The sequence below is a fragment of the Anolis carolinensis genome, chromosome 6, assembly GCF_035594765.1.
Source record: "Anolis carolinensis isolate JA03-04 chromosome 6, rAnoCar3.1.pri, whole genome shotgun sequence".
NCBI classification, from domain to species: domain Eukaryota; kingdom Metazoa; phylum Chordata; class Lepidosauria; order Squamata; family Dactyloidae; genus Anolis; species Anolis carolinensis.
In genome coordinates, this window is record NC_085846.1 from 3,194,831 (window position 1) to 3,254,515 (window position 59,685).

The window sequence follows — 59,685 nt, forward strand, 5'->3', positions numbered from 1 at the left end:
CTCTTGGGCACTGTTTTTAGAGTTGGGAGCCGCTGTCTTATTGCATTTGCTGCAGCATGAGCCATGATCTTATCCTTGAGCTCTTGTTGTCTTGCTGTCAAGGTTCCTGGTGGTTCAACAGATGTTTCAAGTGCTGGTTCCTCAAATTCTTGCAAAAGCGCCACACTTTCTTCTGGTTCAATCTGTTCCACTATTCCAAGTGTTGCTGGAGTCTCTGCTGCTGTCTGTGCTGTGGTCTGATGGTAATCTACTTTGCAAATTTTCTGGATTTCTTCGAGTTCAACTTCACTGAACACTTTGTTTCTGATTATGAATCTTCGTTGGTCAGCCAGTCGGGGTTCTGTTATCTGTGAGTCAGGGTACTCTTGTTTCCATAGCTGATGCATCCTTTTTTGGTAGCCACGCCTTTGAGGTTCAGATTTGTAGTAGCATTTCATAATTGTGCGGTTTTCTGGCATTGTATATTTTTGCCGCTTCTGTGACTGTTCATTTGGGTTTTGATGATTCCGTAGCTCACTTGTCGATGGATGTCCAGAATCAGCAGCATCCACCGCGGTCCTTTTTATCCTGGGCGACGACCGAGCCAGTATAGACTTCGTTTGGGTTTGATTCTCCATAATGCTAATGGGTGAGGTGCTCTTGGTTGTGCTCCTCAGCTGAGGCCTCTCTGGCTTGGTTGGACCTGCCGGTAGTTACACTACCGCCAGCACAGCCCTCAGTCATCATTGGAGCAGTTAAGCCCCCCCACCACGTCAAGGTGGCACCTGCGGGGGGGGGGGCATTTATTATTATTATTATTATTATTATTATTATTATTATTATTATTATTATTATATTGTATGACACAGCAAACAAGATAGACATGCTGGATTTCATTTCACAAAATCACAAGTTGAACACTTCCCAAGTGTCTAGGACTGTGTGATATATTATTATTATTATTATTATTATTATTATTATTATTATTATTATTTACTACATTTATATCCCACCCTTCTCACGCTGAAGGGGATTCAGAGCGGCTTACAAATAATATTTACATACAGTGTATTATATCACTAGCACAGCACAACACTAGCGCTATATACCAGCATATTGCACCACACCACTATTACTATATACCAGTAATATTACATATAATAAATAATATATAAATAATATTACTATGTAAATGTCTTCTTGCTGCTGTCCGCATGATGTCGAGCACCAACCCATCTTCCCGGGTCAAATTAATTACAAATATTGAATCCGAGCCGCGTGGAGAGCGGAAGCCTGGAGCCCGAAGCAGAAGAGCTGTGCAGCAGCTACCGTGTTTTCCTGAAAATAAGACAATGTCTTATATTAATTTTTGCTCCCAAAGATGTGCTAGGTCTTATTTTCAGGGGGTGTCTCATTTTTCCATGAAGAATTCACATTTATGGTTGAACAAAAAAACGAACATTTATTATATGCGGTACAGTAGTTGTCATCACAAACCAGCATGACCAAACAAACTATGAAATCCTATCAAGAATTTCTTGTTACTATCACTATTTCCACGCATAGTGTTTCCTCACTACTTCGCGGTTCACTTTTTGCGGATTCACTGTATCGTGGTTTTTCAATAAATTTTAAAAGTCTATTATAAATCATAAAAAATTAAACTTTGCAGCCTGAGGAAGGAGAAGTCGAAGGGAGAGAAAAGGAGCCCAAGCAGCAACAGGAGGAGAAGGAGGCGATTTGTCAACACAGATGGGTTGATAAAGACTTAAAATAGTGTATAACTACTAAAAGAATGTATAAATATTAAAATATAGTGTCCCTACTTCGCGGATTTTCACTTATTGCACGTGGTCTTGGAACGTAACCCCCGCAATAAGTGAGGGAACACTGTACAACAATCTATGGTACGTACATTTACCAATCTTGCATGCTCTGGTGTTCTGTTTGGCAAGCATGCTTCCAAACAAAAACTGTGCTAGGTCTTACTTTTGGGGGAGGCCTTATATTTAGCAATTCAGCAAAACCTCTACTAGGTGTTATTTTCAGGGGATGTCTTATTTTTGGGGAAACAGGGTAGGTTAAAGTTGAGATCGGGCCTCAGACGCTTTGTGAGAATTGCAGGCAAGCGCGGGGGAGCCAGATCTCAGAGGAATGTGTTTCTAGCTTGCAAACATGCTTAAAAAGGGATGCAACTGGGGAAAGATTTTAGACGGAGCAACATTGCTGTTGGAGAATCATTGTCTCGGTTTATGGAAATATTTCTTGCTTCGTTTCATGCATGGAATCTGTGTTTGGATTATACTTTTGAAGCTCATTTTACTTTGTTTCTTCAGGACTGCTTTGCTATTTTTGGGACTTTGAAATATTATCTACGAAGTCTTTGACCTGTGTTTTCTAGATTGCCCTTGCAATCGGATGATTGCTTTCTTTACTGCTTTTTGTTAAGTTTTGCTATTTTTTATCAATAAGTTTTACCAAGCCTGCTGTGGTGCAGTCTGTGTGATGGAGGAAGGTGAATTCGGGGCTGAGGTGCAACACTTACAAGCATCCTGGATACAGTCTATCTTCCCCCTCTATTACAAAGTAACTCCTTTAATAAGTATACACTTTTTTGTATTTATTATCCTTAGATTTGATTTTTTTGTCCTCTTTGACTTCTGTGTCTTTCTCTCTCCATAGCCCACACAGCCCTAAGAGTGGGCCTTTCTCTCTCTCTTTCTACCCCAAAACATGACTCTCCTTCACCCCAAGTATCCCCAAGTCACTCCTCACCCCTGTGGGGACCCTGGTTCCCGCGGTTTTGGAACCCCCAATATCCACGGACTCCTTTGTGTGGATTATGTATGATCAACGCTTGAAGATGTTGTCGACCGCGTTTTAGGGGATCGGGCCCTTAAGGAGAGACCCGATCCGGTCCTGAGAGAACGGACCTTGGCGAAGCCAAAAGGAGAATTACGAGCCGCAATACATCCTGAAGCCGAAATGAAGAAGGTCCGCCAAAGTTGAAGGAAAATCCGCCAAGGAGTCTTTATTGAGCAATTCAGCTGAAGAGGACTCTAGTAGCGATCATTCGGTCTACTAGGGTACCATACAATCAAAATAAAGCCATATTTATACAAAATTTCAGTCTGACAGCCCTTTGAATTTCCCCCCCTGCTTCCCCGCCTATCTGATCGTTGATAGGCTAGAAGGTTGAACGAGGCGGGCTTTCACTTCCCGCCTCGTTTCGTTGGCCCAATAGGAAGCTGCCTTTTGTCTCTACTCGGGCCAATCAGGAAAGGGAAGGCGGGAGTTATCGAAACAATGAGGTGACGGGACAGGAACTAGCGGATTAAGTCCTGCTAGACCGATTTCTAAAGGGTGCTTAATTTATTAATGGCAGCAATCAAGGGTGTCCGGGTTTCTGTCACGTATACAGATTTTAGATATGCCTTGGGGTGTCAGAGATGGAAGCAAAGATGGGTGGTGATGAGCCATATTGACAGGCTCTGCAGGGCGCCTTCCTGAGGTGTCCTGGATTTTCCTTTGGGTGAGATATGACAATGTTTGCCTTGGGGCGAATCACCTTTAGGTCAACACTCCGAATTCGGCGACTCAAGCCCTATATTGTCCATGCAATTTGAATTTGATTGAATTTAGCGGTGGCAGATTATCCTTTTGTTTTTGGGAAAGGAAGCCTGGGTCATAGGAAATGGGATAGGTTCTGGGGTTCATGTTGAGTTCAAAATATTTCCTATTTGATTTCATGTTTTGACAATTATATGAAATAAAATGAAAAATAAAATAAAGTTGGAATATAAACCATGCTGGGAAAAATACATATTTTCCGGGGATCCCAAAGAGTACAAATACATATAGGCAGATAGATAGATTTCATGGAAATAAGGGAGAATCCATAAAAGTGAGTTACATTGCATAAAGGGGAATCATGAATGATATAAACAATTGAAAATATTTGATAAGAACAAAGTTCATAACATCTGGAGAACCCAGCATGGAAATTCATAAAAGTGGAGTTTTAGCAGCATGATTTTACAATTCATGAAGTTGTTATCTCTTGCCTCAGGCTAAAAGGTCAAACATCTTTTGTACAGAGAGTTTTAGTAAACCACAGTAAACTCCAGTAAAAAGTCTCAATCACCTTCTACTATAAATATATGGAATATAGAACATAAAGTCTTGATTTTTGAACTATCTTTTACAAAGTCCTGGGGGGTGGGGCGTCACCTCGATCACAGAGATATGAAGCCTTCAAGCAAGACTCAGTGGCAAACTTTCACCGTCACCCCTTGACTCTGGGAATTCCTTCCTGCATTTTTCCTGGGTGTGGGGAAGGATGGACCATGAATGATGGGACATGCAGTACCTTCACTAACTTCCTGAGACCACTGTGACTCCCACCAATGACGAATAAGGACCAAACTTGGCACACGTATCCCAAATCACACACTTTACATGCTGCAGCACTTTGGGGGAGGATGGACCAAGGATTATGGGATTTGCAGTACTTTCAAACACTTTGTCTCCGGCAGACCACTGTTACTCTAAGTAATGACAGATCAGGAAAAAACTTGGCACACGTATCCCAAATCACACACTTTACATGCTGTGGCACTTTGGGGGATGATGGACCAAGGATTATGGGATTTGCAGTACTTTCAAACACTTTGTCTCCGGCAGACCACTGTTACTCTAACTAATGACGGATCAGGAACAAACTTGGCACACGTATCCCAAATCACACACTTTACATGCTGCAGCACTTTGGGGGAGGATAGACCAAGGATTATGGGATTTGCAGTACTTTCAAACACTTTGTCTCCGGCAGACCACTGTTACTCTAACTAATGACGGATCAGGAACAAACTTGGCACACGTACCCCAAATCACACACTTTACATGCTGCAGCACTTTGGGGGAGGATGGACCAAGGATTATGGGATTTGCAGTACTTTCAAACACTTTGTCTTCGGCAGACCACTGTTACTCTAACTAATTACGGATCAGGAACAAACTTGGCATACGTATCCCAAATCACACACTTTACATGCTGCAGCACTTTGGGGGAGGATGGACCAAGGATTATGGGATTTGCAGTACTGTAAAATGTCTCTGGCAGATCACTGTTACTCTAACTCAGGGGTCCCCAAACTAAGGCCTGGGGGCCAGATGCGGCCCTCCAAGGTCATTTACCTGGCCCCTGTCCTAAACTTTAGACTTAGGGTTGACCTAAGTCTACCTGGTCTTTGGAGGTCTCTTTGCTTACTTATAGCCTTATGAGATCGTCTAGTTTATTCTTTGGAGGTATCTTTGCTTAGCTATGGCCATATGAGACCATCTAGATGGCTTTTGGAGGTCACTTTCATTACCTATGGTCATATGAGACTGTCTAGATGGCCTTTGAGGGTGCCTTTCCTTACCTATGGTCCTATGAGACCATCTAGATGGCTTTTGGAGGTCACTGTCCTTACCTATGGTCCTATTAAACCATCTAGATGGCTTTTGGAGGTCACTGTCCTTACCTATGGTCCTATGAGACCATCTAGATGGCTTTTGGAGGTCACTTTCCTTACCTATGGTCCTATGAGACCATCTAGATGGTTTTTGGAGGTCACTGTCCTTACCTATGGTCTTATGAGACCATCTAGATGGCTTTTGGAGGTCACTTTCCTCACTTATGGTCCTATGAGACTATCTAGATGGTCTTTTAGGATCCCTTTCCTTATCTATGGTCTTATGAGACCATCTAGATGGTCTTTGGAGGTCTCTTTGCTTACCTATGGTCATATGAGATCATCCCAAACTAAGGCCCATGGGCCGGATGCGGCCCCCCAAGTTCATTGACCTGGCCTCTGTCCTAAACTTTAGACTTAGGGTTGACCTAAGTCTGAAATGACTTGAAGGCATACAACAACAACAATACTAATTTTGGATTATTTCATCCTAGTCCGGCCCCCCAACAGTCTGAGGGACTGTGAATTGGCCCTCCACTTAAAAAGTTTGAGGACCCCTGCTCTAACTAATGACGGATCAGGATCAAACTTGGCACACTTAACCCCCGTGATCCATTTTATGTCCTGGTGTGGTTGGGAGGAGGATGGACTAGGGATGATGGGATTTCCAGTACTTTCAAACACTTCAGCTCCAACAGTCCACTGCAACAGCACTGAACCCAGCTGACTTCGGATCTGGACCAAACTTGGCACACAGCTCCAACATGGCCAACTGTGCATACAGGCCATACATCAACAATAGACTCGAGCATCCATCATTACTGGAATCCATCTCCATTGATTCCCGCAAGTACTTGAGATGACAGGATCCGTGTGCTGGGCCGCCCGCCCTTTGTGCAGCCACATGGACACAAAAAAGACATTAATCACCTCCATAATGCCAGGAGGCCCTGCCCCATTTCTCCACAATGCCATTTCCCCTTTCCCAGAAATACATTCCATAATCCACTCACCTTGGACCATTTACTGATATGGAACACAATAGACGCTAGCGCCAGAAGTGATAAACTCATGCGCTGGAGACTCATGTCACTATTGAAGTTAATATGAGGTAATACTTGAGTAAAGCTGAGGTAATACTGGCGAAACTCTGAGGTAATATTGGAGTAAATCTGAGGTAATACTGGAGTAAATCTGAGGTAATACTGGCAAAATCTGAGGTAATATTGGAGTAAATCTGAGGTAAGACAGGAGTAATTTTGAGGTAATATGGGAGTAAATATAAAGTAATATTGAAGTAAATACTGGAGTAAACCCGAGGTAACATGGAAGTAAACCTGAGTTAATATTGGAGTAATGTATGGAGTAAATCTGTGGTAAAATTGGAGTTAATCTGAGCTAATATGAGAGTGAAGCTGAGTTCATATTGGAATAAATCTGAAGTAATATTGAAGTAAAGCTTGGAAGTAAATCTGAAGTAATATTGAAGTAAATATCAGAGTAAACCTGAGGTAATGTATGGAGTAAAGCTGTGGTAAAATTGGAGTTAATCTGAGCTAATATGAGAGTGAAGCTGAGTTCATATTGGAATAAATCTGAAGTAATATTGAAGTAAAGCTTGGAAGTAAATCTGAAGTAATATTGAAGTAAATATCAGAGTAAACCTGAGGTAATGTATGGAGTAAAGCTGTGGTAATATTGGAGTTAATCTGAGCTAATATGAGAGTGAAGCTGAGTTCATATTGGAATAAATCTGAAGTAATATTGAAGTAAAGCTTGGAAGTAAATCTGAAGTAATATTGAAGTAAATATTGGAGTAAACCTGAGGTAATGTATGGAGTAAAGCTGTGGTAATATTGGAGTTAATCTGAGCTAATATGAGAGTGAAGCTGAGTTCATATTGGAATAAATCTGAAGTAATATTGAAGTAAAGCTTGGAAGTAAATCTGAAGTAATATTGAAGTAAATATTGGAGTAAACCTGAGGTAATGTATGGAGTAAAGCTGTGGTAATATTGGAGTTAATCTGAGCTAATATGAGAGTGAAACTGAGTTCATATTGGAATAAATCTGAAGTAATATTGAAGTAAAGCTTGGAAGTAAATCTGAAGTAATATTGAAGTAAATATTGGAGTAAACCTGAGGTAATGTATGGAGTAAAGCTGTGGTAATATTGGAGTTAATCTGAGCTAATATGAGAGTGAAGCTGAGTTCATATTGGAGTAAATATGAAGTAATATTGAAGTAAAGCTTGAAGTAAATCTGAACTAATATTGAAGTAAATACTGGAGTAAACCTAAGGTAATGTATGGAGTAAAGCTGTGGTAAAAATGGAGTTAATCTGAACTAATATGAGAGTGAACCTGAGTTCATATTGGAGTAAATATTGAAGTAAGTCTGGAAGTAAATCTGAAGTAATATTGAAGTAATACTGGAGTAACCCTGAGGTAACGTGGAAGTAAATCTGAGGTAATGTTGGAGTAAACCTGAGGTAATTTATGCATGAAGGAAAACTGCTGATTTATGGAGTAAATGTGTTGCAACTTTAAGACGGAACAAACCTGAAGTACTTTTTTCTATTTCCTACACAATCCGACACAAAATTTTCGTGGCCACGCCCTCTTTAGGTGATACGCACGACGTCATTTTGTGACTCGATGACGGAGAATCGGTGATGACGTCACGGGCTAGGCCCAGGCGGGGTCACGTGACGGGGGGGGTCGACCAATCCCCTCCGCCGTTTGACGAGAGCACGCCACCAGCGGCGAAAGCGCGCCAAGGCAGGCAGGCAGGGAAGGTCACGTGGACACTTGAGCCTCCGATCTCTTTCAAATCCCAACCAATCCCCTTGCGCCGCATCGCGCACGCGCGGACGAGAGAAAGAGAGAGAGAAAAAAAAGACGCGCTCCGATACTCCGGCCTTCATCGAGTAAGTACAAACGCGTTCTGAGCATGCGCGAGTTAAAACCCCTTACACTGAGATTTTTTTCCCCCCCTAGTTTGCGCATGCGTGCAAGAAAACGCCTCATAGAGGCTGTTCCTAGCTTGCGCATGTGTGCAAGAAAACGCCTCATAGAGGCTGTTCCTAGTTTGCGCATGCGCGCGCGCACACACACAGAAAAAAGGCGAGTTCGAATCTTCTACGGCTGCGCGGGACCCTCCAAGCCCCGCCCCTCTCCCGTTTCCCCTCGCCTGCGCATGCGCGCTGGGCCCAGTCACGTGACGCGACGGAGGAGGGCGGCCATTTTGGTTACAAACACAAACAAGCGGCGAGAGGAGGACGGAGCTCCCCGCGAGAGAGAGAGCGAGAGAGAGAGAAAAAGAGAGAGAAGGAGAGAGAGAGAGACGCGGAGCGGTGCCGAGGCGACGCCTCCTCCTCCTCCTCCTCCTCTTCCCCCTTCCCTCCCCTGCAGAAGGTAAGCCACGCCCCCTCCGTCGCCATGGAAACGGGGAGCCTCCGCCCCCCCTTCCGCCCGCCTTGCATTTCCCCGCTCCCCCGGGGCCACGCCCACTTGCTCCGTCGCCTTGGAGACCCCTTCCCCCGCCCCCCTCGGGTAAAGAGAGGCGGCGGCGCTGCTGCTGCGGCTGCGGCGGAAGTCCCGCCTCCCCACTTCCGCTTCCCGCCCCTCCTTTCTCCGTCCCTGAGGAGACCCCGCTTTTCGCCCCTTTATTCCTCGCTCTCCCGGAGCGTGTGTCGGTGCGGATGGGCTTCCTCGTTCTCCTCCTCTCTGGTAAGGAAGCCTCTCCAAGCTGCATGCATTGGTTGTCCAGTCTAGACCAGGCCTGGGCCAATTGCTTCCCTTCAGGTGTTTTGGACTACAACTCCCATAATTCCTAACAGCCGGCAGGCTGTTAGGAATTATGGGAGTTGTAGTCCAAAACACCTGAAGGGAGGCAGTTGGCTCATGCTGCTGTGTGGACTGATTCAGGGATTGCATGCATTGCTTGTCCAGTCTAGACCAGGCCTGGGCCAATTGCCTCCCTTCAGGTGTTTTGGACTACAACTCCCATAATTCCTAACATCCGGCAGGCTGTTAGGAATTATGGGAGTTGTAGTCCAAAACGCCTGAAGGGAGGCAGTTGGCTCATGCTGCTGTGTGGACTGATTCAGGGATTGCATGCATTGGTTGTCCAGTTTAGACCAGGCCTGGGCCAACTGCCTCCCTTCAGGCGTTTTGGACTACAACTCCCATAATTCCTAACAGCCGGCAGGCTGTTAGGAATTATGGGAGTTGTAGTCCAAAACACCTGAAGGGAGGCAGTTGGCCCATGCTGCTGTGTGGACTGATTCAGGGGTTGCATGCATTGGTTGTCCAGTCTAGACCAGGCCTGGGCCAATTGCCTCCCTTCAGGTGTTTTGGACTACAACTCCCATAATTCCTAACAGCCGGCAGGCTGTTAGGAATTATGGGAGTTGTAGTCCAAAACGCCTGAAGGGAGGCAGTTGGCCTATGCTGCTGTGTGGACTGATTCAGAGGTTTTAAGCAGAGGTTGCATGGCCATCTGTTGAGAGGCTCAAGTGGTGTAGAATGGCCATTGGGGTCTCTTCTAGCTCTAGGATTCTTCCCTTCATGCTTACACCAATAGCATGGTGGGAGTGGTTATCGAAATACGTCTTAATGTATGTACAGTAGAGCCTCACTTCACCAAGGTTCTGCATTATCCAAGGCAGCCTGCCTTTTAGTAGTCGTCGTTTTTGTAGTAAATGTTGCAATGTTTTGTTGCTAAATTCATAAATACAGTAATTACTACAGAACATTACTGTGTATTGAACTGCTTTTCTGTCAATTTCTTGTGAAACATGATTTGGTGCTTAATTTGTAAAATCATAATGTAATTGTATGTTTAATAGGCTTTTTTCCTAATCCCTCCTTATTATCCAACAATTTCGCTTATCCAATGTTGTGCCGACCCATTTATCTTGGATAAGTGAGGCTCTATTGTATCTGTAGTGCAGTGGTTCCCAACAGAGAGTACATTAGTACTAAAAAGGTTATGAATTAGTTTTTGGTCAATTTTAGATTTAGTTTGGTTCTTTGGAAAACTTCATTGGATAGACCACATCAGCTTTTGATACAGAACATAGGCCATCCCGTAATCGCCATCTGCTCGCCCACAGAAAACCATATTTAATAATCTAAAGCTGATGCAGTCTATGCAATGCAATGGTCAGCTTTGTGGAAAGGAGCGGAAATAAAATAAATAAAATAAAGAGGAACAATGTGTATGGACCAGATTTTTGTCCTTGCAATGTGTATGGACCAGATTTTTGTTCCTGCAGGGTTGCAGTCCACAGGTTGGAAACCACTGCTCTAGTGTTTCTTCAGTGTTGTTTTTTTTCAATTATTCTGTAATCCACCTCAAGATATGAGGAGAGGTGGGTGAGAACTAAAATTATTATTACTATTATTACTATTATTATTATTATTAGTAGTAGTAGTAGTAGTAGTATTGTTATGTTCCCCCAGTGACCCTTGTTCTGGGTGCATCTACGCCAGGCCTGCAAAGTCTTTGGCTCTCCAGGCTTTTATTTATTTACTGAATTTTATCTATCTCAACCCTGAAGGGGACTCAGAGCAGCTTTCAAATTGGCAATATTCAATGCCGCATTAAACATAAAAAACATACAAATACAGAATACAATATACATTAACATCATCAAAACAATAGTACATAAATACATTACATTGCATTTCTTTGTGGGGAGAGGGAGGTCTAGAAATAAAGTTTATTATTATTATTATTATTATTATTGTTATTACATGTACTGTTAAACATTGCACGTAGACGTGAAATAGTAATCCAGAAGCCGTTCAAAATAGCTGCATGTCGCCCTGTGTTACTCCCCAAATACTTGATCCCAAAGCCAGGTTTTTACTTTCTTTCTGAAGGACAGGAGGAAGGGAGCTGATTTGATTGCACAGCCGAGAGGCCACCACTGAGAAGGTCCTTTCCCTTATCCCCACCAGCCTCACCTGCGAAGTTGGTGGGACCGAGAGAAGGGCCTCCCCAGAAGATCTTAGCATTTGGACCCCCAGCTCCCAGTTTGTCCAATGGACAGAAGTTCTGGGAGCTGAAGTTTGAAACTCCTGACCGGGAGGCCTGTTCTGCACTGTAATAATCCACGCAGGAATATTATTATTATTATAGTTATTTATACCCTGCTTTATCTCCCCCGAAGGGGGCTCAAAGCAGCTTAACATAAAAACATTGGCACAATGTTAAAGATATATATAAATATTGAAACAGAATTAAATGTAAACTGTATTAGTAGTGTCACCGTTAAAACCATTCAAGCCTATTTGGTGCATATTCAAAGTTATGAGGATGAGGTTGATATGGCCCTCAATTAGCGTTAGGGTGCACCTTCACTATGGAAGGAATGTGGCTTGACACCACTTTCACTGCCATGGTTCAATGCTATGGAATCCTGTGACTCGTAGTTTGGCGAGGCGCTCATCCTCTTTAGCAGAGAAGGCCTTGCGAGACTACAACTCGCAATGAGGTTCCAGTGCTGGCCTTGGAAAGGGTTTGGAGGGAGGATGAATTGTGCTTCTGATGTAAAAGTATTGTTACTCTGCAGGGCTGTTTGGTTTTGGATCAGATTCTCTTGCTAAAAACCTTGTGGTGCTTGATGGGCCCGTTGTCTCCTTTTCCAATTCCTTTTTGTTTGATGAATTAATAGTAATGTCACTCCTTGAAGATTTCTAATGTAGCTTTTGCATCGACATTGTTTTCATATATATATACACACACATATGTAATGTACACGATTATAGTAATTCATGATGCATGGACAACTCGCTTATAGTTTCTGTGGACTGTTTTGTGTGCATCTGGAGAAAGTTTGCTAGCTGTTCTAGAGAAGAACTGCTTCTTAAACAGTGGGTCCTGACCCCAAAAGCGGTCCCCTTCATTTAATATTGGGGGTCACAAAAAATGGGTCCACAGTAAAAGATTTCTGAATGCCATCCATTTACATGAATCTATTAGCAACAAAGTGCAGTGATTACAGTGGACTCTGCAAAAAATCCTTCAGGAAAGGAAAGGTCAGATTGTTTAGCAAGTTGTGCAAATGCTGATTTATTAATTGATGTTTGATTTATATATCCATTTTATATACCTATATATCTGAGGTCACAAAACTTATCGGGCAAAAAGGGGTTGTGAGTGGAAAAAGTTTAAGAAGTGATGTTCTAAAAAACAGGGTCAGGAGAAAGTTGTTTTCTGCACTGCAGTATAATAGCAGACAGGTTTTCCATTTCAGGGGCCTTTTGAGCTTTTCAGAAGCCTCTTGGCTTTGAAGTATTTCATGCTTGTGGTCCCCAGTTTTCACCAACGATCATTTCTTTGTATTAGGGGTTGGAGTGGCTGCCTTCCAGTGTTGCAGCCTTTTGATATTCAGGATGTTATTCTGAGACATGCACTGAATGCTAGCCTTCCTGAAACAAACTTTTGGTAATGAGCAGCCTCTGCTAATGTCTGCTTGTTTTCGAGGTTCTTGTTCAAGAAATAAAACACCAGGGAGCTGAAGCAAATGGGTTTTGTGGGGGGCATTTGGCTGCAGAGCAGGAACGTAAAAGAGGCTTCTAGCACAGCACGTGATAAATAATAGAAATAGATGCTGTTGCTTATTTTGGGACCACAGGGTGTCCAACAAGGTTGTGGGTTATAAAGCTGGCTTGTGGGTAAGTTGACACAGTTAGTGGTTTGCTTGCCTCCGAGTTTCCTATTTTGTGGCCTAAAGGAGGGACCTAAAAAGCATTTTATTCCCTTGGATGTAATGTGTGTTGCCAGGCCTGGTATGAGGTTTGTGGTGTATTCTTGTTTTGAAGTTTACTGTTAACTTATGTACTGCATTACTGCAGAATGTTGTAACTGCTGTTACCATCTGTGAAGTTTAAAGATGTGTATACGTTTATGGAGGGGCATCCCATCAGTCTCTGTCATCATAGAAGTTAAGAATTGAACTATCTTGTTGCTAAATGTTAGTAACAGATGGTAGTTGATCTCAGAATATTGCATATCATTTGCTTGAGATGTGAATTGTTCTTAAAGTGCAGTGGCCTGTTACTGGCAAGCTCTGAAATGTATGTTCCACAAACTATGATGCCTGTCTCTGGAGGTTTCTAAGCAGGCTAGATGGCCATCTGTCAGGAGAGATTTGATTGTATTTCCTTGCTCAGCAGAAGGGGGTTGGACTGGATGGCTCTTCTCTGATTCTCTGCATTTGTTTCCTTCTGGAGTGATTGATTATTCTCTTGCTTGAGGTTTGAGGTGTCAGATTGACATGCTGAAAGGAAACTGTTCTTGATTCCTTGCAGCATGTCAGTCTGATACCTCAAACCTGAAGGGAAATAAGGAAAGCCTGGATTTCTTAATTCTAGTGTTGCATTCTAAACAGATTCAGGGTTTTATTCTGCACAGTGTTGAATATTATAGGGATACTTCAATGATACACCTGCCTTAATGCTTTTTGGATCTTTACTTGGCATATTGCAGAAAAGAATTACTAAATGTGTTCTTGTTACACATACTAAATGTGCTTTCCAGTTAACATTCCAGGTATGAAGGATTACTTTTTTATTTATTCAATTTGTGTTAATCACAACAGCCTGGGTCCCAGTTTCGGAGAAAGACAGGCCATACATCAAATGAATTAATGATACATAAACACAATCAAGAGTACTTTAACTCGCTAGTGAAAAAGGGGACAAGATCTTAGCAGCAGGGAAGGAGAGAAGTGTTTGGGTCATACCTCCACACCAGGAATTACTCTGTGTCCACAATTCAAGAAGCACATTGACAGGCTTGAAGGTGCCCAAAGAAGGGCAATCAAAATGACCAAAGGTTTGGAAACTATGAATCCCTCAATGGAGCAATGGGTTTAAATTGTGGGAAAAGAGATTCCACTGAAACATTAGGAATAACGTTTTGGCCTAAGACAGGCATGGGCAAACTTCCTAACAGACAGTTACGAACTGTGAGAGTTGAAATCCAAAACACCTGGATGGCCGAAGTTAGTCCACTCCTGGTATAACCTTTTCTTGTAGGACTTGTATTTGTGTTGTCAAAGGCTTTCATGGCTGGAATCACAGGGTGGTTGTGTGTTTTCCGGGCTGTATGGCCATGTTCCAGAAGCATTCTCTACTGACGTTTCGCCCACATCTAGGGCAGGCATCCTCAGCCTCAGGCCCCTTCCTTTTCCCCCTTAGCCGCTTAAGCGGCTGAGGGGCAAAAGGAAGAGGCCTGAGGCTGAGGATGCCTGCCCTAGATGTGGGCAAAATGTCAGGAGGAGGCCCCATCTCAACAGAGAAATACTTCTATAGAGCAGGGACCTGAAAGGGTTTGTTAGGTGCCAGGTGGGCCTCCGGTGTTTTGCCCTCGGCTGTCATTGCTTCCGGGACTCCATCTCACACTGTTTGATCTGCCCCATGTTTGGTTATGATAAGCCACTCTGGAAGTTTTGCCAAAGAGAGAGCTGCATACAGATGTGTTTGAAGTAATGAAGCCGATAGTTCTGGAGCAGCCAGTGTGCTCTGGGGTTCCTTTAAGGATCCTGATTCCAGTCCCTGCCTGAACTTGGAAATGCCTTTGAATTCCTAGGTGTAGATATTAAGCTCTTGGGAGGTCAGGTGGCTGTGAGTTTTCCAGAGGAAAAAAGGCCAGACAGGCCTATATTCGGACTGGCAAGAACTCTGTCATTTAAATGAAGTGTCAAAAGGTGTGCGACAAATAGACAAGTGTATATTTGTTGAACAATTCAAAGAGCTAACCGGATTATGTTAATATATTTGGTTAATGATCCCTGTCCCCTCGTTCATGGCTTGTTGTAATTGTTATTTATTGTTTATTTTAATTGTATGGTTTTATCTTGTTTTAATATTGTGCGTTATTTGCTGGCAATGTAGCGTACGTTGTTGTTTTATGGGTGGAAACCGCCCTGAGTCCCCCTGGGGAGATAGGGCAGTATATAAATAAAGTTTTATTATTACAGTAGAGTCTCATTTATCCAACATAAGCGGGCCAGCAGAATGTTGGATAAGCGAATATGTTGGATAATAAGGAGGGATTAAGGAAAACCTATTAAACATCAAATTAGGTTATGACTTTACAAATTAAGCACCCAAACATCATTTTATACAACAAATTTGACAGAAAAAGTAGTTCAAGTAGTAATGTATTTACGAAATTAGCACCAAAATATCACAATTTATTGAAAACATTGACTACAAAATGCGTTGGATAATGCAGAACGTTGGATAAGAGAGTGTTGGATAAGTGAGACTCTACTGTATTATCTTTGTTTGGATAAATGCCACATACAGTGCCTTTCAATTCAGAAGATGGATTATCTTGAAGGTTTTTGGAATTATTAGTGTTTAAATATTCCTATCTAATAAAAGTGATGGAATTTAAGTACTCTCTGGCGATGGCACGGGAATTGTTGTATTCCAGACTTGCCCATCGAGTTGTATGCTAAGTCTACTGTCTGTTTTGAGATCTAAGTTTGAATATGTGTGAGTTGTGTTGGAGAGTGAACACAGTTAAGCCAGGTATCTCTCCCCTTCCTCTATGTTCTATATTAATTCAAGGTAATAAGTGGCTTTGGGGTGCAGGGATATAGAGAGATAATCGCACACAAACAACATCCTGCAGGGCAGCATTCAGAACCTGTACCCTGTTTCCCCTAAAATAAGACATCCCCAGAAAATAAGACCTAGTAGAGGTTTTGCAGAATTGCTAAATATAAGGCCTCCCCCGAAAGTAAGACCTAGCAAAGTTTTTGTTTGGAAGCATGCCCAATGAACAGAACACCAGAGCATGCAGGATCGGTAAATGTACGTACCATAGAGTGTTGTACATGGAAATATTGGTAGTAATAAGAAATTCTTGATAGGATTCACAGTTTGTCTGGTTATGCTGGTTTGTGATGACAACTACTGTACAGTATATAATTTTTGTTCAACAATAAATGTGAATTCTTCTTCATGGAAAAATAAGACATCCCCTGAAAATAAGATCTAGCGCATCTTTGGGAGCAAAAATTAATGTAAGACACTGTCTTATTTTCGGGGAAACACGGTAGGAACTTAAAGACAACCATAAAGAGGTCAGCCATTTCTGAGGCTACAGGTGCTGTATAGTACTTCCACTTTTAATGCCTCTCTAGGAAGGAGGGCACCTCACATCCAAGAAAGGGTTCCCTACTAGCCCCTTGCCACACCACCCTCATTAGTAATAGCTATACTGTACATATTATCTGAAAACAAGCAATCTGTAGCAATAACATTACTTAAATCTTATTGAAAGGCAGCATATGTATACGTGCATATGTGTGTAAGGTGGAACTTTTGCTTAAGAGTGTTCTGAGTTATGTTCTGTCGCTCGGCCTGGGTTTCACTTTGACATAAGAACAGTATTTTGAATTAAGAGCAAGCACCAGCGGGAGTGCTAGCACCAGGGTCCAGGGCTTCAAGGGAGCAGCCTCCATGCCTCCTTCTCTTATCTGCTTTGGGATATCGCTGTCTGCGTTGCTTTTATCCACTTTGAGGAACTTTTGGTGACTTGATTTTCTGTGCTTTTTCTTTGTGGTATGTTTGGATTCATGAAGAGAGAGAGCAAGAGAGGGAGGGAGGCTTGAATGAGGAAAGCGTGAAGAAGGAAATGATGCTTCTGCCTCTTCACTTTGTCCTTTGTGCTTTCTTGCCATAACTTTGTGCTTCTACCGTTTTAAAATTGATCTTTCTTTTTTTTGTTCCATGAAAATCTGCATGTATATGTTGTTTGTTATTTATAAAGTACATTTTGTTATTTAAAAACACATTACAAAGAGGATGTGTGTGGGGGTGTGTGGAACGGATTAATAGCATTTCAGTGGGAAATTCACTCTGAGATAAGAGCATTTTGAGTTAAGAGCTCAGTCAGTGAATGAATTAAACTCTTAAGTCAAAGTACCAATGTATATATCCTGTTTCCCTGAAAATAAGACATCCCCTGAAAATAAGACATCCCCAGAAATAAGACCTAGTAGAGATTTTGCTCAATTGCTAAATATAAGGCCTCCCCCGAAAGTAAGACCTAGCAAAGTTTTTGTTTGGAAGCATACCCGCCAAACAGAACACCAGAGCAAGCAGGACTGGTAAATGTACGTACCATAGATTGTTGTACAGTGTTCCCTCATTACTTCACGATTCACTTTTCGCGGATTTGCTGTTTTGCGGTTTTTCAATAAACTCTAAAAGACTATTATAAATTATAAAAAATTACAATTTACAGACTAAGGAAGGGAGGAAGGAGAAGCCAAAGGGAGAGAAAAGGAGCCCAAGCTGTAATGGGAGGAGAAGAAGGCGATTTATCAACACACAATTGGTTGATAAAGATTTAAAATAGTGTATAACTACTAAGATAATTTATAAATATTAAAATAAATATAGTGTCCCTACTTCGTGGGTTTTCACTTATTGCGGGTGGTCCTGGAACCTAACCCCCGCGATAAGTGAGGGAATACTGTACATGGAAATAATGGTAGTAACTGGGAATTCTTGATAGGATTCACAGTCTGGTTACTACTGTACAGTATATAATAAATGTTCATTTTTTGTTCAACAATAAATGTGAATTCTTCTTCATGGAAAAATAGAACATCCCCTGAAAATAAGACCTAGCACATCTTTGGGAGCAAAAATTAATATAAGACACTGTCTTATTTTTAGGGAAACATGGTACAGTGATAAATGCATCACCATTAAAAGTCCATTGTAAAGGGTTCCTAAAAGTCTGACGGAGTAGGAAGGATTCCCCTTGTCCGCGATCTCTCCCTTTAAACCCTTGCAAGGAAGCATCTGGACTGCCTGACCTCCCAACTCCTGGGTTAAGCTATTCCTTTGGCCTTTCAGGGGATGTGAAGGGAAGGAGAGAGGGAGAGAGGAAGGAAATAGATTTGGCAGCAGAGAACGAGCCTCTGGGCTTTGGTTTTTCTCGGGGATCAGGACTTCTGACTTCATCTGCACTGTAGGATTAATGTAGCTTGACACTGTTAAGGCTCAAGGCTGTCTGACATCAGTGGAGTTGTAGTTTGGTGGAGCATCAGCACTATTTGGCAGAGAAGACTAAAGACCTGGTAAAACTACAAGTCCCATTAATCCATAGTTGTGAACCATAGCAATCAAAGTGGTGTTGAACTGCCTGAATTCTACAGTAGATGCATTCTTGATCTCTTTGTGCCCCCCAGTTCTCATTGCACATGCATTGACAATGTATTTTGTTCCTGGTGAAAGAAGGCACTCAGTGGTGTTTTGTTCCTAGTCACTTCTGGGCAACACAAGCACATCTCTGTGCTCTTTAGTTTTCCCCTTTTGGGGTCTTTGGGGGTGGGTCCCCCTCAAATTGCCTTTTGCATTCCCTCTTGCCAGCTGAGGCAGGAGACCCAAATTGTTCCAAATTGTGTACTCTTCACTCTTCTTTGTCAGTTTAATCCCATAACAGCCTTGCTTGCCAAAAGGAAATAGTTGAGAGGTGAAGCTCAGGCAGAAGCAAGAGAGGATTTATGTGTCCCTTTTGCAGCCCTTGGGAATGGGGTGGATCCCTACTTCAGCCCTCCTGCAAGGATCACTCTCCGTGAATGTCAACCCCGCATTTTCAGGCCGGCCAAAGGAGTCAGATTTTCCATTTCTGTGTAACATATTCAGGCCCGGGCTCAGGCAAGGGATGTAGCAGGTTTTGTTTCTGAAGCAGCACAGAGACCAATCTCAGAGGAATTGTTTTCTTGGGGACAGCTTTCCAGATTTGGAATGAGAAAGGCTGAGGAGTTCTAGTCCCAAAAAGTAACTTCCCTAAGCTCTGCAGGAAAGGCCTTATTTTTATGATGATTTAACTTCATTTTTATTTCTTTTCTCATTTTTAGTCTTTATATTATTTGTTGTTATTTTGTTTCTAAGTTGCAGTTAGGTTGTTTTCATTGTCTAACTAGCTTGGGAACCCGGTGAAGCCCGGGTTATTTGATAAAGGCATTATTTGTCTTTGTTTGTTAGGTATTCTCAGTGTGGAGTGGGTGAACTACAATTCTCAGAATCGTGGGCCAATCCTCCCCAAATTCTGCCAGTATTCAAAGTTGGCTATTTTCGGTCAGTGTACCAAGTGTGGTCCAGATCTGTCGTTGGCTGGTCATCGCTTGGCTGCAGTGCTCTCTGGATGGGGCTGAACTGCTACAACTCCCAGATTCCAGGGGCAATTGTCCCAAAACATTTGTCAGTCTCCACAGTATGCTATGTTGAGTCTGTGTGCCAAGTTTGATCCAGATCCGTCATTGGCTGGATTCAGTGCTCTTTGGATACAGTTGAACTGCAACAACTCCCAAAATCAAGGCCCATTCCCACAAACCCCTGCAGTATGTTCAGTTGGTCATGAGGCTTCTCTGTCCAAAGTTTGGTCCCAGTCCATTGTCGGTGGGGGTCACTGTTTCTCTGGATGCAGGTGAACTATAACTCCCTTCCCCCAAACTTGTCCAGTATGTTCTTTTGGTTATGGGGGCTCTGTGTGCCAAGTTTGGTCCTGGTCCATCACCAGAGGGGTTTGGACTGCTCATTCATTGCAGGTGAACTATAAATCCCAGTACCTCCCACTTCCAAATGTCTAGGCCAATTCCTCTCAAAACCCACCCATATTCAAATCTGGGCATATCAGGTCTGCATGGCAAGTTTGGCCCAGAGCCATCATTGTTTGGGTTCATAGCATTCTGGGTGTAGGTGAACTACAACTCCTCTACATTCCCCAGTAGGAGTGACAACTTCCACCATGCGGAGTCAATCCCCAAACACCTCCAGGAAGTTTAGTTGCTGCACAGTTCTGCTGTGTTTGTTCTGGAGACAGATTTGAAAGGGAAGGGAAGTGGGTGGGGTCATGCAAATTCCACACCAATGGAGAACCCTGGGATACCTGCCTGTGGTGGAGGACAATGCACAATCTAGGATGAAATAGTCCACAAAGGAAAGCATTCCTTGGGTGGTGGGCTATAGTGTTTGGGAAGGACATTGGCAGGGGTTGGGCTACATGTTCATGGCGCTCGCTGTAACCGCTATGTTAGTGAAAAAGAGTGACTTGCTGGCTCCTCAGCACTGGGAACTGTAGCTTATTTGTGGAGACCGGAGGCTGTCTGTGTGAACAGACACCGTGCCACATAAACACATATGGGTTTTCACTTTTATTATGGATATAGATATAGATAAATATAGATGTGCCTTGTTTTGATGTAAATTGTTTCTGTGGTTTTCTTTTGGCATTGAATGGTTGCCATATTGTTGGAAACTGCACCGAGTCCTTTTGGGGAGATGGGACGGTCAGTAAATAAAGTTTATTATTATTACTATTTCCCAGATTCTTTACCTTGAAACGCTTTTGGGAGTTCAAAGACCATCTCCTGCTGATATTCCTTAATCCAGGCATGGCCAAACTTCATCCCTCCAGGTAGGCTGTTAGGAAATGTGGGAGTTGAAGTCCAAAATACCTGGAGGGGTGAAATTTGGCCATGCCTGCCTTAATCATATAACACAATGCATCAAGCAGATTGAGTGTATGTCACACACATATATTATATATCCATATTCCAACATGCACACGTTTCAAAAAATTTATGTTATGTGCTGCACCTTGGAGTGCCTTGTGAGCCGCTCCGAGTCCTTCAGGGAGATGATGGCAGGGTATAAATAAAGTTTATTACTACAATAACAAATTGTGCTGCTGTATGAGTTTTTGCAGATTAGTAAACTTCCCATGTTTTGATGATAGAACCGGTTAAGAAAAAACATAACCTAGGAACAAAAATCATTTCGCATAGTGTTATTGAATGTTGCAGGCAAGTCTAGAAGCTGCCACGTACAAGTCACAGTGAGGCGTATGTGTTGCCCTGGACTCCTTGGAACAAAAGCTTCTTTAAAATGGAATGCAGTTACTGCACCCAGCAAGCTAAGTGCTGTTGGTTAACCTCTCCTCTTCCTCCTTGAGTTTGTCTGGTCGCCTGTTAAAGCTGTCAATACTAGTGGCATTAATACTAGGTCTGTGGATAGAATCCTAGAGATGGAAGGGCCATTCGGTCCAACAACCCCTTTGCCAGACAGGAAATATTGAGAAGATATTGCTGTGCAGACAATTTGATAGTAACCTGGGAGGTGGGCAGTGAGCCAGAAGTAAATGGCTGTGTGTGTATATTTCTGCTCATCGCCCTTCCTTTCCTTTGATCCCCAAGCAGCTTCGGCATCACCCTCACCCCGTCTGCTCTTTGAAATGTAAAAGGTACAAGCAGAGGATGAGGTGGGTCCCTCATGATGCTCCTGCTTGGATGAATTGATATCTGGCTTTCCTGACTGAAAATATTGCTGGGGTTGAGCACTGGCCCACGGCTCAGGAGCCCTTTCCCCATGAAGTGGAGCTGGCTTGTATTTTGCCCCCTCTTAAAGCCAGCCAGGAACAAGTGTCATTGGCTCATAATAATAATAATAATAATATTATTATTATTATTAACAACAACAACAACAATAACAACAACAACAACTTTATTTATATACTGCCCTATCTCCTTGGGGGGATACAGAGCGGTTTCCAACATGATAAAAACAGTACAATAGAATACATATAATAGACAGAACCGTACAACCATTTAAAATAATACAAATAGCAGCCATAACTACACAATATATGATCCAACCAATGGAAATAAAACTACAGTAGAATCTCGCTTATTCAACATAAACGGGCCGGCAGAACGTTGGATAAGCGAAAATGTTGGATAATGAGGGATTAAGGAAAAGCCTATTAAACATCAAATTACGTTATGATTTTATCAATTAAGCACCAAAACATCATGTTTTACAATAAATGGACAGAAAAAGCAGTTCAATACACAGTAGGTACAATGTAGTAATTACTATATTTATGAATTTAGCACCAAAACCTCACAATGTATTGAAAAATTGACTACTAAAAGGCAAACTGCATTGGATAATACAGAACGTTGGATAAGCGAATGTTGGATAAGTAAGACTCTACTGTAGTAACCAAACTCACTTTACGGGCCAGTTATGGTGACCCGGAGTTCAATGTTGGAATGGCCAACTGTAAGGTGCTATTCAGTTTACCTCTTGTCCGTCTCTTCCAGAGGTTTTCTCCAACGTAGACTGAGCTGCCGGTCTCTGTGGTGGGGGCCAAGGCCGCACCGCCTCCTGGGAGGTCTCCGGAGGCCTGGGGCCGGACTGGGCGCCGGAGCGGCTTCGCTGGGGCCATTTGCGTCGGAGAAACGGAGGCGCCGGAACTGGCTGGGACTCTTCCTCCCTCCCTGCCTTCTCTCCTGCCGCTGTGCCAGCGAGCTCTCCGCTTGCCCCGCTGACCGCCTCTGCCGCTTGGGAAGAGTAGCACTTGAGAAGCTGCCCTTGGGGTGAGTGCTCTGTCTTTTGGGGGGCGAGGCATAAACAGGTCGCTGGACCTATCCGCCAGGGGTAGCACGTTCTCCCAGGTTGAATTTGGCAAGTTTGTTTCTGTTTTGGATTTTGCCCCTTAACCCCCAACCCCCTGGTCAAAAAGAGGCAGTGGAAAACCAGAACCAGCCTAGATAGAGCCGAACGCCAAGCCCACCCCAGATGCCCAGCCTCTTTGGCTTTGATTCTTGGGCACCAACTCCTGGCCTTGTAGGCAGCCTTTTCCCACCCCTTCAGTTTCAATAAAGGTTTTTGAGACGTGGGCCTCTCTTTGACCTTATGGATTTCCCTCTCCTGCAGGTCCCCAGCTGTTGAAATCGAGGCTGAAGGGTACGATCCAAGGCAGAGTCTTTAAGGTACACCTTAAGTGGGCTGGATGGTTTCAGAAAGCACATGATCCCTTATTATTTCTAGCAGCAAGCTGCTTTTCTTTCTGTTTGACCCCGCCCCTCATTTGCGTGTCCTTTAAGGCTTTTGAAATGGTAGCTCACTGTCCATTTTCTATCCTTTCCACTTTGCTAACAAGAGAAACTTGGGCAGAGAGGCTCTGCGTCCTCATGCCGTCTTTCCCTGCGGGCGTCATTGACACTCCTCTTGTCTCCAAGGTTGTCGGAGAAGAAAAGGAAGAGAGACACAACCAACAAGAGGAAGAGAGCGCAGCCAAGGAGCAGTAGGATGGCAGCTGAGACCCTGAACTTTGGGCCAGAGTGGTGCGTTGGGTTGTGGGGCAGAGGGAAGCACAGGGCCCACACCGTCCTGCATCCTATTGGGACCTGGGGCTGGCTTTCTTTGGGTGATCCCCATGCCCTTTGGGTTAGATGCTGCTGCCCCTTGCTCAGCCTGGCCTTGCCTCCACCTGCGCCCTGCTTGTGTCTCCCTTCAGGCTTCGGGCGCTCTCCAGCGGCGGGAGTGTCGCATCCCCCCCTCCCTCCCCTGCCATGCCAAAGTACAAACTCGCGGAATACAGATATGGGCGGGAAGAGATGCTGGCACTTTACATCAAAGACAACAAGGTAAATAACACTGCCCTCTTGCTCTCTGGCATCTCCTTGCCAAGGGCCTGAGGGGGCTGCTGTTTCCTCCATATCCTGCAAGTCCCTGAGACTCTTCATGTGGATTTTGGCTTCATAGTCCATCCACCCCCTTTCTGCATCTTCTCTTGAAAGCAACCACTAAGAGGTACCATCTGGAGGGGGGCCAATGCAGGCCAGTAACATTTCCTTGCTTCTTCCTTCCTTCTCCTCGTGTCGCCCGTCCTTTCAGGTCCCAGAGGAAATCCAGGACAAAGAGTTCTCTGCCATTCTCCAGGATGATCCCCTGCAGCCCCTGGCCTTGCTGCCATTGACAGAAGAAGAACAGGTGAGGAAAAGAGATTCCACCCAAGCCTTAGAAGAACTTCTTGGCGGTAGAAGGTGTTAGACAGGAATCCACTGCTGCCCAGGAGTCTCCTTCTCTGGAAGTTTTTAAACAAGCCCTAAATGGTTCTGGCCCAATTTACCTATCCGAACGTATCTCCTCATATGAGCCAGCTAGATCCTTAAGATCATCTGGAGAGGCCCTGCTCTCGGTCCCACCTGCCTCGCAGGTGGTGGCTCCCCGACCGTGGAACGCCCTCCCCACAAATATCTAATAAGCCCCAACTCTTCTGGGTTTCAGAAAGGCTGTGAAAACATGGTTGTGTGCACAAGCTTTTAACGAGTAATACGATAACATCGACATGGTCCGATTGAAGGCTGAAGCTTGAGGTTTTTAGACAAATTGATCTAATCTACATATGTTTTAATTGTTATAATGTATTTTAATGATGTATTTTTATAGTTTTAATTGATGATATGTACTGTTTTTGTTTTATTATTATGTTCTTGGCATTAAATGTTGCCAACTGTTGTAAGCCGCCCTGAGTCCCCCTGGGTGAGAAGGGCGGGGTATAAATGCTGGAAATAAATAAATAAAACAAAGCCTGGATGGGCATCTGTTGGGAAGGCTTTGGGTTATGGATTCCTGCCTGGGGGCTCCTCCCACCTCTATGGTTCCAGAGCTGAAAGGGGACTTTGGCTTCTCCAGATTGAGAAGGCAGCCATGGAGCAGGACCCAGATGTTCCTTCCCCTCCCTGCCAACCGATCTCTTCTCTTTCCCCCTCCCTCTCCCCCCTTCAGAGGAACTTCTCCATGTCTGTGAATAGTGTTGCTGTGCTGAGGCTGATGGGGAAGGGGGCCGGGGCCGCCCCAGCGGGAGTCTCCCGGGGCAGAGGCAGCACGCGAAGCCGAGGTACGGAGGGCAGGCCAGGTGGGTGCTCACAAGAAGACACGGCTCCTCCGCTCGCCTTCCCACCTCTCTTGTGGGAGGGAGAGAGGGAGGGATGGAGACAATCGCGTTGGGGGGAAGGGACCTCAGGATGTGACCCCTTCCTGTCCTCCTGTCACCTGCAACAGGCCGTGGCCGAGGTGAGAGTGGCTTTTACCAAAGAAGCATTGAAGAGGCAGAAGGAGCGTTTGGCCGTGGAGCAGTCCGTGAGATACACCGCAGCCAGAGCTGGGATGACCGGTGAGTGAGAGGGGCTGGGGCACACTCTCACCGGGGGGCGGGGGGGGGGGTTGATGATGGTGGGTTGGCTGCCCCTTTTCTTCACTATCCATCTTTCGAAAGGACCTTAAAACATGGTTATTTCGATGTGCATTTGAATAAATAGTTCCGGTTAGTTATTAGTTGCCACAACTACTGCACTTTAACACACTCTGCTCTTATTGATTGAACTCTGTAATGAGATTTTTAATTCCTTCTTGTAGAGTCTGCTGAATTTTATCTTACAGTTTGTATATTATGTTCAGACTCTAATATATTTGATGTTGATGTTTTATGCTGGTTGTATGTTTATACTATTTTACCTGTTTTACATTGGTTAAACCTCATTGTTTTTAATTGGATGTTTTAATTCTGTGTTGTGTTTTTTCGCCTATTGTGTATATTTTATTATTGGTTTTTGTTGTTGTCCTTTGATGTTTCATATTTTTTCATTGCTTGTATTTTGATTTTGCTGTAAGCCACCCCGAGTCCCCTTCGGGGGAGATGGAGGCGGGATATAAATAAACTTATTATTATTATTATTATTTAATTATGCTGTATTTTATTGTATGTTGAAACTGGGCTTGTCCCCGTGTGAGCCGCCCCGAGTCCCCCCTGGGGAGATGGGAGCGGGATATAAAAATAAAGTTATTATTATTCTGCTCTTAATGCTCGCTTTCCCCTCTCTTTTCCTCTCCTCTCCTCTCCTTCTGCAGAGGGGAACGACGGTTTGAGAAGCCCATTCGACGGGAAGGAGGTACGTTGGAGCGCGGCAGGGAGCCTTCAGGCTTTGGGGCCAAGAGCTGCCAGCAGGAATCCCCTTTCTGTGGGTGGGGAGATAACGTTTCCCAGGGTCTCATCTTTTACAGGTTTTACTTACAGTTTTTGGGGTCTTAAACTCCCATACCACACATGAGTGGTAGAGCATGTATTTGAAGATGGGTGCTATATGCGCTCCTAGGAACCATTTGCAGGGATCACACTTCTCCTCTTCCTCCTCCCTCTTGAGTTGGGCTAATTCCAAACACAGGAGCTTTACACCACCCGAGGCTTTCACACTGGAGCTTCTTTCTCACCAAAGCTTCTCACATTAGGACAGTAGTTCCCAACCAGGAACCGCTCTCCAACATTAGTGCCAAAAGGGTTATGTATCAGTTTTGGTCAACTTTAGATTCGATTTGGTTATCTGGGGTGCTAATCCAGAAAATTGCATTGAATAGACCACATCAGCTCTAGTTTCTGATAAAGAACATATGCCATCCAGTAGTCGCCATCTGCCTGCCCACAGAAAACCATATTTAATAAACTGGAGCTGATTTTCCCTGCATGTCTCGCAGACCTTATTTTAGGTCCTGCAGCCCACAGGTTGAGAACCACTATACTAGGCCTCCTCACATTGAGGCCTACCTATATTGAGATCTCTCATATAGAGGCTTAGCTCACACTGAGACCAACTAACACGGAAGCCTCTCTCACACTGAGGCCTACTAAGCTCCAGGCACACCTGCTTATATTGAACTGCAGCTTTTGATGAGTCATTGCATCCATTTAACCTTTTCAGTGCTTGATTCATATTTTTGTAATTAATACCTATATTTCTGACATTCCAAACAGCATAGTTTCCATCTTACCTGGTACTAGCCCCCCCCCCCCCCAAATAGTACCTTTCCAATATCTTTCTGCCTCTTTCCCTCTCAGTCCGGGCTCCGTTTGAGGAGGCAGCCCCTCCAGGCCGGAAGGACTTTGCCCGCTCGGACAGCGACAATTGGCGGACGCTGAGAGAGGAGCACGAGGAGGAAGAGGAGGGTGGCAGCGGCGGCGGTGCCGCTGTGGCCGGGTTGGGGGGCAGCTGGCGGCAGAGCGGAGCGGCCAGAAGAGAGAGCGAGCGCTGGCGGTCAGCTAGCCCAGGTGAGGCACCCAGAGATGGGCCTGCTGGTCAGGAGGAGGAGGAGAGAGTGCTGGGGTGACACTTCAGAAGGTTCTGGTCCTTGCCGCTGATCTCCTTCCCCGGATCCTGCAGATGGAGGGCCTCGGTCGGCAGGGTGGCGAGAGCATGGAGGAGAAGGGCGGCGCAGGAAGTTTGACTTCGACTTCCGGGAGCGCGAGGATGAACCGCGGGGCGGGCGGCGCCACCGGCACAACAGTGACAGCTTTGAGGACGACAAGGACGGCCTCCCCGAGTGGTGCTTGGAAGATGAGGAAGAGGAGATGGGGACCTTCGATTCCTCCGGGGCCTTCATGTCCCTCAAGGTACGGAAGGGTCCCAGGGAGGGAGGGAGGGAGGGAGGGGGAGCACCTTCCTTAATGTGCAGCACTCAGCTCCTCCTTCTTGACCACCCAGGACCATCCACCCATTACAGGCACAACAGGAAGTGTCATCACTTCCTGTTATCATATTGGGAAAGGCTGCAGACAACAGGGCTTTTTTTTTCCTTATTTACTTTTCTCCCGCTTTACTCCTATAAATGAGAAGCAAAGCAGCGTACATAAGACCACAATAGGTACATAATACATAATGTAAAACCCCTCATCCCACAACCCAACATATAAACAATAAAATACACATTGTATAAACCCAAGTTACAGAGAGATAAATAAGCTTAAAAACACAAATATCATGGTCACTTAAAAAAAACCCTCAACACTCCGGCCATTGATGTTATCCTAACATGAAAACATAAGCTGAACAGTCCAAAGCACCATAACTCTGGCTAGATAACTTGGGCAGTGTGTCCTGGGAGGGGAGCTAGGTCTGGGGGTTGAGCCCATCTACCACAGTTGCCCACCTCTGATCTAGAACAGGGGTTCCCAACTTGTTTTGACCAGGAACCACTCTCTAATGTTAGTACCAAAAGGGTTACGAATCAGTTTTTGATCAACTTTAGATTTGGCTTGGTTATTTGGGGTGCTGATTCAGGAAATTGCATTGGATAGACCACATCAGCTCTAGTTTCTGATGCAGAACATATGCCATCCAGTGGTCACCACCTACTTGCCAATAGTAAAAAGGTAAAGGTTTCCCCTGACGTTAAGTCTAGTCGTGTCTGACTCTGGGGGTTGGTGCTCATCTCCATTTCTAAGCCGAAGAGCCGCCGTTGTCCGTAGACACCTCCAAGGTCATGTGGCTGGCATGACTGCATGGAGTGCCGTTACCTTCCCGCTGGAGCGGTGCCTATTTATCTACTCACATTTGCATGTTTTCGAACTGCTAGGTTGGTAGGAGCTGGAGCTAACAGCAACCGCTCCCGCCGCTCCCGGGGTTTGAACCTGGGACCTTTCAGTCTGCAAGTTCAGCAGCTCAGTGCTTTAATACACTTCACCACCTTACTCGGCAATAGAAAACCATATTTAATAATTTAGAGCTGACGTGGTCTCTGCAATGAGATTTTCTGAATCAGCACTCCAAATAACCTCAGGAACAGGCCTGAAAACAAAGACACAAAGAATTTTTTTTCTGGTTGGGCTGTGTTATTATCCATGGCATTAACGGTGAGGCCACAGAACATATTTTAGTTCTTGCGGCCACAGGTTGTCCATGGATCACAGGTTGGGAACCAGTGATCTAGAAGAAGGGTCTATTCCAGGGAAAGGGGCCCAGCCTGTCCTGCCCAGAGGCTGCAGAGAGCACAACTCCCATAAGCCCCAACCGGTACAGCCAGCGGTGGATCATTTTCGAGACTATGTTCCAAAACAACCAGAGCAGGAAGAGTTAGTCTGCCCCAGTTTGCATGGCCTGGCTGTTGTCCTGCTCCTTCCCATCGGCTCCTCAGAATACGGCTTCTTCTCTTCTGAGCAGATGCGGGGGACCTGGGATGTCTTTTGTAGAGAGTCTGTTTTTGCCAAACTAATGGTGGAGTCTCCCCTTCTGCTCCTTCCACAGAAGAGCCCCAAAGAGTCAGCCCACGAAGATCAGGAGTTAAGTTTCCAGCCCCTGCAAGAAGAGGAGGAGGAAGAGGCGGAGGGCGACCTGCCGGAGGTGAAGGACGGGAGCCAGAGGGGCAGCGGGGAGCTTCCTGTCAGCCCCATGGCCAAGGAGGCGCCAGAAAGAGGTGAGGGGCAGTGGCTGGCATCCTTGGGGATGGGGGTGAGTAATTTCCCCGGCTGCAGACTTCAGCTAAACAGTCTGTTCTTGCTCTCCCAGAGCGGAAGGAGCCCCGGCAAGTGCCAGATGAGAGCGTGCCGGCCCCCCCTGGTGCCCCCTGGCGCTCCGGCCCCCCGTCCTCCATGGCTCCTGCTGTCCTACCAGCCGGCGAATGTGAAACGGCCGGCCCAGGAGCCTCCTCCAAAGCCGAGGGGTCCCTGATGGCTGCCAGCAGCAACCAGGAGGCTGAAGCCATGGACGGTAGGTGCACCCTTCTTTTCCCCTTCCCCAAAGTACCTTGTGGGTCAGAACATGGCCTGAGGGGATGATGGAATCTGTGGAGTAACGTGGACCAGGTCATTTAAACACAGGGATCTTGGTCTGGCCTTCCTGCTCTCCTTTTTGGAGACGGAGAAGAACCGAGGGCTCTGTGGGGCAGAGAGCGCTGGTTTGTGACCATTATCCTCCTCTCACGCCCCCCTTAATTCTGCAGGAGACCCAGGCCTCCTCAGCCCACCGACACAGCTGAGCCCCGTTGCCATCTCTGTTCTCCCTGCGCCAACGCCATCGTCCACAGCTGCTGCTGCTGCTGCTACTGAATTTGTGGTTGGGGACAATGAGGACGAGGACGGGATGAAGCACCTGCAGCAGGTGGGTGGCTGTCCAGGGGGCTGGCGGGACTCCCTGGTCTGGTGTCCACCAGTTATCTCATGCATAGCCACACTTTGGCCCTCTGGATGTTTTGGACTTCAACTCCCACACTTCCTTACAGCCTCAGGCCCTTTCCTTTTCCCCCTCATCAGCTTAAGCTGCCCCTTCCTCCTCTCGTTTGCAGGAAGCCGAGAAGATGGTGGCCTCCTTGCAGGACAACTCTCTGGAAGAGGAGCACTTTGCCCACGCCATCGTGGACCACCGCAACACGGCTGCCGCCTTGCCGCTCTCCCATGAAGCAGCCATGAAGTGGTTCTACAAGGACCCCCAGGGCGAGATCCAAGGTGAGTGCCCCATTCACACATGGGGGCGGGGGTACGTGGGCCGGGCCGTGGCTCACTGTTCTGTATGCGATTCCGCCCTCTGCCCCTTCAGGGCCCTTCACCACACAGGAGATGGCAGAGTGGTTCCAGGCCGGCTACTTCACCATGTCGCTGCTGGTGAAGCGGGGCTGTGACGAGGGCTTCCAGCCACTGGGAGAGGTCATCAAGATGTGGGGAAGAGTGCCTTTCGCTCCCGGTCCGTCGCCTCCGCCATTACTGGTGAGCACCTGGCCTGGGGGGACGGGGACCGGGATGGGGTCTCCGTGGGGGTCTGGTGTCTGCGGAAGGAGCAAAGAAGGGAAGCAGCCCTTGGGATGGTAGGGACCAGATAGGTGCTGAATGGAAATGCCCTTCCCTTTGGACTACAACTCCCAGAATCCCTCAGTTGTTGTGGCTCTTGGGAGAGGGCTCTTCTGTGTGGATGCTGGTTGTCCCTCCTGGGTGAATGCCGTCTTCAGATCCCTTTCCAATATTTGCAAACAGGGTTGTGGCCTAATAAAAGAAAGGACAACAGCTTAATACTCAAGTATGGAAGTATGGCAGCGACTAAAATATTAATACTACTTTATTTATATTCAGTCCTCTGAATATAAATAAAGGGGGACCTTTTATATTATTTATATTATATTATTTATATTCAGTCATCTGAATATAAATAAAGGGGACTCAGGGAGAAGTACAACAAAAAACAGCTAACATTCAATGCTAAACAGACTAATCAAATCTCAAAAGGAAACAACAGCTACAACAATTATTTATTTACAGTATTTATATTCCGCCCTTCTCACCCCGAAGGGGACTCAGGGCGGATCACATTATATACATACAGGGCAAACATTCAATGCCCATAAACACATCAATCAGAGACAGACAGACACAGAGGCAATTTAACCTTCTCCTGAGGGGATGTTCGATTCTGACCACAGGGGAGCAGCTGCTTCATCATCCACTCTGACCTCACTTCCTCATTCCAAGTCGTAAATTAGTTAAACTTGCCTCCCCACTTTTATAAGTGGTACCTTATTTCCTACTTGATAGATGCAACTATCTTTCGGGTTGCTAGGTCAGCAACAAGCAGGGGCTATTTTTTATTTTTAATTGACGGATGCTCACCCCGCCACGGGCTGGCCTCGAACTCATGACCTCATGGTCAGAGTGATTTATTGCAGCAGGCTGCTCTCCAGCCTGTGCCACAGCCTGGCCCCAACAAGGTAATAAATAAACTAGATAAACTTGAACTCAACACAGAGGGTAAATATGATTTAACTGCCATCACTGAAAGTGGGTAGGTGTCTGATTGGAAGCTATCTTCAAGTTGCCAGATCATAGACTGTATTCCCAGTACAGTATATCCCAAAATCCAAAACACTTCTGGATAAAGGATGGCTAACCAGTACTGTGTTAGCTTCACGCTCTCTGCCTACTTACCACTTCCATTGCAAGATGGGAAAAATCTGACTGTGTAGCTGATGGGTGATTGTGTTTCACTGGAGGATAGGCGTTGAATCTGTGGGCAGTGCCACAGGAGGAGTCTCTTCTGTCTTTCCCCAAGGGCTGTTTTCTTGGTTGCGCTCCTGTCGTGGTCTCTCTTGCGCCCTCTTTTCTGGCGGATGCGTAACCCCCCCTCCCCCCTCTCTCTGTGCCTCCCATCTGCCCAGGGGAACATGGACCAGGAGCGCTTGAAGAAGCAGCAAGAGCTGGCCGCGGCCGCCCTCTACCAGCAGCTCCAGCAGCAGCAGCTGCTCCAGCTGGTCAACAGGTAATGCAGGAGGTCTAGGCACCTCCTTCACCTGCACTGAGCCTACCTGGGGATGCCTTCCCTGTTGACCTCTTGCAGGCATGGGCACACTTTGGCCCTCCTGCAGGTGTTTTGGACTTCTGAAACACCTGGAGGGCCGAGGTTTGGGGGGGGGATGGGACGTGTGTGACATCCTCCTCTTTTTCTGTGCGACCCCTTGAATATCGTGAGGCTGGGTTCAGTGTGTCCTGTCTTCTTCTCTCCCTCCCTCCCTCTGCAGCCGGCAGCAGTATGCCCTCCAGCAGAAAGTGGCCACGGGAGACCTGACCCCCCAGCAGCTGACCACCTTCCTCCAGCAGCTGCAGGCTCTCAAGCCCAGGTGAGGCCCCTCGTCCACCCCTCAAGGGATTGGCATCTCCCTGAAAGTTGGTGAATGCAAAACTCGGTGTCCAAAGCGCATATTAACTGGTTTATATGTATTGTTTTGCTTTTATGATTGCATTCTTTGGGCATTGAATTTTGCCAATTTTTGTAAGCCGCCCTGTGAGACCCCTCGGGTGAGAAGGGTGGGGTATAAATGTTGTAAATAAATAAAGTAATAAATTCCAACCCCCAAGGAGTCACTGAAGGCCTCTGTACTCCACCTCCTCTCCCTCTGTCATTCTCCCACCCATCAGTTCTCAGCAGGACCCTCCCCTTAACACATATGCAAACACACATTGCTGTGTTTTCTGTCCTGGAAACCCATCCCCATCCCTACACCCTTTTCTCTGGGCCACTTGTTCTGCTTTGTCATTTGGCCCTTTTGCTTCCCTTTCAGAGCCGGGGAGCAGGGGATCATTCCTTCTATGAACCGATCGATATCTGTGCCAGACACCGGGTCCCTGTGGGACACACATACCTCAGCCTCACCGCAAGCAGGTCGGCCTCTGTGTGTCTTCTGTGTGTGGGAAGCTATGGAGATTGGGCGGGAGGGTCGTGGGCAAGGTCCTCGTTCTGGACACACACTTACAACCTTCTCAGCCCTGTATTAAAATGACAGCAGTAATGGAATTCTTTGCAGGGCTGTTACAAATAGGGATTCATAGTATCTGGTCTAGTAGCCCGGTGGCGAAGTGTGTTAAAGCACTGAGCTGCTGAACTTGCGGACCAAAAGGTCCCAGGTTCAAATCCCAGGAGCAGAATGAGCACCCGCTGTTAGCCCCAGCTCCTGCCAACCTGGCAGGTCGAAAACATGCCAATGTGAGTAGATCAATAGGTACCGTTCCAGCGGGAAGGTAACGGCGCTCCATGCAGTCATGCCAGTGGCCACATGACCTTGGAGGTGTCTACGGACAGCGCCGGCTCTTCGGCTTAGAAATGGAGATGAGCACCAACCCCCAGAGTCAGACACGACTGGACTTAACGTCAGGGGAAACCTTTACCTTTACCTTTTAATAGTGTTATTAACTGATCTGTATGTATTGTTTTGATTTTAATGATTGCGTTTTGGGCATTAAATTTTGCCGACCTTTGTAAGCCGCCTTGAGTCCCCTCGGGTGAGAAAGGCGGGGCAGAAATGCTGTAAATAAATAAATAAATTCTAGGTGAGCTCTGACAAATGTGGAATAGAATGGGACGATTGACTTCTCTAGACTTAGGCTCCTCTTGGTGCAGTCTAGAATCACATTGGTCTTTTTAGCTGCTGCATCACACTGTTGACTCATGTTCAGCTTGTGGTCTACAGAGGATTGGTGCAAGGGTAACAGCTGGGCGTATGCCTATAGCTGGACCTCTGAATGATGATGTGTCTCCAAACTAGGCATGGAAACCTTGGTGCTCCAGGTGTTTTGGATTTCAACTCTCACCATTCCTAACAGCCTCAGGCCCTTTCCTTTTCCCCCTCGGCCGCTTAAGCGGCCGAGGGGGAAAAGGAAGGGGCCTGAGGCTGTTAGGAATGGTGAGAGTTGAAATCCAAAACACCTGGAGAGCCAAAGTTTGTCCATGTCTGCTCCAGACCTTGGGGTTGAGGGACAACCAAACATTTGATTTGCGCCTGTGTGAGAGAGAGATCACGAAAGCAAGTGCTTCTCTCCAGGTAAACAGTGCAACCCCCCAAATCATCCTTGCCACATTTGACCCCTCTTTCCTCCGCCTCCCCTCTCCTCCTTCTCTTGCAGGCGGTGAGGCCAGCTTATGGGATATTCCAATTAATTCTTCAACTCAGGGTCCAAGCTTAGAACAACTGCAGCTGCAACACAAAGTGAGGAAGGGCCGTGGACAGGGGGAGGCCTGGAGAGACAAAGCAGGGTATAAATAAATAACTATAATAATAACTATCTCTTGGCCCTCAGTTCCAGGAGCGGAGAGGCGCCGAACTCAGGGCCAAGCGGGAGGAGGAGGAGCGCAAGCGGCGCCAGGAGGAGCAGAAGCGGCGCCAGGAGGAGGAGGAGCTCTTCCGGCGCAAGCAGGCCCGGGCCGGCCCCGGCAGCGCCTCCCATGTGCAGGTGGGTCTCAGCCCCGAGGCTGCTGCTCCTCTCTCCCTTCCCCGTCTCGGCCCCTGGTCTCCACTGGTGGGAGTCCTTGGAATTGGAGCAGCTTTTAATTGATTTTAATGATTGTTTTTATTGATGTTGGTGTTTTTTATTGGGATAATTGTTTTATTGCTTTGTTACTGTTATTTGTTTGTTTTATCGGGCCAGGCCCCATGTAAGCCGCCCCGAGTCCCTTCGGGGAGATGGGCCGGGGTATAAAAATAAAGTTATTATTATTATTGATACAACGACGTTGTATGACACAGCAAACAAGATAGATATGCTGGATTTCGTTTCACAAAATCACAAGTCGAACACTTGCCAAGTGTCTAGGACTGTGTGATGTATTTTCGGATGATGCGTGCAGATCCCAGTCGGGTGGCCTTTTGCAGTTGGCAGATCGTAATTTTGTCAATGTCTATTGTTTCCAAATGCCGGCTGAGATCTTTTGGCACGGCACCCAGTGTGCCCATCACCACCGGGACCACCTGCACTGGTTTCTGCCAGAGTCTTTGGAGTTCAATCTTGAGGTCCTGAGAGCGGCTGAGTTTTTCCTGTTGTTTTTCTTCAATGCGACTGTCACCTGGGATGGCAACATCAATGATCCAAACCTTGTTCTTTTCCACAACTGTGATGTCTGGTGTGTTGTGTTCCAGAACTTTGTCAGTCTGAATTCGGAAGTCCCACAGTATCTTTGCGTGTTCATTTTCCACGACCTTTGCAGGTTTGTGATCCCACCAGTTCTTAACTGCAGGGAGGTGATACTTGAGGCATAGGTTCCAATGAATCATTTGGGCCACATAGTTGTGCCTCTGTTTGTAGTCTGTCTGTGCAATTTTCTTACAGCAGCTGAGGATATGATCAATGGTTTCATCGGTTTCCTTGCACAGTCTGCACTTTGGGTCATCAGCTGATTTTTCGATCTTGGCCTTAATTGCCTTTGTCCTGATGGCTTGCTCCTGGGCTGCAAGGATCAGGCCTTCTGTCTCCTTCTTCAGGGTCCCATTCGTGAGCCAGAGCCAGGTCTTCTATTATTATTATTATTATTATTATTATTATTATTATTAATGGCCTTTGTCCTGATGTCTTGCTCCTGGGCTGCAAGGATCAGGCCTTCTGTCTCCTTCTTCAGGGTCCCATTCGTGAGCCAGAGCCAGGTCTTCTCTTTATCAGCTTTTCCTTCAATTTTGTCAAGGAACTTTCCATGCAGTGTTTTGTTGTGCCAGCTGTCAGCTCTAGTTTGTAGTGCGGTTTTCTTGTACTGGTTTTTTGTCTGCTGTGCTTTGAGAAGTTTCTGATTTTTGACTTTAATCAAAGCAGGTTCTTCACTTTGCTTTACGTATTCTGCCAGGGCATGTTCGTCTTCTTTAATAATAATAAGTTGTTATTATTATTATTATTATTATTATTATTATTATTATTATTGTTATTATTATTATTGCGCTTGCACCTTTCCTTTCTCACAAAGAGAGTAGAAGGAGGAGAGGTTGGTGGTTGAGGCAGCAGTGGACCCTTGGAGAGCGGAGGCTAGGATTTTTTTATTTCGTGTTAAAAGCATTGCATAATAAATAAGTTTAAAAGTGATAAAATAAAGGAATCACAAACAGAGCCTAAAAACCTAGCTCTTCCAAAAGGCCTTCAAGGATTAATCTTTGTAGGTTGATTCATCTGCCCACCCAACAATAGGATCCCTGGCCATAGTTACTTGCACTTTATTATTTTAGCCATGAAACTACCTCTCCCATGTGTTGTCTTTCTGCACTTTGGCCCAGATCTGTTTTAGCCTCCCGTTTTTAATATTTTATGCAGTATATTGATTTTTATGACTGTTTTACTGACGTTGATGTCTTATCGATGTGAAAAATTGTTTTTATTGTTTTATTGCTGCTGTTGTATTTTTATGTCGGGCATGGCCCCATGTAAGCCGCTCCGAGTCCTTCCGGGGAGATGGGGCGGGGTATAAAAATCAAGTTATTATTATATTATAAAGCGGGCAACAGCAATTGCATTGTCCTTAGCTTTAAACAACAACTCCTCTGTGCATGAGGCAGGGCATTGTGGGCAAGCATACAGATGCGGAGTTGTTTGTTCTGCTCCACAGTCACACAAGGTGGAGGATTCCTCCAGGTAATGCCGCCTTGCCAGGTTCCCTTTTGATCTGCCCACTCCACTTCTGAGTCTGTTCAGGGACTTCCAAGTTGCCCATTCTTGGTTTGCCCCTGGAGGAAGGAAGACCCTCGTGGGGGGCCATCCAGTTGGGATTGCCTGGTTTAGCTGCCCAGAGGGACACCCTTGCTGCTGCTGGAGGAACCTCAAGAGGAGTGGTGGTTCTCATGAAGCCCTTCCTTGACTTGAGTCTGGTGGGAGGAGGCTGATAGTCATGCAGTGGGTGGCTTTCACAATGTTCGACCTTATTTCTCTCACCGTTAGTAGCAACTTTCCGTCACACATCAGGAGGGGCAATGCCAACTAGCTTGTAGAGTTTATCAACAGGTGTAGGTTTAAGGCATCCTGTGATTATTCTGCTCGTTTCGTTCAGTGCTATGTCCACCTGCTTCACATGGGCAGACTTATGCCAGACAAGACATTGAAAGCCTGGTGGGCGCTCTCACCCTCCTCCTTCCCCTCTTGCTTGTCCCCAGCTGTCCTCTTCCTCCTCCTCTTCCTCCTGGGGCCAGCAGTCAGTCAACAGCAACTCCTCCTCCCAGAACAGCTTCAGCATCGCCGACATCCAGAAGATGGGGGACGCCCGGGCCTGCCGGGAGCTGCGGGAAATGCGGGAAGAAGTAAGCCCGGCCCCAAGGCCAGGGGAAGAAGGAAGGCAGGGGTGGGGGTGGGGGGACTTAGCAGCCACATTGAGGCCTGCAGGAGAACTGGGCTGGCCCTCCGCCCTCCGTGTGCCTCCTCCCTTCATGTGTTTCCTCTCCTCCCTCAGTGCCGGCAGCAGGAGCTGCTCCTCAAGCTCCTCCAGCAGCAACAGCAGCAGCAGAACTCTCACCCGCTGTGGGGCAGCCTGGCCAAGCAGAACATCTCCATGAAGGCCCTGCTGGAGCTGCAGCAGGAGAGCGAGAGGCACCTGCAGAAGCAGCAACAGCAGCAGCAGAGGGCCCAGCAACGGGGGGTGAGTCCGGGAGCTGCAGGGGGAGTCACTCTCTTCCACACTGAGGGTTTGGAGGCTGCCTTTCTTGGAAATAGCAACCTTCCAAGCCTTCACTATTTATCTGTTAATGTATGTATTTGCTAACCTGTATTGTATGTATATGTTGATTTGCCAGTTTGACCTGTTTGGTGTGGGAAGGGCTATAGACAGGTGATTGTACTGAGCATCTTCAGACGCAAGACTCCATTTTGTTATCAATATGTGTTTGGACTTCAGTAGAGAAATATGCTTTAAACCTCAGTGGAGGTGGATGCATATATGTGTTTGGACTTCAGTAGAGAAATATGCTTTAGACCCCAGAGGAGGTGGATGCATGTATGTGTTTCGACTTCAGTAGAGAAATATGCTTTAAACCTCAGTGGAGGTGGATGCATGTATGTGTTTGGACTTCAGTAGAGAAATATGCTTTAAACCTCAGAGGAGGTGGATGCATGTATGCGTTTGGACTTCAGTAGAGAAATATGCTTTAGACCTCAGTGGAGATGGATGCATGTATGTGTTTGGACTTCAGTAGAGAAATATGCTTTAGACCTCAATGGAGGTGGATGCGTGTATGCGTTTGGACTTCAGTAGAGAAATATGCTTTAGACCTCAGTGGAGATGGATGCATGTATGTGTTTGGACTTCAGTAGAGAAATATGCTTTAGACCTCAATGGAGGTGGATGCGTGTATGTGTTTGGACTTCAGTAGAGAAGTACAGTAGAGTCCCACTTATCCAACACTCGCTTATCCAACATTCTGGATTATCCAATGCATTTTTGTAGTCAATGTTTCAATATATTGTGATATTTTGGTGCTAAATTCATAAATACAGTAATTACTACATAGCATTACTGCGTATTGAACTACTTTTTCTGTCAAATTTGTAGTATAACATGATATTTTGGTGCTTAATTTCTAAAATCATAATGTAATTTGATGTTTAATAGGCTTTTCCTTAATCCCTCCTTATTATCCAACATATTTGCTTATCCAACGTTCCGCCGGCCCGTTTATGTTGGATAAGTGAGACTTTACTGTATGACTTTTGGACTTCAGTGAGCTCAACTATATTTAAAGCTTATGGACAATTATGAATGATACCCTGTGTACTCAACACACAGAGAACTACATCTTATCTATAACAGAACATTAATAAGAAATGTGCCTGTATGGTGAATTAATACAAGATGTTTGTGAGTAAACAAGATATGTTATTTTTCAAAGAAGACTTCGTTTTTATCTCTGAGTGCATATTTTAAACTAAGACGTTTCAAGGGAGTGTATATGTTTTGGGAAAACTGCAACTGCAATAGAACCAAATTTTTGTAGTCTTTGTTCTTGGCAAAGTTTAACAGCTGAGTTACTTGTGTGCCATTACATTAATACTCCCATATGTTATAGCACTTTAATGGAACCTGTCCCCGTATTCCTCCTTTTTTCACTCTGATCTTATCTATAGACCAGGGGTCCCCAAACATTTTAAGCAGAGGGCCGGTCCACAATCCTTCAGACCGTTGAGGGGCCGAATTATCATTTGAAAAAAAATACAAATTCCTATGCATACTGCACATGTCTTATTTGTAGTGCAACAACAACAACAACAAAAGAATACAATATTTAAAAATGAAAACAATTTTAACCAACATAAACCTATTAGGATTTCAATGAAAAGTATGGGCCTGCTACTGGCCAATGAGATAGTCAAGTTAATTAGGATTGATGTTGTTGTTGTGTGCCTTCAAGTCATGTCAAACTTTGGCCGAGCCTAAGTCTAAAATGAATTATTTATTTACTGCATTTATTTACTACATTTATACCCCACCCTTCTCACCCCGAAGGGGACTCAGAGCAGCTGTATGTACATACAATATATTGTATTATTAACATAACACAATATTAGCATTATATATTACTATATTGAACTATATTATTATATAATATGTAATATATACCATATAATTAATATTATTATATGGTATTACTATTAGTATTATATTGTAAGATAATAATAAGATTATTATCAATATTATATGTATATACAATATATTATTAAAAGTGATATAAAATATTATATTATAAAATTGAGGGCAGGGGCCAGGTAAATGACCTTGGAGGGCCGCATCTGACCCCCAGGCCTTAGTTTGGGGACCCCTGCTATAGACCCTTGAGCTCTGTACTAGTCACCTTTTGCTGTGTGCAAAATTGATGCTCAGGCTTTTAAAGTAATTGTCTTGTTATGTCATTTTTGTTTATTGTTGGAATGTTTTAAATTGCTGTTAAATTTTATACATGTAATGCTATTTTATGTTGTTGTTCGGGCTTGTTCCTGTGTAAGCCGCCCCGAGTCCCTTCAGGGAGATGGGGCGGGTATAAAAATAAAGTTTATTATTATTATTAATATTATTATTATTATTTATTACTCGTGAATATCACTTGTTCAAATGGTTGACTTCTAACAAGGTCATACCTTTTCTTGACTAGTGGTTTTCAAAGGGATATGTGCCCGGACACTGAGTGCAGTTATTTTCCGATACAGGGAAAGTAATTCTCCTTCACAGTGAGGTTTTGGAGGCAGTCTTCTGCACCTGAGTATGACTAGCTCTCTCTTTGCTTTTTCTTTCTGCAGCATGGCAGCCATGGCCTGGCCAGCCTCTCCTCCTCGTCGCAGTGGGGGGTGGACTCCGGGTCGCTGTGGGGCGGCCACGACAAGAACAGCTCCATCAGCCTCTGGGAGGAGAGCGTCAAGAATGCCGGGCCCCTCGCCCGCAGCCTGGGCCTGAAGAACAGCCGCAGCAGCCCCTCCCTGGGGTGAGTGTGTACCCTTGGAGTCCTAGAGTTGGAAGGGGCACCCAAAGGCCATCCAATCCGACCCCCTTCTTTCAGGCAGTGGGCCACAAGTTTTTGTAGGGCAAAGAGAGGAGGCAGGGCCCGGGTTCTGATCCTCTCTGGCTTTTTTCTGGGCAGGGACTCCTACGGGGCTTCCTGTCGCCAGAGCCGGAAGAAGACGGACGAGGAGGAGAAGCTCCTGAAGCTGCTGCAGGGCTTCCACAAGCCGCCCCCCCAGGACGGGTTCACCCAGTGGTGCGAGCAGATGCTCCACGCCCTCAATACCTCCAGCAACCTCGATGGTATGTGTTGTTGTGTATGTTGTGTGTATGCGTTTGAGGGCATTACCCAAGAATGGGGGAAGCAAGGAAGCCTCTGAGCCTCAAGAGCAGGAATGGCCCAACTTCATTCCTCTGGGTGTTTTGGACTCCAACTCGACCATTCCTAACAGCCTCAGGCCCTTTCCTTTTCCCCCTCGGCCGCTTAAGCGGCCGAGGGGGAAAAGGTAGGGGCCTGAGGCTGTTAGGAATGGTCGAGTTGGAGTCCAAAACACCTGCAGGGCCCACGTTGGCCCCATGTCTGATCCAGAGGGAGGAGCCCCTTGTTTGAGCCCATTGAGAGAGAGAAGGGAAACCAGGAGAGTTGTCCATGGGTGCATGATACCCCTTCCTCACTGCATTCTCGTCCCCTGTTTCCCGCCCAGTGCCCACGGCAGTGGCCTTCCTGAAGGAGGTGGAGTCCCCCTACGAGGTCCACGACTGCATCCGCTCCTACCTGGGAGACACCCTGGAAGCCAAAGAGTTCGCAAAGCAGTTCCTGGAGCGCCGTGCCAAGCAGAGGGCCAACCAGCAGCGCCAGCAGCAGCAGGTCAGGGCGGGGAGGGTGTTCTCATCCTACGCAAACGATGCCGCTCACTGTCTTCCATGTCAAATGGTCCATGGTCATCAACAAGAATCAGTCCAACAACGGGCAAAGTAGAGAGGTGGTCAGAGTTCCTTCCAAAGGTCCAAGTCAAGCAGTCTCACAAAATACAAGCTGTAGCCCAAAGCGTTGTGAATTCATCAAGGTTCAGGCTGTAGTCCTAGAAACGTTGCTTCCAGCAAATCGCCAGTTCAGCTCCCAGCTCTTTTGTGCAACTTTCCTGAATGCTCTCACATGTTGGTCCTCCTTTTGGGCCAACTCAGTGGCATCAGTCCTCAACTGCAGCTGAGCTGGGATGCCTAAGTCTTGCTCTTCCTCTTGAGAGTTATTGTGAAGAGGCTCAATTGTGATGCCCCTTTTTAAGAAGGCAAACTCCATGGAACCGCCAAGACCCAGTTTTTCAATAAAGTACTAGGAAATACACAGATTTATTTGCAAATAGAGCTGGGAGTGACCTTCCTGAAAGCACGGTCACTCCCAGACACACAATTGGAGTTCCTCACAAGATTCTTCTAGGTTTTGCAGGAACATTTTACACCTCTAATGCTTTCATCTTGCCTCTGTCCCCTTTCATCTTCCCATGGTATCTTTGATTAGATGCTTATCAAAACAGTTCAGGAAAGCACAATTTCCGATTCCAGTCATTCAATATATCAATATACGAGGGCTATCCAAAAAGTAGATTACGTTTTGGAATTTAAAATGAACAAAGTATACGAGAAAACATTTACCATATGCAGTTGAAAGCCACACCCAAATACCACATCTCACGTAGTCGCCATTCAAATCTAGGCATTTATCATAGCGATGAATAAGCTTGGAAATCCTTCCCCGGCTGGTTGAGGATGCAAGCAGTAGAATTTAGTGGGGAAGGATTTGCAAAGCTCATTCATTGCTATGATAACTGCCTAGATTTCAATGGGGACTATGTTGAGAAGTGGTATTTGGGTGTGGCTTTCAACTGCATATGATAAATGTTTTCTCCTATACAGTAGAGTCTCACTTATCCAAGCCTCGCTTATCCAAGCCTCTGCATTATCCAAGCCATTTTTGTAGTCCATGTTTTCAATATATCGTGATATTTTGGTGCTAAATTTGTAAATACAGTAATTACAACATTACATTACTGCGTATTGAACTACTTTTTCTGTCAAATGTGTTGTATAACATGATGTTTTGGTGCTTAATTTGAAAAATCATAACCTAATTTGATGTTTAATAGGCTTTTCCTTAATCCCTCCTTATTATCCAAGATATTCGCTTATCCAAGCTTCTGCCGGCCCGTTTAGCTTGGATAAGTGAGACTCTACTGTACTTTGTTCATTTTTAATTCCAAAATACAGTCTACTTTGTGGATAACCCTCATACCATCTGGGCCTTTTTAAACCTCAGTTTGGCCCAATCAATCAAAATCAAACTACATCAAAATGCCATTTCTAATTCCTACATCTAGGACAGCTGCCTCTAGAGCAGTGGTTCTCAACCTGTGGGTCCCCAGATGTTTTGGCCTTCATCTCCCAGAAATCCTAACAGCTGGCGAACTGGCTGGGATTTCTGGGAGTCTGAGGCCAAAAACATCTGGGGACCCCAGGTTGAGAACCACTGCTCTAAGGTTTATTGCCTGCTTGTGTGAGTTCCCTGGGTCACACAGACTTCTTTGCATCTCTAAAGAAGGTGATGGCTTCTTTATTACCTTCTTTCAACTGCCATTTATTGCATGTTTTCTTTGTTCTGTGTATGTTTCTCATTCTCAATTCTTCTAAGACTAAGGCTATTTATTAATCAGATTCTTCGTACTATTGCTATTTATGAATCAGTTTAAATCAAATTAGATCAGGTGTCCCTTGTCCCCTTCATTTGATCCTGCTGTAACTCATCCTCCATCCTACCCTGAGGCTCCTGAGTCAGCTCTGCAGAGCCAGTTTCTTCAGGATCAGGCTGCTGCTCCACTTCTGCTGCTGACTCAGGTGACGGGCAGAAATGTCAGGGGATGCTGGGATAGGGAGTTAAAATGGATCATCCGCCACCCTGACTGTGTGATGAGTCAGTTCTCTCTGTCTGCTCACCCGAAGGACCACTTGATGCAGCAGCAAACGTGGCACCAAGAAAACGACAGCTCAGTCGTTGTTTTACTGCTGATTCCAGCAGGTCTAATTACTTTATTTTACAAGTTATTTACAATTACTGAAAGCCATAGGCTGTTATCTGTACAAGTAGGCACCTCCTGCATTCCTCAGTTCATGATGAAAGTTCCAGTCAGACAGTTCAAAGGGAAGCCCTGACCTATTGGTCCTGTGGGCAGTCAATCAAGCTGGCTTGTGCTTAACCCATGCGCTGCTGGAATGCTCTGCCGGAAACACACAATTGCAAACCCCCAACAGCATAACTTGATATAACATTTCAGCAAGGCCTGTGGCCTGAGCCTTCCTGCCAGACCGCTCCACCTGCAGAGATGCCTTGAGCTCTGCCTCCAGGAAGGCCTCTCTTTGCAAGGCCTCTGCTCACACCCCCTTTGCTTCCTCTCTTCTCTTCCCAACCTCTCACTTGCTTGTCCTTTTGCAGGAAGCCTCCTGGCTGAGCCCCAGCAGCCTTCAGTCCCTGTTCCAGTCCAACCACAACCCCAAGCCACCGTCGTTTGAGAGCAGCCAGGCCCTGAAAATCAAGCGGCGCCCCATGATGCTCCATGCGGACCCCAGCATCCTCGGTGAGGCCTTTGAGGGGACATTCCGGGGTGGGGTGGGGTGGGGTGGGGTGGGGTGGGGAGGGTCCAGCAACAGGGTCACGGGGGATGGGATTGCTCCTTGCTGCAGCTGGGATGGGATGGGATGAACGGGGTCTGGAAGCCAGGATGAGGTGCAGAGAACAGAGTACTACCTGATGACCTAGGGACTGGGGATTTATATCTAGGGACTAATCGTTCTTGAATGCTTTCAGTTCCCTGTGAAAGGTGGACATCGTTGGGGCTTGCCTAATCTCCCTTGGGAGGGAGTTCCAAAGTCAAGGGGCCACCACCGGGAAGGCCCTCTCTTTCCCTCGTCCCCACCAGGCGTGCCTGTGATGGTGGTGGATGCAGGGGCAGATCTTAAGGCTCGTGCAAGTTCATAGGGGGAGATGCGGTCATGAAGACAGGCAGGGCCCGAATCATTTAGGATTTTATAGGTCATAACCTGCACCTAGAATTGGGAATGGAAACCTATCAGCAGCCAGTAGAGATGCTTTAATAGGGGCGCCATGAGCTCCCTGTAATTGGCTTCAGTTAAAAGCCTGCCTGCTGACTTTTGCAGAAAGGGCCATCTTCAAAGGCAGCCCCACGTAGAATGCATTGCAATAATCCAATCTGGGTGTAACCAAGGCATGGACCACCGTAGCTAAGTCAGGCTTCTTGAAGTAAGGTCGGAGCTGGCACACAAGCTTTAACACAGGCCTTGAGATCTTCCGGGGAAGCCCTCCTCTTGCTCCCACCTCCATCTCAGGTACAGTTGGTGGGAACAAGGGAGAGAGAGGGCCCCTCGGCTTTGGAACTCCCTCTGCAGGGAGATCAGACTGGCACCTACCCTGTCCACCTTCCGTGAGGACCTTAAAACGTGCCTGTTCCAATGCATTTTGAGTGAAAAGCCCAGCCAGATACCCAACGTGTTTACAATTACTGCACTTTATCATTGCCCTTATCTATCCTTGAGCCTTACTCAGAGTCTTGCACAAGCTCACCTCCACACATACTGTACTTATGCCCAGGTTTTTAAAGTATTTAATACGTTTTATATTGTTTATGTCATTTTATATTGTTTTATATTACAGTAGAGTCTCGCTTATCCATCATAAACTGGCAGGCAGAATGACAGATAAGTGAAACTGACAGATAAGAGGGTGAGTGCTCACTCGTCCACCCTCCCTCCCTCACTCACTTACCAGGCAGGGTCCCAGCAGCGGCGACGGCAACACCAGGGCCTGGTGGGGTTAGTAATTGAGAGAGCGAGCACGGGAGGGCATTTGCTGCCCTCCTTCACCCGCCCGCCCACCATCCCTCAGCTCCTTCGCCACGCCGGGGCCCGGCAGCACCGGGCCTGGCCTGGTGAAGGAGTGAGCGAGGGAGGGAGGGCCTTTGCCGCCCTCCTTCACTCGCCCGCCTTTGTCCCTCGCTCACTCACCCAGCTGGGTCCCGGCAGCACCAGGACCTGGCAGAGTGAGTGAGTGAGTGAGTGAGAGAGAGCGGGGAGAACATTTGCCTCGGATAATACGGAGTGTCGGATAAGCGGAACTTGGATAAGCGGGACTCTACTGTATATTGTCATAGTGTTTTTAATTCACGAATTGTGTTTTAACCAGCCTTGTTATAATTCTATTCTGAATTTTACTAGGTCCCTCTTATCTGGGTATTTTAATCTAACGATTCTATCTTTATATTGCTGCTGCAGTCGCCCCACCTATGAAGTTTGACTGAACTGTATTGGTGGTTGTTTGATATTATTACTGTTGTATTAACTTCTGTTTTATTACCTTATTGTGTTTTAACCTGCGTATATTGTGCTAATGTATTTGTGTTGTTACTCTTGGAACAATGTGAGCCGCTCCGAGTCCCTATGGGGAGATGGTGGCGGGGTATAAAGTATTATTATTATTATTATTATTATTATTATTATTATTATTTATATTCTGTTGATGTTGGGCTTGGCCCCATGTGAGCTGCCCGAGTCCCTTCGGGGAGATGGAGGCGGGATACAAAAATAAAGTTGTTATTATTATTTTATTATAACACAGCAAACAAGATAGACATGCTGGATTTTGTATCCCGAAATCCCAAGTCGAACACTTCCCAAGTGTCTAGGACTGTGTGATGTATTTTCGGATGATGCGTGCAGATCCCAGCAGGGTGGCCTTTTGCAGCTGGCAGATCGTAATTTTGTCAATGTCTGTTGTTTCCAAATGCCGGCTGAGATCTTTTGGCACGGCACCCAGTGTGCCCATCACCACCGGGACCACCTGCACTGGTTTCTGCCAGAGTCTTTGAAGTTCAATCTTGAGGTCCTGATAGCGGCTGAGTTTTTCCTGTTGTTTTTCGTCAATGCGACTGTCACCTGGGATGGAGACATCAATGATCCAAACCTTTTTCTTTTCCACAACTGTGATGTCTGGTGTGTTGTGTTCCAGAACTTTGTCAGTCTGGATTCGGAAGTCCCACAGTATCTTTGCGTGCTCATTTTCCAATACTTTTGCAGGTTTGTGATCCCACCAGTTCTTTGCTGCTGGGAGGTGGTACTTGAGGCATAAGTTCTAATGAATCATTTGGGCCACATAGTTGTGCCTCTGTTTGTAGTCTGTCTGTGCGATTTTCTTACAGCAGCTGAGGATATGATTATTATTATTATTATTATTATTATTATCAAACTGTGGTTCATGAGGTCCACTGAGACTCCTAGATGCTGTTTCCATTCAACCTCTCAATGGTTTTGTCTCCCTCCCTCCTCCCCGGTCCCTGCAGGGTACGCGCTTCACGGCTCCTCCAGCGAGTTGGAAACGGTGGAAGACTACTGACTGCGCTGCTGCGCCTCACAGCAATAGGAACCTCTCTCCCATCCTCCTCCTCGTCCCCCCCCCTCCCTCCCTTTCTCTGCCGCTGCTGCCTTGAATCTCACCCCTTTCAGTCCCGGCTGAATGTGCACTGCGAGAGGCGGCCATCCTTTTTTGTGTGGGGGGGACGGGGGACGGACGCTTCCCCCCCATCTCCCCCTCCTCCTCCTCCCTCCCAGGGGGAGCGGTCAGCGGAGGCCAGTGTTGGTCAGTGGCGGCTGCGGGTCAGCGGGGCCCGCCCGGCTGGAGGACGGACATCCAAGCACTTCTTTCCTTATGAGAAAAAAAAGCACCTTAAAGCGAACAAAAAAAAAAACTTTTTTTCTGCCATGCACTTTATCAAAGAACTCTTTGTGTTGTCATCGTTTTGTTTTTTTTACAGTGACTTGTTACGGATTCAGAAAAAAAAAGAGTTTAAAAAAAAAGAGGAAAAAATACTTTTTTTGGAGAGTTTATAGAAGAACATTTCTTTTTATAAAAAAAAGAAGTTTGGAAAAAAAACCTACAAAAAGTTTATCTTTAAAGAAAACACTTATTTTTCACACGGGGAAATAATCTATATCTATATAAATATATATACATACGTTGAAAAGAAAACAATGTGAACGGCATTTTTCACACAAAGGCTTGATATAAAAAAAAAAGATTTATAAGACAAAAAAAAACTTGAAGACCTGCACTTAGAGAAGAAAACAAAAGAGAACTGTGTTGCTGTTTTTTCTTAAGAGGATATTTTTTTTCTTTTTCCTTTGGAAAAGTATAGATAACGTGTAAATAATACTGTTGAAAACTCTTGATTCCGCACAGTATATTTTCTCTTACAAAGAGGCCATTTTATATGAAAATGTTTTGTTTTGTTTTTCGTCGGATGGTTTATTGTCGTCGGGATTTTTTTTTTTTTTGCTGTCGGAGAAAAAAAAAGAATTGCACAAAAATGCCTCCTTTCCTTGTTTCCCTCCCTGATTTTTTTTTTTTTTTGGGACGTACAATTCTATTTCTATGTATTTTTTATATATAAAGGAAAAAAACACATACAAAAAAAGAAGAGAGAAATGAATTTCAAGATACACTAAAAAAAAAGCGACAATGAAGCGGGTCTGTTGCCGGTACCGGAAGCTCCCAGACTCCTTTCCCGCGGCGGACTACAAATCCCAGCCATCAGCTTCCAGCTTCTTCCAGGAAGACTTCCTCCTTCCTTCCTTCCTTCTTCCTACAACTTCATTCCTTCCGGATCGTGTCCCGAACATTTCGCTTCCTTCTGGACCTTTTCGTCAGCCTCGGTCTTCGAATATATTACAATTAATTACCTTTGGTTTCCTTCTGGACCTTTTCGTCAGCCTCTTCGGTCTTCGAATGGATTACAATTCCTGTCTCTGCAAACGTCGTTTTTTATTTTTATTTCATGCACTTTTGGGAAGAAAAAAAGAACAACAACATAATGTACAAGAAGAATTGAATGTTTTTTTTTTTTCTCCTTTTGTTTCGAGTCGTCTTTTTTCCTTTTCATCCAAACCGTACTGGAAGCGAGCTCGCTCGGAAGGATTATTTTTTTCGGAGATAAGACTTGTTTTGTGTGCGAGGAAAACCGCTCCTGTGTGCACTCAGAAGCAGAAATGAATGTATCCGATGCGTCGCCGCCCGGAAGAAAAGCTGCCCGGCGACAAGGGCGTCCGCCATCTTTGTTGACAAGACTGTTGTATTTTTGAGCCCCCCCCCCCTTTTTGTGTGTGTGTGTATGTATGTGTGACATCAGAGCTCCCTTTACCCCCCAAATTACCTCTCTTTTGGGACAAACATTTCCTTGCGGATACATACGTGTGCCTGTGTATAGCATGGGCAAACCTTGGCCTTCTAGTTGTTTTGGACTGCAACTCCCAGCATTCCTAACAGCCTCAGGCCCTTTCCTTTTGCCCCTCGGCCGCTTAAGCGGCCGAGGGGCAAAAGGAAGGGGCCTGAGGCTGTTAGGAATGCTGGGAGTTGCAGTCCAAAACTCCTGGACGGAAAGCCCAAGGTTTGCCCATGCTTTTGATTGACTTTGTTTACAATCTTTTTTTGGTTGCACACAGGGTACGCAGTCATAGCAGAAGGGGAGATATGTATGTATATGTTGGTCTGCTACGGCTCTTTTGGCCCATAATCGTCCCCCTGAAATGTGGAAAATAGGTGCGTATGTATCTGTATGTATATATATGTATAGGTCTTCAACTCTTGCAAAGCATACATACATATAGATATATAAGATCTACGTCTGTCCTGTCCTGACCCATAAGATGTCTCAGAAATGTGGGAAGTATGTCTATATATAGTGTGTGTAGGTCTGTGACACTCTTTTCGACCCAGGAGTGTGTGTGTGTGTATATATTTACATATATATACATATGCATACATACATACATATATATATAGTCTGTGCCACTCTTTCGACCCTTAAGATCCCTCTGAATTGTGGAAAATATTTCTATACTTTGGCCCATGAACATCCCTCTAAAATATGGGAAGTGTGTGTATATATTTACATATATATATATATATATACACACACACACACACGAAAGTGTTTATTGACATATATATACATATGCATACACACAAACCATACTGATTATATATATATATATATATATATATAGTCTGTGCCACTCTTTCGACCTTTAAGATCCCTCTGAATTGTGGGAAGTATATCTATACTTTGGCCCATAAACATCCCTCTAAAATGTGGGAAATGTGTGTGTTTGTGTGTGTGTGTGTATACACACAAATATGCATGCACACAAACACACATAGACTGTATGTGTGTGTGTGTGTAGGTCTGTGACACTCTTTTGACCCATGAGCATCCCTCTGAAAAGTGGAAAGTGTGTGTGTATACACACACACACACACACACACACATGCAAACAGACATGCATATATTTATTACAGCATTATTATATGTATGTATGTGTGTGTAGTTTGTGCAGCTCTTTCAACCCCTAAGATGCGGAAAGTATATCTATTTTGATCTATAAGCACCCCTCTGAAAGTTTGTGTGTGTGTGTGTGTGTGTATATATATATATATATATACACACACACACACACACACACACTTTTAAACATGCATGCACACAAACATGCATAGCTGATATACATGCATGCACACAAACATGCATAGCCGATATACATGCATGCACACAAACATGCACAGACAAATATACGTACATACATACATACATACATAGTCTGTGCCACTCTTTTGACTCCTAAGATCCCTCTGAAATGTGGAAAGTATGTATGTATATGTATTCACACACATATGCATATGTAGGTCTGCAGCACTCTTCCAACCTATAGGCTTCCCTCTGAAATGTGGAAAGACATTTCTCTGTGTGTATACACATACATACCTACATGAACATATATGTGTGTGTGTGTGTGTATGAATATGGTCTGTGCCACTCTTTCGACCCTTAAGATCCCTCTGAAATGTGGAAAATATTTATCCATTTTGGCCCATAAGCATACCTCTGAAATATGGGAAGTGTATGTATGTATATGTATACACACACATACGTATATGTAGGTCTGTAGCAATCTTCCAACCCATAAGCTTCCCTCTGAAATGTGGAAAGACTGTATCTCTGTGTGTAGATACATACCTACATGAACATATATGTGTGTGTGTGTGTATATGTATATGGTCTTAAGATCCCTCTGAAATTGCGGTTTTAAAATCCTTCTGAAATGTGGAAAGCGTGCATATGTGTGTATATACATATACACACACACATGTATATGTCTGTGTATATATGTATATGGTCTTAAGATCCTTCTGAAATGTGGAAAGCATGCATATGTGTGTATATATATACATATACACACACACATGTATATGTCTATGTGTATATATGTATATGGTCTTAAGATCCTTCTGAAATGTGGAAAGCATGCATATGTATATACATATACACACACATGTATAGGTCTGCCTGGCATTCTTTTGACCCATCACATCCCTTCAAAATGTGAGAGGTATATGTATGTGTGTGTATATATATGTATATATGTATGTGGGTCTGTCTGTGGCCCGCTTTCGACCCATGACATTTGAATTTGTGGGCCAGAAGCCCCTTTGAGCCTCTCCTCGCTTTGGGGGCCTTAGAAGGAGTGTCATGGGTGCCATGTTTTGTGCCCCCCTCTTCTTTATTTCTTCGGATCTTCCCGACACCCCCCAATCTCTCCAGGTTTCGGGACTTTGCCATTAATGCTGTGATGCTTTAACCCTTGCTGTGTGTGTGTGTTTTTAGGCAGGAGACTGAGGACGGAGGCCATTGCTGTGAAAGTCAATTGCAGGTCTCTCTTCCTCTCTCGTTCGGTCAGTATTGAGCCACGGGGGTGCAAAGGGGACCCCGAAACACCTTCCGGGACCCTTCCCATCTGTTGAGAAACTGCTTCCTGGCCAAACAAGGGCTTCCCTTTAGTGATATTGTAGAGAGTTGGATTCCAACATTGGAAAGGTTGGGTCCTCCGGGTGTTTTGGACTGCAACTCCCACCATTCCTCACAGCCTCAGGCCCTTTCCTTTTGCCCCTCAGCCGCTTAAGCGGCTGAGGGGCAAAAGGAAAGGGCCTGAGGCTGTTAGGAATGCTGGGAGTCCAGAGTACGAATATAATAGCCCGACCAAGAACCCATGAGATCATACCTTACGCACCTGGCCTTTCTTTTCCCGCTCAGCTTAAGCTCCTGAGGGTCAAACGGATACGGCCTGAGGTTGTTAGAAATGGTGTGAGTCCAAAGTACAAATATAATAGCCCGACCAAGAAGCCATGAGATCATGCCTCACACACCTGGCCTTCCTTTTTCTCCCTCAGCTTAAGCGCCCAAGGGTCAAACGGATATGGCCTGAGGCTGTTAGAAATGGTGGGAGTCCAAAGTACAAATATAATAGCCTGACCAAGAAGCCATAAGATCATGCCTCACACACCTGGCCTGCCTTTTCCCGCTCAGCTTAAGCGCCCGAGGGTCAAACGGATACGGCCTGAGGCTGTTAGAAATGGTGGGAGTCCAAAGTACGAATATAATAGCCTGACCAAGAAGCCATGAGATCATGCCTCACACACCTGGCATTCCTTTTCCCGCTCAGCTTAAGCGCCCAAGGGTCAAACGGATACTGCCTGAGGCTATTAGGAATGGTAGGAGTCCAAAGTACGAATATAATAGCCCGACCAAGAAACCATGAGATCATACCTTACGCACCTGGCCTTCCTTTTCCCGCTCAGCTTAAGCGCCCAAGGGTCAAACGGATACGGCCTGAGGCTATTAGGAATGGTGGGAGTCCAAAGTACGACTATAATAGCCCGACCAAGAAACCATGAGATCATGCCTCACACACCTGCCCTTCCTTTTCCTGCTCAGCTTAAGCGCCCGAGGGTCAAACGGATACGGCCTGGGGCTGTTAGGAATGGTGCGAGTCCAAAGTACGACTATAATAGCCCGACCAAGAAACCATGAGATCATAACTTACACACCTGCCCTTCCTTTTCCTGCTCAGCTTAAGCGCCTGAGGGTCAAACGGATACGGCCTGAGGCTGATGGGAATGGTGGGAGTTGGAGTCCAAAACACCCAGAGGACCCAAGTTGGCCCATGCCATACCTTTTCCTTCTTTCTTTCCAACCGAACAGGAACTCTGAAGTCACGCAAAATCTAATGTCTATTATTTACTTCCTTTCCCACCCAAGGTACGGGCAACGTTTACACTAGCTTCTCTGGCCCCTTGTCCCTTTGGCCTTTTGGGGAGGGGGCTGCAGAGACCCCTACTTCCCCCCCACCCAACCCCAAATTGGGGAGGGGTCTCCCAAGTACGCCTTCCGTTTCCACGCAACTTCCATCTCTTCTGTAAATAGTCTCCGACCGATATCAAAACGTGGCGAATCATTTTACACGCGTGTTCGTTCTTTGTTTTGCCTTATGGAAATGATTTTGGTTGATTTGGGTGGGGGGGCTTGGAGTCGTAGCCCGCCCTCTTTTTTTGAGTATTATTATATCGATCTTTTCAATTCAATACCTAGCAATAAGGAGCAGCGAAAACTGTAGCACACAGAGCTGGGAAGAAAGGGGGAGATGGTCTAGGGGTCCCCCTCCTCAAATTATCGTCTGTTGTTGTTATTATTACGAGAGCGGCAATCCATGAAATGTGAAGAGCATTGCATGCTATTGTTTTGTTTTGTTTTTTTATGGGGAGGGGGTGTCCTAATTGAACTCATACATTGCGTTGAACTCGTTTTTATTACTATCCTGAGAGTGATGTAACTTTTGATGCCAGTTACTTTTTCAAGGGGGGGGGGGGTGTTTGTCCTGCCTGTTTTTTAATTGATTTTCTCGTGTCTGGAATGTGACCATGAATGTATTTTCGTGTTGTTTTTAAGACATGTCCGCCTCACCTCTTCCTCTCTGTTGGCTGCCAAGGGAAGGGTATTATTGGGGGGGGAGGGGTGCCGTTGTTGTGTTGTTGTTGTTTATTCAAATGTTTTGCTTTTTTCTAAAACGATATTTCAGGAGGAGGAGGAGGAGAAGCGTCAGCGTTTGCATGTCAAGGGATCGCAGCTGCGGGAGTTTCAGAGGTGAAAGCGAGCAACGCTATGCAGCAATCGCGGGCGGTTTTAAGGGTTTCTTTCTTTGTAAGGGGGTGGGAGGGGGCTTTTCTGTTCAATCACTTTATAGTGGCAATTTATGGGGGAAATGGGGGGGGGGCTTCACGATATATCCCCCACCTGTGGCTTGGGACGAGCTACATCTTGGAGGGAGGGAACTGCATCCTTCCTCGTTTCCCCAAAACTTGTGGTTGCTGTTTTTTTGCGTGTGGGGGGCTCTTTTGAGTTGTATATTGTTTCCGATGCCTTAAACCAGCCTTCCCCAACTGGGTCCCTGTTCAATCCCAGTTGGGTCCCTACTCAGTCCTAGTTGGGTCCCGTTCAATCCCAGTTGGGTCCCTACTCAGTCCCAATTGGGTCCTGTTCGATTCCAACTGGGTCCCTACTCAGTCCCAGTTGGGTTCCCATTCAATCCCAGTTGGGTCCCTACTCAGTCCCAATTGGGTCCTGTTCGATTCCAACTGGGTCCCTACTCAGTCCCAGTTGGGTTCCCATTCAATCCCAGTTGGGTCCCTACTCAGTCCCAATTGGGTCCTTTTCGATTCCAACTGGGTCCCTACTCAGTCCCAGTTGGGTTCCCATTCAATCCCAGTTGGGTCCCTACTCGGTCCCAATCGGGTCCCGTTTGATTCCAACTGGGTCCCTATTCAGTCCTAGTTGGGTTCCCACACAATCCCAGTTGGGTCCCTACTCAGTCCCAATCGGGTCCCGTTCGATTCCAACTGGGTCCCTACTCAGTCCTAGTTGGGTTCCCATTCATTCCCAGTTGGGTCCCTACTCAGTCCCAGTTGGGTTCCCATTCATTCCCAGTTGGGTCCCTACTCAGTCCCAGTTGGGTTCCCATTCATTCCCAGTTGGGTCCCTACTCAGTCCCAGTTGGGTTCCCATTCAATCCCAGTTGGGTCCCTACTCAGTCCCAGTTGGGTTCCCATTCAATCCCAGTTGGGTCCCTACTCAGTCCCAGTTGGGTTCCCATTCATTCCCAGTTGGGTCCCTACTCAGTCCCAGTTGGGTTCCCATTCAATCCCAGTTGGGTCCCTACTCAGTCCCAGTTGGGTCCCCCTTCAACCTCGATTCAATCCCAGTTGGGGAAGGCTGCCTTAAAACCCCTCCACACCAATGGCTTCTACGGGCGGGTGGTGCTTTTGGGGTCCGTTTTGTGTTCCTGGGGTTTCATTTCACAAGGAGCCACGGTCGGCCCACCTCCATCCCCCCGTTGTGGGGTCGGTCAGCTTGGGCCAGGCCGCGCTGTGAAGGAAGACAGACCCCCTCGGACCCCCAAGCCGTCGTCGTCGCCTCCTCTTCTTCCTCCTCCTCTTTGGCCACGCTGCGGGCTGGACGCCCATCTACCTCGGACCACCCCTCAAGTATTACTATTTACGCGGAAACTGTGACGGGACGCGCGCCGAGACGCCGGCGGACTCTGCCCCCCCCCCCCCCCAAGCTCCATTGACTGAGAGTGGAAACATGTTTACAGACCCCCCTCCCTTTTCCACCCGATTTCTGCGAGAGTGCGTGTTCTGGGTTTTCTGTTTTTACTGATTTTTTTTTTTTTGGTGCAAATTGGCCGAAACGGGGACGGGGCCGCCCGGAGGCCCCCCGAACCCCTTCTGAATGTTTCCTCGACGAGACGGAATGGCCGCCCAGGACTTGCCCGGCGGCCGGACTCTGCTTCCTTTCCTCCCGTCGGGGACGTGGGTCAAGCTGACCGCTGGACTCCCAAGCCGGCCTTTGGTGGCCCGCGTCGGAGCCGCTGTCGCCGAGACCCCGTTGCGGAGAATTCTGCTCCGTCGCGGAGAATTATTGCTACGGCAGGAGGAAGGCCTGCTCCTCCTCTTCCTCTCCGCAAACATGAACTGGATTTCCTGATGCTTCTGCGAGCAGGACCCTTGCGCTGCCCCCTCCCTGCGCCTTAAAGGTGGAAGACCCCCCCCCCCTTAATTCTGTACATAGGGCCCGACCCCTGCCGTCCCCTCCAAGGCAACGCTAGGGACTCTTCCTTCTTCGGTTGAAGGGGCTCCGCTATTTCTCCACGAGTTGTTCAGATGCCAAACCCCTTCCTCTGCTGTACTATATCCCCCCCCCACCTCCCCAAAAACGTGACCTTTCTATGTGCGTCTTCTGTAAATAAGCCTGCCTGCCTTTTCACGGAAATAAAGAGACACTTAGACAGCCGTGGGTCCGGCCTTTTCCTCTCTCCTCGAATCCAGGACCAGGCCTTCGCTATATTTGGGGAATGGGTTTCGCCAAGGGACCCCAGAGCCGAACGGGGACCCGGGAGAGTGGGACGAAGTGGATGCGTGGCATTTTGACACTTTGTGCAAAGGACAAGTTTATATTCAGCAGAGAATATAGGTGTTCTTTTAGTGTGTTGTCGGAGGCTTTCATGGCCTGGGTTGCTGTGAGTTTTCCAGACTGTATGGCCATGTTCCAGAAGCAGCACTCTCTTCTGATGTTTTGCCCACATCTAGGGCAGGCATCCTCAGCCTCAGGCCCCTTCCTTTTCCCCCTCAGCCAACCAACTCTGGGGGTTGGTGCTCATCTCCATTTCTAAGCCGAAGAGCCGGCGTTGTCCGTAGACACCTCCAAGGTCATGTGGCCATAGGCATGACTGCATGGAGCGCCGTTACCTTCCCCCCGGAGCAGTACCTATTGATCTACTCACATTTGCATGTTTTCAAACTGCTAGGTGGGCAGAAGCTGGAGCTAACAGTGGGCGCTCACTTTGCTCCCCGGATTCGAACCTGCAACCTTTCAGTCTGCAAGTTCAGCAGCTCAGCGCTTTAACACACTGCACCACTGGGGGCTCTAGTTACAGTTCGTAAAAGAAGCCAATTTGAAAAAATAAGACCCCACCTGATAATACAGTAGAGTCTCACTTATCCAACATAAAATGGGCTGGCAGAATGTTGGATAAGCGAATATGTTGGATAATAAGGAGGGATTAAGGAAAAGCCTATTAAACGTCAAATTAGGTTATGATTTTACAAATTAAGCACCCAAACATGTTATACAACAAATTTGACAGAAAAAGCAGTTCAATACGCAGTAATACTAACTAGTAATTACTGTATTTACAAATTTAGCACCAAAATATCACGATGTATTGAAAACATTGACTACAAAAATGCGCTGGATAATCCAGAATGTTGGATAAGTGAGACTCTACTGTAAGTCCTAATGCATCTTTTGGAGCAAAAAAAAATGGATATAAGACCCTGTCGTATTTTCAGGGGAAGAACCTAGAATCATAGAATCGTAGAGTTGGAAGAGACCTCATGGGCCATCCAGTCCAACCCCATTCTGCCAAGAAGCAGGAAATTGCATTCAAAGCACCCCCGACAGATGGCCATCCAGCCCTCTGCTTAAAAGCCTCCAAAGAAGGAGCCTCCACCACAGTCCGGGGGAGAGAGTTCCACTGCCGAATAGCCCTTCTCACAGTGAGGAAGTTCTTCCTGATGTTCAGGTGGAATCTCCTTTCCTGTAGTTTGAAGCCATTGTTCCCTTGTGTCCTAGTCTTCAGGGCAGCAGAAAACAAGCTCCCTCCCTCCTCCCTGTGACTTCCCTTCACGTATTTGTGCATGGCTATCATGTCTCCTCTCAGCCTTCTCTTCTGCAGGCTAAACATGCCCAGCTCTTTAGGCCGCTCCTCATAGGGCTTGTTCTCCAGACCTTTGATCATTTTAGTCTCCCTCCTCTGGACGCTTTCCAGCTTGTCAACATCTCCCTTCAACTGTGGTGCCCAGAGTTGGACACAGTGTGATTCCAGGTAAAGTGGCCTGACCAAGGCAGAATAGAAACATTTCCTTCTGGGGGGAATCAAATGAATTGGGCTGGTTTGCAGAGCCCTGGTTGTATGGCGCTTCGAAATAAGTTTCCAAATCATCCTGTATGCCTGGCTCTTCAAAGGAGCTGGCTAGATGACCTCTAACAGCTCTCCCTGAAATCCTGAGTCCACAAATCAGGGGAAGACGAGAGGCTCTTGCAGGCATGGGCCAACTTGGGCTCTCCCTCATCCCTTTCCTTCCCAACTGTGCATGTTGAATAACAGGCTTGGACGGGACACCCCATAGCAATAGTGCAGGGAAGGAGAAGGGGGTTATTGCGGACCCCTCAGGTGTGGGAGTGGGAGTCCAAAACACCTGGAGGGCCCACGCTGGCCCATGCCTGCTTTATAGCTCATTCCTAGACTAGAAGGTAAAGGTTTCCCCTGGCCTTAAGTCCAGTCATGTCTGACTCTGGAGGCTGGTGCTCATCTCCATTTCTAAGCCAAAGAGCCAGTGCTGTCCGTAGACACCTCCAAGGCATGACTGCATGGAGCACCGTTACCTTCCCACTGGAGCAGTACCTATTGATCTACTCACACTCTGGGGGTTGGTGCTCATCTCCATTTCTAAGCCAAAGAGCCAGTGCTGTCCGTAGACACCTCCAAGGCATGACTGCATGGAGCACCGTTACCTTCCCACTGGAGCAGTACCTATTGATCTACTCACACTCTGGGGGTTGGTGCTCATCTCCATTTCTAAGCCAAAGAGCCAGTGCTGTCCATAGACACCTCCAAGGCATGACTGCATGGAGCACCGTTACCTTCCCACTGGAGCAGTACCTATTGATCTACTCACACTCTGGGGGTTGGTGCTCATCTCCATTTCTAAGCCAAAGAGCCAGTGCTGTCCGTAGACACCTCCAAGGCATGACTGCATGGAGCACCGTTACCTTCCCACTGGAGCAGTACCTATTGATCTACTCACACTCTGGGGGTTGGTGCTCATCTCCATTTCTAAGCCAAAGAGCCAGTGCTGTCCGTAGACACCTCCAAGGCATGACTGCATGGAGCACCGTTACCTTCCCACTGGAGCAGTACCTATTGATCTACTCACACTCTGGGGGTTGGTGCTCATCTCCATTTCTAAGCCAAAGAGCCAGTGCTGTCCGTAGACACCTCCAAGGCATGACTGCATGGAGCACCGTTACCTTCCCACTGGAGCAGTACCTATTGATCTACTCACACTCTGGGGGTTGGTGCTCATCTCCATTTCTAAGCCAAAGAGCCGGCGTTGTCCGTAGACACCTCCAAAGTCATGTGGCCACTGGCATGACTGCATGGAGCACTATAGGGCATGCGCGAGTAAGAAAGGACGCCAGAGACACCGGTTGTTGGTTTCTGTTGTTTACAGGTTACACACAGAGCCTGCCGGAGCAGCAGCATCAGCAGCAGGAGGGGAGGGGGCCGAGCGCCAGGGCCACCGCCAGGGCCCCCCTTGTGACCCCCAGTCGGGAGGGAGGAAACAAGGCCACCAGGTTCAAAGGCCGCCCCACAGAAGCCCCACTGCCTCCCAGCACCACGGTTTGGGGGGAGAGCGGCAGCAGGAGAGGAGGAGGAGGAGGAGGCGCCGGAAAGAGACCACCGGGGTGTGTGTGTGTGTGTGTATTCATCCCCCTCGGAAGGAAAGGAGAGAAAAGATGGAGGGATTGGGGAGGATAATGCTATGGGGTGAGCCCCATTTCTCCTCGGGATATCCTTATTGCAGAGGCCTGGCACTGGTCCCATTGCAGCCCCCCAAATGCTTACCACGTCCCACCCTCTTCAATGGGGTGAGACCCTTGTTTGGCCATCACTGGATTTAGGAAGGAGAGAAGGAAGGAAGGAAGGAAGGGATGGATGAATAATTTGGGGGGCTTTCCATGTCCTGCCTCTTCCGTGCTCCCTTCCACACTGAATTTTAGTAACAACCTCATTGCAGAGGCCAAATTCTGGTCCCACTGTA

At 46.3% G+C, this 59,685-nt stretch overlaps 1 protein-coding gene across 4 annotated transcripts; it reads left to right on the forward strand.

Annotated features, from left to right (window-relative positions):
- The first annotated feature begins 8,234 nt into the window (after positions 1–8,234).
- gigyf1 (GRB10 interacting GYF protein 1) lies at positions 8,235–53,686 on the forward strand. 4 transcript variants are annotated; one of them, XM_062957933.1, is made up of 28 exons: positions 8,235–8,363; positions 22,587–22,862; positions 23,203–23,258; positions 23,508–23,612; positions 23,786–23,915; positions 24,166–24,261; positions 25,060–25,189; positions 25,336–25,447; positions 26,182–26,222; positions 27,164–27,373; positions 27,486–27,715; positions 29,346–29,514; positions 29,607–29,807; positions 30,040–30,197; positions 30,382–30,541; positions 30,633–30,799; positions 32,239–32,339; positions 32,599–32,697; positions 33,139–33,239; positions 34,478–34,560; positions 34,652–34,804; positions 37,474–37,617; positions 37,767–37,952; positions 40,601–40,782; positions 40,939–41,102; positions 41,504–41,667; positions 44,284–44,425; positions 47,201–53,686. In XM_062957933.1, exons 4-28 carry the CDS (start codon positions 23,578–23,580, stop codon positions 47,251–47,253), a joined length of 3,411 nt encoding a protein of 1,136 aa, XP_062814003.1. In that variant the 5' UTR covers positions 8,235–8,363; positions 22,587–22,862; positions 23,203–23,258; positions 23,508–23,577; the 3' UTR covers positions 47,254–53,686. The 4 variants fall into 4 exon arrangements, with proteins under 4 accessions (XP_062814003.1, XP_016854102.1, XP_062814005.1 ...); XM_016998613.2 differs by lacking the exon at positions 8,235–8,363 and adding an exon at positions 8,662–8,850; XM_062957935.1 differs by lacking the exon at positions 8,235–8,363 and adding an exon at positions 8,662–8,850 and having other exon boundaries at positions 25,060–25,171.
- The last annotated feature ends 5,999 nt before the right edge of the window (positions 53,687–59,685 follow it).

Coding starts and splice junctions, on each gene's coding strand:
- gigyf1 (XM_062957933.1), top strand. CDS start 23,578: ATGGCAGCTGAGACCCTGAACTTTGGGCCAGAGTG. Junction 23,613..23,785: donor CTGAACTTTGGGCCAGAGTG/GTGCGTTGGGTT, acceptor GTCTCCCTTCAG/GCTTCGGGCGCTCTCCAGCG. Junction 24,262..25,059: donor CATTGACAGAAGAAGAACAG/GTGAGGAAAAGA, acceptor TCCCCCCTTCAG/AGGAACTTCTCCATGTCTGT.